We start from the raw sequence: 72089 nt of genomic DNA on the forward strand, positions 1-72089 counted from the left end.
ATACAAAAAGCGAAAATATGAATCATAAATGTGTCATCAAATACTTAACTGTATCTTAAAATCCTTGTTTAAATTTTTTTTCTTTCGAACTATAAGTTACATCTCATTAGCACCTACTACATTTCCAGTCAACCATTTTTTTATTAATATTTTTTTTTAGAAGCGTAACTTAATACTCAAATATTTCATATTTTTTCACAATCTTCTTTATTATTGTTATAAACACTTAAAATACATTTTCCATATATTACACACATATATTAATTAATTTACTAGCTCGATTTAAAAAATAATTAGTGTAATTTTGATTTTCCAACTAAAGTATTGAGTATTAAAAATTAGGAAGCCAAGAAAGGAACCTTTGAATAAGTATTAAACAGAAGATTCTTTGTTAAAGAGGTGAAGGTCTGCTATAAGTTTCCTATTATGTCAAATGCAAACATGATTTCGGCTTTTTAAATATTATGTACGAATTTATTATTATTTTTTTAAATTATAAATAATCGAAGATATATTTAAGAACTGAAATTACATAAATATACTCGTATTAATTACGGTTTTATTATTATACGTATATTATACAGCGGCGGAATAAATGCGGATAAATAAACTGATAAAATATTAAATAACGAGGCAATATTATTATTATATAGTTTGATAAAAGTCGAAAATAAAAATTAAAAAAATTATTTAAGACGATAAAATATGGTTTACGTTTAAAAATAATTATATTTCCGGTCATCTGGGTTTGTTGTGACGTCAGAGCCGGTCAGACGAATCTTTCGGAGCGTCGGTGATTGTATTTTGGTAACCATGTGAACGTAAGATTTTATTATACACGTCGATGCCGTTATTATTTTAAAGTATTTTTCTACCATTATGTGCGTGAATCATCTAAAAAATACGTACGAAAGTAAGAAATTCTGATGTTGTATAGGTGAAAGGAGGTTTTTTTAGTGTCAAAGCTAAGCCTAACGGATCTTATTAGCTAAGATGGCGTCCACTTTGAGTGATGAGGAATTGAGAGAGAAACTCGAAGAGCTAGGAGAGAAGGTAGGTCCTATAACACACACGACAAGAAAAGTTTACGAAATGAAACTCGATAAAGCTATGCAACAACGTAAAACGAAACGTCGTAGCTCGAATAAGTTAGAATTGAGCCGTTTCAGTTCGGACGAGAACGAAATGGATGGGAAAGGTTCGAAAACATCCACATCATCAACGTCATCACGACGTCACATTCGTCCAAGACGAAGCATTGTTTCTGGTCGATCTCAATCAACAAATGATCAAGTTGATTCTAATGCCTTTAAAATACCCGATATTCCTACGTCAAGAACGTTAACTAATAGTAATCGGTCTCCTAGTCCTTCGACTTATCTATCTTCTGATCTCACCAGGACTAGTGTTCGAAGCTCTCGAAGATTGCGTCGACAGAAATTAAATAATTTTGATATAGATTCATCGGATTCGGATATCGATTTGGATCATCATAATCGTTTTAAAAAGAAACAAGTACAATCAGAACGTACTAATTTGGAAAATAATATAGATTCATCATCGCATTACAATTGGGATAATTCTTTTTATAAAACTGAAAAATTTGATAATAACGACAAAACCAAAGCACAGGTTTCGACTGGTGAGTTACAGTTTACTTTATTTTTTTTCATTTAATATAGTGATTGATCAATTGTGTGAGTTAATGTGTGATCGGGGGTTGTTTCGGCTTTTTTGTGGAATTGCCTAACATTTCTTATTCGCTGGATTATTTTTTCTCTTACTGTAACTTTTTTACTGACCCGAAATGAAAGTACGACGGACAATATAAAAATATGCAGAGTTTTACAATTGAGTTTCTCGAGCAATTTTATAATTTTATTTTGTTTAACTTTTCGAGAAAAGTCATTCCGTCATTGAATATATGGACCCAAAGATTGTCTCCATTTGTAGATCTAAAAATTTCTGTTTTGAATTAAATTCTCCCTGGAATTCAATTAAGACTTTTTGATAGATGTGTTTATTATTATATTATTCCAGTCTACCATTGTTTATTAACATATATAGAACACAGAAATAATTTTCTTTAGAAAATCTCCAAATTTACCTCTAGACAAAAAGAAAAACCTCTAAATCCAGAGGTAAAACTTTCAAAACGGTAACTCTGCCATCACCTATGTGTAATTGTTGGTGGCATTGTTAATTTACACAAATTTAACAATAAAATTGTATCAGATTACGAATGATTTGTGTTCTGTGATGTTCTTTTTTGTCAAATGACTTTTTTCCCCGGATTACCTTCTGGCTGTTTGCCATATCAATTGCCAGATTAATGCAATTTTTGCAAATTGCGAATTTTATTATGGGCAGCATAATTCTTGTGTAATGATTGTTTATTAAACCAAATCATTATTTTACTGAAAAAATACAGAGAAAATGATAATCAGTTTGAACTATAATAAGAGGAAAAAAAAACTGTCTGGCTAGTAGTATTTATCTTCAGAGTTTATAGGTTGTTTATATTATACTTGAAATTGTTAAACAGATTGATAATATATATTCATTTCTAAAACTTATAAAGGAATTCATTTTATAATCATTTATAAGGGTTTTAATGTAATTTGTTGAAAAAATAATTATTGTATTAATAATCATGTAGGCCTTTACCTATAACTTAAAAGTTTGGTCAAAATATCCAATTTGTTATAAGATATAAATATTGTTAGCAGTTTGCTATTGCAATCATTTTTAATGCTTTAATATAAAATGTTTTTAGAAAACAGAAATTATTTTTTAACAGTGTGAAAATGCATAAAATATGACAGAAGCAAAATAAAGATAAATACAAAGATAAAGCTTATTTATTCTACCATTTTGAAGTAAAGAGTTATTGTGTCTAAATAATATATTTTTAATTACTGATTTTTCTTGAGGCCGAAACCTATAAAATGTTTAATATTTACCGTATTCAATTCTTTGCATATTAATGAAGTATCTCATTTTTCCTTATAGGTGGTGGTTCTTATTTTAATTATTACTGCTAGAAGTTTTTTTGAAAGTATCATGCTACATACAGCAAAATATTATAATCAGTTCTTAAAATGTAAAAAAATATTTTTACAATCTGTCTATTCATGTTTTAAAGTACATACATCAAAAAATTTTTTAATGCATCATGACATATTTAGTAATTTGATGAGACTGATTAATATCAATAGAATACTGAATTAAAAGTCACAATGCTTCATTTATTTTCTTTGGTGCTACATTACCACATTTATTGAAAAATGTTTGAAATGAGTTTTTTCAATTAATTTAATAGTCTGATTGTTTTGCTTTTGGTATATTTAGCAGTTATCAATTCCTTAAATGGTATATTTTTATATTTAAATCATGCTTTGTTAATAAAATTATCATTTAAAATATTTATTTGATATCCCTAGTATTAAATTATTATATTTAAGAAATAATAATTGATTATTTAAAAATATTTTCAGCCATTTTCAAAATGGTAGAATAAATAAACTTTATATTTGTATCTATCTTTATTCATTTTTGCTTCTACCATTTTATGCATTTTCACACACTGTTATAAAATAATTTCTATGTTTTCTAATAATATTATATATTAAAGAATTTAAAATGATTGCTTCAGCAAACTGCTAATAATATTTATATTCCATAACAAATCAGATATTTTGACCAAAATTTTAAGTTTGGCATTGTAATGGCTTAATGGAATGTGTAAACAAAAATATGCTATAATCAATATATGAATTAATGAGTACTAAGTTTTGTCTCTAGGTAGGACTCACACACTGTTGATGTAGGAGTATTCAAGCAGAAATAGGTGAACACAAGCTTATTATTATATAACTTGGACATAAATATTGTATGATAAGTCGTCCATAGAGTCAAAACTTAGTGCTCATTAATTCATATGTCATAAGGACAAAAAGCAAATCATAATGCTATATTCAAGTTGCAACTGTGGTAATTTTGAATAGTTTAAAATTTTTTTGTAACGGATTTTAAAATAATGAAATTTTTAACAAATGTTATATATTGTTTTAAATTAAGTTTTATAATTTTTATTACAAAATAATAAGTGAATGGTTTTAAAATTGCAAATTTTTAAGTCATTCGTAAATAAATTATACAACAAAAAATATCAAATATTCACAGTCTTGAATATGCATCATTTCTGATTTATCTCCGAGATATATATGAAATGACATTAGCCTCTCTTACTGAACAAAATGTTTAAGAAGTAAACTATTTAGAGTAATGAAATGATACAGTCAAAAGATGACATAGATTACCAGAAAAATCTGAAATCTTGAAAGAAGTAAATTATTTTATATTTATAGAACATCACAAAGCCTGACGAGTTAATATAATAATCCGACAATCACCTAAATTATAGTCATATTTTAGCTCGAATATTTAGGCGATCGTTAGATTATTATTTTATATTGCAAGATATTAAAGTCATAATGTCTGAATGGTTGATTAATTTAAGCTGCATCTGTTTATTTTTAAACAAAGCATTTGCTTTTGTCTATTGATTATTAAATTTTTAAATAATGTGTTATATGTTCTAGAAGGGTTTTGCTCCATGTATTCTTTCATCTGTCTATATATATGTATGTATATAGACAGATAATGATCTGTCTATATATATGATAGTACAAATCTGAGGATTCCTTAACCTGAAGTAGGTGTTCAGATCCAGTTTGAAATGCACCTCCATACTCATATTTATAAGAGAGAAAACTAATTGGTATAACGTAATTCTTGAGTATCCATTTATTAATAACTATATGTTAACTAACCTGGCGTTTAATGTCAAAAGATTTTTCATACAACTTAGAATAAATAAGGAATTAATATTAATCAATAATAATTTCATCGAGTTTTCCAAGAGTATCTGCCCTAGATGTCATACAATAATTTCAAAATTTCATATGTTTTGTGGCTGTAAAGATGCAAAGAAACTAGCACATAATCTTGACTTGCATATGTTAACAAGGTGCACTGATGAAAGAGCAATGTATGAAATATTCCATTCAGCCAAGATAGACATAATTTATAGATTATATAAATATGCTCACAAATTTTTTAACGTAACAATTCATTAAAGACATAGGTAGCATTAATTAATGCTATTTTATGTTTAAGAACCAAGTGTGTGAAGAAAGTTACAAGTTGCAGTATGAGTTGGAAGGTCTTTAAATTGATGGTATTAAATACTTACAATCGGCAACCAATGTGCTGTATAATGCTTGGTTTGATTTGTATTATTGGAGTATTTTTTAGTATTAATAACAAGAATTGTTGTCAAAACATCCTTTGTAACTGGCTCCTGCCTTATTACGAATAAATTTTGGATTATATATTAATATTGTCTATATATATGATAGTACAAATCTGAGGATTCCTTAACCTGAAGTAGGTGTTCAGATCCAGTTTGAAATGCACCTCCATACTCAAATTAATTGAAAAAGCACAGTTTTTATTTAAATAACATAAAAACTTTCCTTTCAGATTTTTCCATCAAAATTAAACATAGAACAACCTTGCAATTCCATAACAAAAAACAAGAAGATTCTTTTTTTTCAAATTTGGTAACATCACAAGTTTTTTGAACAGTCTGCAGAAGAACATTCCAATTCTGTGTTTACTTGGTTTACTTTGTTCATTGTACCCATTGTACATTCCCATTTGTTTCATAAATAATTTTTTTAATATTTATGTGAGAAAGATTCAAGGTTCACTTACACTTTTATCCATAAAATCAATTCTATTGGAAACAAAAGATTATACTTATAGTACTGAAAATGCTGCTGAATTTAAGAATGTAGTGACAGTGTGTTTACACTAAGGCGTTATAAGTGAAAAGAATAAGACATTCTTATAAATAACATTCTGAAGAGAATTTTATTCTTAAGTTCCTAATGAAAGAAGGAACTAAACCAACTGAAAAATTTATAGAAAATTTCCAGAATAGTTTAATGAAGAAAGCATTTCATTCTGATCTATTTATAACTAATAAAATAATTTAAAAAATGTAAATCAATAAATAATTCAGAATGTGCATGTTTTATTACAATGATAGAACAGGACATTCTATGCATTTAAGTTTCAACAATTTTCCACAATCATCAAAAATTCAATAATGTTTCATCACAGTTTGTAGCATAACTATCATTCATACATATAATTTGGAAAGATGTCATAGAATAGGAGTCAACTTTTCGTAATGCATAATAATCTAACCTAAACTTTTGACTTGAAAGAATCCAGCATGGGGTGGTAATCAGGGGCGGATCTAGGTTTTTCGGGGCCTAGGTCTTATTGAAGTCCAATGGGGCCCATTTTTTTGTTAGATTAAGAATCTTTACATTGATTACAATAAAACAAATAATACTATAAATTATCATTATTATTACTATATTATTAATATTAACTATTTTTTACTATATGACAAGTGCTCATTGTTAATAAAAAGTATTAAAAATTTATGATGATAATTCAATTTTTGTGGGCCCTTGACACTTGGGGGCCCAGGGCTTAAGCCCTATTAGTCCCTATGTAGATCTGCCCCTGATGGTAATGTATCAATTCTTTCAAATAGAAACTAAAAAAATTTAAAGGTCTATAATATACAGTATTAATTCTCATCTAACCTATGCACAGTAACGAAAATATATTATTAAAGTTTTCAGTCATTTTTACAGACCATTCACAGTTACAGACTTTAAGTTGGATAATTTAGAAATTCAACAGAAATAATGTAGAAAAGAAATCATAAGGATGCCAAACCATTTTTAAATTATAACAGAAAATAATAAAGTACAAGATAAAAAATAAATGTACATATAAATAGTAGATATTTAATAAAATAACATAAAAAATGATATATTTTTTTAATGTTATTTTATTATATATCTATTATTTTTATTTTTTATCTTGTATTTTATTACCTTCTTTTTAATAAAATATAAAAATGTAGAAAATACAAAATGTCTTCAGATATGTCTCTGTAATCACCTGTGACATACAATCTTCATTCACATAAATGATCTTTTATTGGAAGCTTTTATAAAAAATCATTTCTGTAGGTGAAAATTTATGTTACTGGTGATTATGAAGATGGATATCCAAAGATATTTTTTATCCTCTATTTTTATATTTTATTACAAATGCAAATACTATTGGCCAATTTAAAGGAAATTTTCTGTTTTAATTTTAAAATGGTTTGATGTTCTTATGTTTTCTTTTCTATGTTACTTTCATTGTATTTCTAGATTGTTCATTTTTTCGTATGATTTAAAGTTTGTAATCTGAGGATGGTGTTTAAAAATGACTGAAAACAATAATTATTAAGATTTCCTTGTTACTGTATAAAGATTGAATGAAAGTTAGTATGTATTGAAACAGTTACTTTTGGTAATATGCAACATTGTAGGATGATGCTGATAATGCTCATTTACATATTGTCAGTTTTTGCCATTTCAACAACAAGTAATTCAGTGGGAAGTGTCGAATTGTCACTTATATTTCATAGACTTCATGTGGTCATCATCTGCTCAGTCTTGAAGAATTTTTTGAATTAAATATTTTTCTCGGCAACTAAAAGGTGTTTTGTATATGTTTATCGTTTTGCTGAGTTCTTTCTGAATTTTTTGATTCTTTGAAAATTACTATTGATTTTTTGTGGTTGCATAACTGTCCTAAACAGTTTTACTCTACAGATATATATGTTATGGACAAAGTGATTAATTGGGCATTATGAATAATGACCAAAAAGGGAGTGCATTGTGATAAATATTGATTAATTTATCAAATTGACTGGTCATTATGAATACTGCGATCACCTAGTCGGGCAAAGTGATGATAATAAATTGAGGAGTGATCATCTGACATACGCTGGCCAATTGGCACTGAGTTGTGTGTGCATATCATGTTTAGTACCGAATTTTAAATTTGAAAACCAGTCAAAACCAGTTTTTAGTTAGAATGCGCTTTAACTAGTTGAAACTAGTTTATACTGGATGTCTTTGTTATAACTAGAATTTACTGCTAGTCAAAAACAAATTTGAGTTAAAACTAGTTTTAACTAGACAAAACTGGTTTTAACAAAGACATCCAGTATAGACTAATTTCAACTAGTTAAAACGCGTTCTAACTAAAATCGGGTTTTGACTGTAACATATATAATAAATGATAATATTATATATATATATATATATGTTACTGCTAAAGCTCGAAAGTCGTTAATGTGTACATTACCTAGTTAATTTCCAGATTAACAAGGAGGTGATCTGTTAAAGTTTTGAAAATTGTTCCATTTCTCAAATTACCTAGGTAATGAGCAGATGATCTAGGTAATCTTAATCTGCACATTACCTACTGGGCACTCGGTAAAGTGAAAATAAGATCTTTGCTGGAACAACAGCAACATTTCTGTACGCTTAAATTAACATAATGTTATTTATTTAATTTTCGATATCTAAAGAATCAAGTTAATGCAATCAATCAACAAATTAGTTGATAGAATCAATTATCAATCAATTAAAAAACTGTAATACAAAAAATCAAACAGTTTAAAATATTATTACAATTAGAGAAATGAATTTGCAAAACATATGATAAAATTGTGCTTACTTATTAGTGCAATCTAAAGATTGGTGACACTTTGAGTTACATAGCAATTGGTTTTTGCAACAAGCACACCTATTTGTGGTACATTTAGATTTGCAGTCACATTTTCTGAAACCCTGCCCAGTACCAAGATATTGTTTTATTGCTGTTTAATGTAAAGATATTTTTACAGCAGGGACATCTTCTTTCATTAAAAATCTCTCTTTACAAACACTGAATTCAGATTTTGCATACAATTGTTTTAAAATACCCGTTTTAGTACCAAGTTTATAAAAGCCATCCTCTGTTTTACTAAGAACCACAGCTAAAATTGAGCATGCATCAGTTTTTGCTCTGTCTTCTTTGGGAAGTAGTAGGGAAAGGAAATGAGAGAAAGAAACTTTTGAACTTTAATGATATGGAAGCTGTTAATGTGAAGATTACCTAGGTAAAATGCGGAAAACTGTTGATTCCACACGTTAACGGATCAACCTAGTTAATCTGGAGATTAGCTAGGTAATGTACACATTAACAGCTTTTGAGCTTTAGTGGTAACATATATATATAATAGGTTTTTAGTCAGAGCCTGGTGCTTGAACAATCCTAGGATTGTCCAGTGCAAAGAAACTATAACTTGAAATAAATTGATTTTGTTTTGGGTTTTGCCTACTCTTAGTGGACAATCTTACATTTGCACAATCATAGTATACTGGACAATCTGCTCCAGAACAGTTCGACTGATAAAACAGTTTGCCTATAAGGGATAAGACAATCAGATAGACAAATTGTACTTTTCAATTTCACAAATAATCTTGGATTATGTACATGTGTGTAGTCATCTGAAATTTTCTGTTTTCTACTTTTTTAATATTTTAACCTTAAAGAAATTTGCTTTATTTATTTTTTGCTTATTAATAATCAAAAGAAATATTGACTTTAGTTAAAATACAATGAAAACTTATACATATTTTCATTTACATTACATTAACATTAAAAGGCAAAACTGTTAATCAAAACTATTGCAGATTTAAATAATTGCACATATATTGTACTTAGTAAGTTATAAATATTTAAAAATAAATTAATTTTATTTAATGTCACAGAGTTCTTGATAACAGCATTAGACCTATATAACTTGTTGATTTTCTTACATAATCAATTAATTTGGCTGATGGTTGGTTGTTTAGAAATAAATATTGCTTACGCATCTCTTACTACAATTATATTTAAAAAAGCCTTGGCTTCCAAATTTGGATGTTTTTATTTAATTTTCTTAAACCTCACTTATTCATTTAGAACATTGCCAATACTTACTAAACATTGGCTTATGAGGTGGAATTTGATTTCAGGCATAGATATAGAATGTAATATAATTATAAGACCCAATAACAAATCTGTGAAAAAAGAATAGTAAGCTTTACTTTTGCTTTTTATTCTTTGTAAATAATTTGTACAACATATAAAACTTTTATGTCTGGAGCAAAATTAAAACAACCTGTGTGATTTTACAACTATATATTATTAGAGAAAATTGTGAGATGATTGATGGGAAATAGGAATAGTGTATACACCAAAGTGTGTGCAACGCTATGAGACAACTTATGCATAAATAGCAATCTTCTCAAACTTTGGAGAGGACACAATCAGTGGAATGTATCTGTGTAATAATGTTAAAAATTTTACCAATAATTTACTTACAAAAGGATGGATGATGTGCAAAAAATGATGATCATATTTAGTGTAAAGTGTAGAGCAGGGGTCCCCAACCTTTTTGTACCTAAGAGCACATTCTAGAATACCGGCCGGACGGCGGGCGCCATTTATTTTTTCAAGGTGAATTTATACTTGGACATAGTTAATAATACATACACATAATGTACAGAAAACATTTAATTCCAAAAATGTAATAAAACATACACAAGACTATTAACAATAATTTTTACAAAACAAGTAATTACTAAACAATGCATACAAAATCTACAGAGTATAAAAATTCTTTATAAAAAATATAAATCTGAAAGTAAATGATTTTTGGCATTGCATTTCATTGGCCTAATTGCTTCGTAATTAGGAGAGTATGATGATATTCCTGCTCGTAAGCAATCGTCAAGGTGTTCATCTGTAAGTCGTTATCTGTACTTTGATTTTATGATATTCAGAACGAACCGGTTTATTTCATTTCAGGTATGGGAAATTTGGTTGAAGATTTGGTGGAGGGGAAAAAGAGATCGGTCGCATTTCGCTTTGTGCTTTTATCTGTGTTGGACGCCATTTCTACTTTTGAGTGGTTAATCATTAAAAACGAAAAAAACTTTTACATAGCATTTTTTTGAAAACCGAAATATTTTTATTTTTATCGTGGTCGCACAGCGGCGGGCACACACAAAACGATCGGCGGGCGCTATGGTGCCCGTGAGCATAGGGTTGGGGACCACTGGTGTAGAGCATAGAAACAATGAACAATACACCTTACAGCATACATAGTTAAACTTTATTATGATAGTCACCTGAGAACATAACCAATAAAATAGTATTTATTTTCCTAATAAATCAGCTAAATGTATTAGAAGTAAGTGCAACATTGCGATAGATAAAAACACATACTATGTATGGGAACATCAAATTACCATTAGCAGGGCCAGATCATCGAATAGACAAATGAGGCAAATGTCTAGGACCCGGTTTTTTGAAGGGCTCGGTCAAACTGTCTACTGTATTTTGAAAAGATTTGTAAATAAGATAGTTTACTTTTCTGTTGGACAACTGTATATAATAAACAAATAAAAACATATTGCTTTTTATATCGTTATTATAATTTCTAAAATCTAAAGAAAATATGTTCTTATGTTTCTTCTTATTGAAAGTAATTCTTCTGATAATTTAGAATTTTTTTTATAGCGATAAGAATAATATTAACTATATGTATTCTTAACATCCTGTGAAATATTGTTAAACTAGTAGGGGGATGCCTTTACTGGGCATTTATAAATAATAATATACTCAATTATACTGAATAAAAGCTGAAAATCATCGCTGGGGTGCCCTTGTGGATATTTTTGGCAATGTCTGTAAATCTAGTAGCAGCAGTGTCATTCTGTGACAATAATATTTATATCGTTAATTTAAATAGTAGCTAGGGGCACCCCTAGTGTTTAACAGTGTGAAGTTCGTTGCTAGTGTAAATTTTGAATTTTTTACTTTTCTACTGTAAGGCAAGTTGAGGTTCAGAGGTAGGTCATTTACCATTATTATAATAGAGTAGACAACCGTATAACATGGTAGATATGTTCCGTGTTATATGAATTCCGTGTTGTACAAGTCACTTAGATTTTACAAATACATGAGCCGGGCACTCGTGCACTTTAGTGGGTACAGCTGTTTGAAAGGTTTTTCCCATAAAATTAATCGATTCTAGACTAATTTGATTCGAACATTTCCAAAACACGTATAATTTTTTAGGAATAATCCATATAAACTATGCTATAAACAAAAAATTGTAGGAATACTTACCAAGTGCGCATCGTTCGAACACGCCCATACTTAAGCTTGTTTTCGTCGCGGAGCGGCTCATTGAACGGCATATGCATGTTTTCTAATAAGTTATTCTTTCTGCGAAAAATTCGCTGAACTTTTGAGACATCATTAATAGAAATATAATTTTTATAGCTGTTGAATAATAAATGTTTTTTAGTAGGTTCACTGCTTGCTTAAACTCAATGGTTTGTGCAATGTCCACTATTGGTCCAGATTTGACCAATTCTGTTGAGACACGAGTCGGCGATGACAATCTGACTCATTCTTTTACCGTGTTATACTGGTACGAGCCGCTTTTAGCGCGTTATACGAATCCGTCTTATATGAACCTGTGTTATAGGGGGGTCTACTGTAATTTTATAATTTTGATTATTTGAGCTTGTTAAATTATATATTTTAATATATTAGAGAAAATGAATTATCATTACGCTTCGGGTTCTGAGGAAAGAAAGTGCATGAAGAAGTTGGAGGAAGAAGCAAATAAACAGAAATGCTCTGCTAAAATATGTTATTCATACAAAAGTAGACAATATCAATGTGGAAGTTGAGCCTGAAGAAAAGGACGTTGGTGAATATTCTGGAAACAGTGAAAATCAAGAAGTACAAATAGAGAAGACAGAAAACAATGAAAATATAATTTAAGTAGTTGAAATGAAAAATATAGAAGACAAAAACATACCAGAGGTTGAGAAGAAAAATGAAAATGCAATTAATGAAGTAGAAATACAAAATGTAGAAGGTAGATCCAACATCGTTAATGATATTTTAATTTTTGACAATTTGGACATTTCATTATGGCCTTTAAATTTAACAACAGACATGCAACATTATTTGCTTAAAAATAAACCATCATCAAATATTTCTCTTGTACACACCACTAAAAAAGTAGTGACAGAAGGTGGAAAAACTGTAACTCGGACATTAAAGAAAAATATTTTTACTCGTAATAAGGCAAACGGTGAAAAAATTGAACGAGAATGGTTAGTGTATAGCCCAAGAAGTAAAGCAATGTGCTATGTTTGCAAGATATTTGAGATCAGAAGAACTGCTTTTACAGAAGGCTACTCGGACTGGAAAAATGTAAATGTAAGAGTGAAAAAACATGAACGTTCTACTGACCATAGGCATTCTATTGAAATTTTTATAGGAAAATATTCAGTTGAGGGACGTGTAGATACTATAGTTGAAAAAAGTATTTAGAAAAAAAAAAAAACACGGAGAAAAGTACTGCTGTGGGTAGTAGCAACAATAAAATTTTTAGCTAAAAATTCTCTTGCATTTCATGGCTCTAATGAACTCTTTTCTGAATGTCAAAGCAGGAATTACATTGGAACCCTTGAATATTTGGTAGAATTTGATGAGTTTTTAGCATCGCATATAAAACAATATGGATCAGCTGGAAAAGGCACGTGAGTTATCTTTCTTCGACTATTTGTGATAAATTTATTGAAATATTGAACAAGAAAATGTCAGAAGTTGAAGCTGCCAAATATTTTTCTATAATAATTGACTCTATATAATTGACTCCTGATATAACACATGTAGACCAATTAACTTTTATATTGCGCTATTTATCAGAAGATGGAACCCCAATTGAGAGATTTTTTGGATTTATTCCCATCTATTCTCATTTGGGAGAATCATCAGAAAATGAACTTTTACAGAATATTGCAAAATTAAGACTTGATATTAGCAATTGTAAAGGACAAAGCTACGATAATGCAGCAAATATGCCTGGCAAATACAATGGGCTCCAAAACTGCATTAAAAGACAGTGAAACAGCCCATTATGTTTCTTCTGCTTCTCATTCATTAAATCTAGTAATAAATAATGCTAGTGAATCATGCTTGCAGGCAATAACATATTTTAATTTACTGGAAATCATTTATACCTTTTTTCGGCTTGTACGTATAGGTGGAACATTTTAGAAAAAAACTTTTGCTGCAAATAATAAACATTTTACAGTAAAAAAGTTATGTACTACGAGATGGTCTTGTAGAGCTGATGCAGTTAAAGCAATTCGTGCTGGGTTAGACCAAATAAAAAGTGCTCTTCTTGAAATATCTTTAGACGAATCTCAGAAATGTTCTGTTAAAGAAGAATCATGAAAAATAGCAAACAAAATAAATACTTTATAGTTCATTTTGTTAACAGTTATTTGGGATAAAATTCTTTCCAGATCAAATGCAAGCATTTTGCAGTAAATATTTTTGACAATTAATGACAATTTGTTAATAGTTTAAGAAGTTCATTTCTGGAAATAGAAGCAGAGGCATTAAGCACGTCAGAAATAAAAGTGTATTGTGATTTTAAAAAAGGTTCCAAAAAAGAAAACGTTTCTTTGATGATGCTTATAATGATGAGGAAAATGTAAGTTTTTGTCAGAGCCAAGAAATGTTTAAGCGAAATTGTTTCTACGTAATTTGTGATAAAATATCTCTTGAATTAAAAGTTAGAAGCAAAAGTTACAAAGATATTGATGAAATTTTTAAAACTCTTAATACAAACATAACTAACGACAAGGACGTATCAATTAATACCGCATTGCTAAAAAAAATGGTACAGTGGCGACATTGATACTGAAGAATTGGACGAGGAATTGTTGCAATTTAAATTAATTTGCAAAAGTCAAAATTTAATGTTGCCATCTGATATGCTGCAATTTATAAAGAGCACAAAAGTAGTATCAACATTTCCAAATACAGAGATATTATTATAAATATATTTAACTTTGCCTATATCAAATGCATCTGGTGAAAGGTCATTCTCAGTATTAAAATGAGTAAAAAATTATTTACAAAATTCACTGAATGAATCAAAATTAAATTCTTTAGCTGTTTTATACATCAAACAAAATGCTTTGGATAATATTAATTATGATGAAATAATTGATAATTTTGCTGAATTAAAGACTAGAAAACAGAATTTTTAAATAAAGTTTATTTAAACAGTAATACTTCGGTTTTTGTTGACTTTGGTTATCGTCGATTTTTTTGTGAAAAATTTGTCTTTGTTTTCATTGATTGCCTTGGATTTCGTCGGCGTGCTCAAGTGACCTCGCTGCTAATTTTGCGAAAACAAAGGGCAACCCATGCGTTTTCCAGCGCAGTGTGGCATTATTTCTCATTGTGTGAATATTACCCCGCGACGGCCCATTGTTGGCCAACGGTTTTGTTTCCTGAACACTGGGAGTTCAGTCGTGGGTTTGCGCTTTACCAGGGCAGGCTGGCCACGTGAAGTTTTCTGGGTTATCTCCACATCTGTAATGCCTGAATAGGGCCAGTAACCATTAAACGGAATTCCCGGAAGGCATTATTCCCTCGATACCACCATCATAAACGCATACAACTACTATTACATGACAATTACGTCACACTTTACCACGGGGCGATATAGACTAGAAGCTCATGTCCAACTAGCTTCTACAAGATAAGACCCTGCGTGTCTAGCTGAACAATTCCATTGCTTTTATCTTAATGCTAATTATCTTATCTTTAATCTTAATGCTTTTATCTTTATGTTAATTAGTTTTTTATATTAATTTCTTATTGCTTTTAGTATTTAACGCTACATTAATTCTCTATAAAATGTGTTTTTGGTATGTATTTTGGAGTGTCTAGAACAAATTAATTGGATTTACATTGATTCATATGGAAATAATTGCCTTCGTTTTCATCAGTTTAGAATTTCGCCGATTGTTTTCGGACGGATTACTGACGAAAACCGAGGTATCACTGTATTTATATACTTAATTTTTTAAAACTATCTTGGCTTTTATTTAAATTATTTTTTTCATTATTCAATTTACCTCTCATGGGTAAAATATTATATTATTTAAATATTAACAAAAAGGTTAAATTAAACAATTGATATTTTGAGGTAATATCGTTATTGTAAAACAACTTTTGTTAGACATTTAATAAAATAAATATCAATTTTTTTTAAATTTATAAACAAACTTTTCTAGAAAAACTAAAATTTTTTGTTGTATATTAAATATTTTTTATTAATAAAAATTTAAGATTTGTTTTAGTTTTTCACATTACAGTAGTACCTCAGAATACGAAATTAATCTGTTCCTAAACTATCATGAAATGTCATAAGGTGAATAATTTTTCCTCATATGATTACATGTAAAACCAAACAATCCATTCCAACACGAAAAACACACTCAAATTAAAGCTAAGTAGTACATTGAAAAAAAATAACTTTAGTAAGGAAAACACTGAAAAATGCATTTTGTAGTTGCAAATGTATAAATAACCACAATAGAATAACAATTGATAAAAAAAAAATGTAGCTTTATTTGCACTTGAGATAGACCTTTGAGGATAGACGACTGGAGGCGTAAACTGGTGGTGGAAAAGAGGGAGAAGGGAAATCATACTAAAACTTAACTTACATAACATAATGTATCAATAACTAAAAATAACTTAACACTAATTTTTTTTAATCTTCTCTGTTTTATATATTTTTTTAAATTTTTTATTCACTGCTTTTTGCTTTCTTTCCTTCACTTCCACCAGCACTTTCACTAGATAGAGGTCGGTTTTTTTTTTTAACTCTTTCCGCCCTGTAGGCACTAAGAGGGCCTCTTTTAGTAGGCCCATTATGGGTTCGGCCAGGCACACAATGGGGCGACCGGGCCCGACATATGCGAACGGACCACTCCCGAAAAATTCCTGGGGATTATTCGACCCATTCGGATTCGATCCCGGGTCCCCCAGAGCGGTAGGCTGCCACCTTGACCGCTCGGCCATCCGGCCGGATAGAGGTCTCTTGGTAAAATATCTATCCAAAGAGGTTTGGCTTTGCCTACTTTTTAAAATGTTTCTAAAATGACTTAGGCAAATGTCATTAAACTGAGCAGCAATGATGCCAGTGTGAACCTTTTCGGGATGTTTCTTTTCAATAAAATCAGTCACAGTCACAATCAGAAAGAACACGGTGGTGCTGTGAACTAATGTAACATCGTATGGTGAGCTTTTGTTCATACCGTGGAGCAAAAATATGTTCGAATTTCATGTCGTATACTGAAAATTTCGTATGCTGAAGCGTTCGTATGTAGAGGTATTACTGCATTTAGTTTTGTTTTATATTTGTTGTGTGCATTATTTCTTGTGGGAGAGGGAGGGGGCCCGGTAGGAAAAAATGCCTTAGGCCCCAAAGTGGGTTAATCAGGCCCTGACCATTAGTAAAGATCACCCATACAGAGCTTGCAAAAGTATGTTTTAGAAGATTGATAAACTTCACATTGGAAGAATGTTGCATTGTTAATCTCTGATCTGAAACAAATTTTTATTTGGAAAATATTACTGATACAAAAACACAATTCTATTAAAAAATGTATATGATCATTATACTTAATACAGTTATGAAAATTGGAAAAATCAAGGCTGATATGAACATCAGTACACAATGAAATGAAACCAAGAAATACTAAATGCTATTCACTGTTATTGGGTTATGTAGCAAGAGAAAAAACAAATGTTTGAATCAATGTGTCCTGCATTATTTTTCCAAAAATTAACTTATTTTTTTTGTTTAATAATAAAGTTTTAAAACTAAAAGTTTCATTTAATTTATGACTTTCTTCCTTTGTTTAAAGTACGTGCATAAATAAATATCTAGTGTAATACTTAATATTTAAAATTTTAAGCATAATTTTGGAAAATTTTGGCAACAATCTACTAATTTCCCATATATTATTATTCTTGATTATTGCAGTGTTTTTTCTGACAACATTAACTACAGTAACCAGGGTTTCTGTACTTTCTGCTGAGTTTACAACTAGAGTATTGACAATAATCTACTAACAATTGCAGGTTATTTGTTTTGTTGAAACGTGTCTTCTTTTTCTTATCTTGTTTTTGTTTTCACTAAACAAAAGAAGAAAAAGAAGACACGGTTTCCATAATCCATAATCTTTACCGATTCTGTAAAGATTATGGATTAAATAGATGAATTTGCCAAGTGTCTATAAATTCACCAAGTCGTGACACCAAACAAAACAAAAATTGGAAGTTAGTTTAATGCTTTCAGGACTGAGGATAAGTTCTTGTAAATGTTCCTGCAGACTGGAGGTTTTTTGTTGGAAAGTTTTAAATGTCTAAAGGTGTTTTAGAACAGTGATTCTTAACCTTTCTGAGCTATTAGTATGCACAAGTTTTGGTGGCACATCAAAGAGGATAGCTATTAAATGTATAAGTGAAAAGTAATGTTAAAGATCTTAATTTTTTATATAAAAAATATACAAATAATAATAATGAAAAGTAGAGAAAACAGTTAGCAGTTTTTAATTATTTTGTGGCAACCCTATGAGAAGTAGGCACAGGTGATAAAGATAAATAATTTCAATAAAATATAGACAGAAATTTCGATTATCTCTTTCTTGTTTTAGTGTTTGAAATGATAATGAAAATAGTTAGTCTCTTTTATTTAAAAATTGTAATTAATGTTCTGTGTGAGATATATTCAAAAGAATTTTCTCAACATGAATTAAAATTTTTTTCTACAGAAGAAAAATGTGACTGCTTGTATGTCAAAAGAACCACTAGATTTATTTTTCAAAAGAGGTTTTTTAAACATTATTTTCTATGTAATATTGCATTTTCTTATATTATTTCAACTGATTAATAAAAGTAATTTATAATTGCTAATTAAAATTAAACTTTTTAATGATTTTAATAAGCATACTTTTGTATTTTCAAATCGTTCAAATTTATTTCAATATTTGGGTTAATGTTCTACTTTGTAGCTGTTTATAAAATACAGTAAAATAAGAGAAAATTTTTTCATAAAGATTCAAATATTAAATATCTATAAATTTTATTTTTGTAATTTTTGTTTTTAATATAATTGATAATTTTTTGTTTTTATTAGATGCTTTACAATTGAAGTTTGTTAAAAATTTCATGTTTGATTTTAAAATTTATGAATTAGTCTAAATATTTAATATATATTGTTTTGATTATTCAAATTTTTAATTTTTAGATTTTTTTTGAATATTTAATTATAAATATTTAAATAATATGATTAATTAATAGGTTTAAATCATCTTTCTACAAAAGCCAATGGATATACTAGTGATGACAGCACACTTAGGAAGGTATTTAAGGTAGAAGATGATACTGTATCAAATACCAACTATTCTCAGTGTATTTCAATGTTCCTTGTGATTGTGGCAACTTTATTTTTTGTTGTGGTTGGAATATTATATGTCGGAGTAAAACAGAAAGAGCTTCCATTAGGTGAAATAGGTATGTATTATAAATTTAATCAGTTTCCTTACATAATTTAAATGTAATTATAAAATACTTGTACTTTGTTTTAGTTAACATTTAATTTAACAAAATAACATTTTGATTATCTTAACTATGCTTAACACTGAAATTTTTCAAATATGATAAACAACTAAATTTTTATAAATTTCTAACTGCATTGAAAATACAAAGTTTGCAACAAACATTAGAAATGTATGGAAATAAACATAAAACAAATATTAAATAAGTTTGAGAATCAAATAGAATTAAAAATATGTTCTATTTTATAAGTGAATTGTGATAACAGTGTTAAAAAATATAAATTATTTCAATTTTAAACATTTATTTTTCAAGTAAACAAAAACTCTAATATTGATTTGGTTTTTAATAATAAAGTATTATGGTAGATTAAAAATCATGCAATAATTAATACATTGTGATAATTATAATTGACTTTGTCAAAGATGTAAATAAAATGTAAAAGTTTTTATTATAAATTAGATAAATTATGTTCAATATTATTTTTTTTATATATGAATGAACAGATTACATAAATATGTTTGTAAGATTAATGAAACAGTAGATTTCTGTTCTTATTAGCTATTACTATTAATATTTCAGTTTATTAATCATCAGGACTGGCCCAAGAGTTTTTGGCACCCTTAAATTTTTGCACTCTAGGTCAGTGGTCTGCAACATCTCTGAGCTCACGGACCACTAAACTCACAATTTTGAATCCATACTATCATGAATTTTTTAAGCAATACAAAATCTAGAATAATGATCATAAAAGTTCAATTTTACTATATTAATATGAAACTCGCTTGTTTAATTATAACAAATTAATGCAAGCCTAAAGTTCATTGCTTTGTTTGAAATAAATTTATGGATTCTTAGCACTTTTCCACAAAGGACGACAATCACACTCACAATATTGTTTATTGTTCATTATTTATTGATAACAGTCACTTTGTATTTTGTTTTAGATTCTAATAAAAAACTCTTAATGAGTAAAAGAAAGCTACTAAGCATTTTGCATTTCTTTCGTGATACTTCATGTAACCTTCGATTGATCAATGTCCGAGTTTCTCCATGGACCACCCAAATTTTCTCACTGACCATCAATGGTCCACGAACCACTGGTTGCCGACCACTGTTCTAGGTAATTGCTTCTATAGCTGGGTTGGCTCTGTTACTCACTCATTTTATACTATCTATATAGTTTACAGCATAGCATCATGAACTAACTGGTATGGTCCTTCAACAATAATCATCATTAAAACCTGACAAACATAAACATTAAATCCTTAGTAGATTTAAATTTACGATATGAAGAGCTAAGAGCATTCTTTAATATTATTGCCATCAAATTTGCAGTTTAAAATGAACACATAACTGTAGAAATTTTTTATTACTATTATTTATTGGTTTACTTTTGATATTATTTTGTATATTTGTAAATATTACGTATTTGTATAACAATAACATATTTTATTTCAGATCCTATTAAACCATTCGAAGGAGTAAGTATATTTTATTATTTTTTATGTAAAATAGAATTTTTCAATAATAAACACAAAAAATAACCAATCATTATTTTATTTACCGTATTTTATGGACTATAAGACGCACCTGAATTTTTAAGCAATTTTTTTAAAAAAATACCTATAAGACGCTATGGACTATAAGATGCACCTGAATTTTGGAGGCAATTTTTCAAAGAAAAAAGTGCGTCTTATAGTCTGTAAAATACGGTAATTATTCTATGTTTTGATAAAATTGATAAGTAGCATCTGTGAATAATTCTGAAATGTTTCAACAATAAAACAGAATCAAAACATATTTTGTATTTCGAAATTTAAATCATTGCAAAGAATTTGAAACTTGTATAATATTTGACTCAATAAACTAGCAAAAGTAATTATTTTTTTTAACGTTTGTTAAAACTATAAATAAACATTAATTTTGTAAAACATAAAGAAGTATTAATCCATTTCCAAATACAAATCTAGTAATTGTTTTAACCAGTATCTTCATTTAACCTAAATTTTGAATCTATTTTGGTACTCCGAACAAATTTTATAAAAATAAAATTATTAGAGAAATTATATTTTTGATCCTATTAATGTATATTATAGAATTATATTTCCTAAGAATTGTGCATTTTATTTGATGATTATTACATTGCAATAATAGATAGTTCTTATCTGTTTACATCTCAAGTTGTTTTCAGCTGATGATTAAAGATTTGATAGATAAACAATTATTAATAAAAGTTAGGAATTTTAAGAAATAAAATTACTAAATTCTTATAATTTTTATGTATAAGTACTTCATTGATAATAAATTTGTTTTTTAAATCACTTATAAAATTAATATTGAAAATATGCAGAACTCTTATCATAAAAAAACTCAATAAAAATGTATAGTAGTCTGAAATAAATATTTTATCAAAAAATATTTTCGTCAATAAAAGAGACAAAAAAGTACCTCATATTGATTTAGTTAAATGATTTTTCTTCTAGAACTTTATTTTAAAAGAAATCTCTAAATGTTATTCACAATAAAATATTTGTGTTGTCTGTCTATTGGATATTAGAGGCAGATTTGATAATATCTATTTTCTATAATTTTTCTGATATTTGTTGATCATTATCCTTCCTATTGTTTGTAACTTATTGTCTTTGTTGATAATTTTATATTATTCTCCATCATTTAAATTTCTTCTTGTTTATCTAAACTTGTAGTCTTGACTAAATTGAAGGATAATTTTAGATTCTTTCATGTGATCTTTTTGAATACTCATTTTTTGTTAATAATAGTATCTATATCAATTTTATTGCATTCTTTATTTCTCTTGTAAAAATTGCTTTTAATATCTTGACAAATGTAAATGTGTTGATTTGAAAAATTTTTATAATGAAATAATTACGTATAAAACATTTTTCACAGTTCATTCTAAATAATATACGAGGGCAGTTTTTTCAATTTCTGATGGTCCATAAAAAAAAAGACAAGTGTAAATAACAAAATAAATTTATCCGAAAGTTAGGTACAAACATGGTTATTTTGACATAATCACCATGAAGATTGATGTATTTGTCATATCTGTGGACAAGTTTTTCCATTCCCTCTTCATAAAATGTTGCCGCCAGTGAATTGAATGGCCTTAACGATGTTGTTTTGAAGCTTGACATTAGTCTCAAACCTCTGCCCTGCTAGCCATGTTTTCAGTTCAGGAAAGAAGTGGAAGTCTTCAAACATTAAAAAGTTCCAAGCTGGGTGGAAATCTAAAAGATGAAAGTTTTCATTACCTTTAAACATCCAGCATTTAGCCCCAATTTAGCATCAAGCGACTTCCACCTCTTTCCTGAACAGAAAAAGTGGCTAGGAGGGCAGAGGTTTGAGACTAATGACAATCTTCAAAACAACCTTAGGGCCCATTTCAAATTATTGATGGCAACATTTTATGAAGAGAGGATGGAAAAGCTTGTCCACAGATATGACAAATGCCTCACTTTTCATGGTGATTATGTCAAAAAGTAACCATGTTTGTACCTAAATTTTGGTAATAAATTCATTTTATTTACTCTTGTTTTTTTTTATTGATTTTTGGAGGTTGAAAAAGGAAAAAAAAAACAGCCTATGTATGTGTAGACCTATGTTACATATTGTCTGTACATATATACACAGTATATGTAGTTACAATTTTTAATTATAAGAAATATGAAATAATAATAATATTTTATTGATGCATGTTTTTTAATTTTTGAATAATTCAAACTGGAATTTTGCATTACCACTAGAATTTAAGCAATATTCTTTGATTGTCTACAGAGATTTTTGAAAATTTGAGTAGAGTCTGGAATATATGTATCTTTTTAAAATATATTCTATCATTATAAGGTTTAAAATTTTTAAAAAGTGTGAAATAAAATACAGACTAATCATTTTTAATACTGAATAAAGTAAATGCAAGATGATGTATCAATATTAATGTTACGACTATTGCATTTATCGAAAGTTCATAGATGCAGTTGTGTGTGGCAATTTTGAATTATTTCTTGATTTAAAAGGTTGCAATCCAGAAGAGGTGTTTGGTGGTAAAAATTGAACTGTTATAACTTTCAGAGTGGGAATCATTGAATGTATATTGTAGTTGTTAATAAAAAGAATAATTTTTCTCATTTACTTAGCATGGATGACATCAGGACTTTGTCTCTCATTTTTTGCATACTATCATCTTGGAATTATAGAAACATCAATGCTTTAAACTTTTTCCAATCAATAACAATAGCAGTTTTTCATTACTTGTCATATTTTGATTTAAGAGTTATACACTTTTTGTATTTATTACTTTTGTGACATGAATCACCTTTGAATACCATTATTTTGTTTGGCTGACATTTAAAAATTAAGCTTTTGTCACCTACGTTGAAACTCATTTGGACTATAGTTCTGTAGAATCTGTAAACTTTTCATTCTTTTTGTATTATCCTCTTGCACTTCTGCGCTTTCACCACAGATTTTATTCGAAACTCTTCCATGCCTTTTCTTAAATTTGCCTAGCCACCATCTGCTTGCTTTGAATCCAGTATGTATGAATTGTTTAACGTATTCTCTAAGAAGTTTTTTATTTACAAGAATGCCACTTCAGCATGCACTTTTTAGCAGTTTTATTCTGTCTGATTCTGTTGTTCGTTGAAGCTCTGATATCCTCTTCTTGTTTTTTACATTGTTATATAGAATATTCAGTGCAATGTCAAATTCTTTAGCAATTTATGATTTTTTTTCTTTTTGTTTTATGATGGATATCTTTTCTGCTATTGGCAAAATCTTTAGTTTTCTGTTATTTTCCATTTCTATCTACTTTTGAGTGAAATAGTCTATACACTGATTAACTGGTAACTGTCTGTGATAAAAATATCACAATTTTACAGTTGCTGTAACTGTTTGTTTTTAGTTCATTTTGTTTTTCTTTTCTTGAGGATGGTCATTTAACATGACCGAAAACATTTGGAAGTAATAAAAATTGGGCTGCACATTCATAAGGTGTCGTAGTAAGTTGTTTAATCATGAATATTATGCAGTCTTGAAAGAATAAAAATGTCAGTTAAAAAATAACAGTTTTAAATCACTAACATTTGATTGATCAATTTACATTTAATAATAATAATGCTAATTTTGGTTTGAATTTTAAGTTGTACAATCAGAAACATAATCTGATACAATACCAATTTGCAGCTGTGTGATAATATCATTCATTTCCTTGAAGATGCAATAGTCCACAAAATTAAACATAAAATAGAATATCTGGATCTTTAAATTTTTAGTTAGGAAACTGCATTCTCAAAACTATTTTGACTTATAAAAACACAGAATGCATTGAGTCTGTGAGAGTTGAGTAAAAATAAAAAAAAGTTTTGAGTTGGAGGTTGACTTATTGAGAGTCTACTGTATCAGTTTTCCATAATGAAAAAAACAACATAAGTACTCCCGGTTCTGTTATTACTTGAGGTTTTTTTTACACAGTTTTGATTTTTATGCAAATTAGAAAAAAAAATTTATTTTCTTTTTACACAATTTACTTTGATTTAACATGATCAACCTGAACTCTAAAATAAAAATTGTTTGTATTATACTGTAGGTGGCATTTGTGTTGCATTTTACACTGCCATGTTGTTGTTTGTGGGTCCAATTAGAAAAGAAATTTCTGGGGAATTCTCCTAATTATATATATAACATCAAGAGGGGCTTTGTTATGTCTGCATTTTGAATTTAGTGTTTAAAGTGAAAAGTATCTTTTTGATGTTTAATGGTATAAAAAAGTTACAATAAAATTTGTGCATATATAAATTTATTAATTTTGCTGAAAAGTCAATAAATGGTAAGTTATAATTTTTAAAGCTTTGTTTTATTAATAACAACTGAAATATTTTTTGGTAGTCCTTACACCAATGGAGCAAGATGACAATGTATAATAAGACAATATAAGATATTTCTGGTAGTAGCATTGAAATTGCTGTCTTGTGCAAACATGTGCATTTATTGTCTGAAAGTGATAGCGAATAAAAACGTTATGTTTAACTCATATTATTTTGTATAAGTTTTATGTTTATGAATTAGTAGCATGTTTTTTTCTTAATGTTCATTTACTTTATATAATATATTTTTATACACATGCATTCTTTATGAAATAAACAGTGCAAGTACTGTACATAAAAATGATAAGATTCTAACATGGTTTTTCATATGATTTATTGTATTATTTTTGCTGATTATTTAGGTCAAACAAATCTATTGTTTTTCCATATATACAACACATTTTTGTACATGCATTCTTTGGAAATGTATTATTTATCATGTAAAACAGAATTGTGTGTAAATGAATTTTATAAAAATGTTTTAAATATACAGATATATATCATATTGTCTAAAATCTTTTATACAATAAATCAAAATAATGTTTATTTTAAGATTTTTTTCATTAAAATATACTATGTTAGATAAAAGTTTTTTATTTTAAAAAAAGTATATATATGTTTTTTGATTTTCTTTCAAGATACATGCTTGGAAGTTAGAACTGTTATATTTAACTAAACATATTACATAAACTAATTGTTTTTTCACAATTACAGGATAACAACAGTAATCAGAATTCAGTTGATATTCGAAATATTGCAATTCTGTTGTACAATTTACTATCGCATATTGCAGGTAAGTAAATTTACACTTTTACATTGAAGCTATTTCGAACTTAACATTATAGAGAAAATTAAAATAAATAGTTTGTTTTAGTATACTGGCACAATGAAGTGACTTTCATTCAACACTTGGCTAAGTTTTCCATCTTTTATTCAGTTAGATTATAGTATACTGGCATGATGAAGTGACTTTCATTCAACACCTGGCTAGTTTTCCATCTTTTATTCAGTTAGAATGAAAGATGGAAAACTAGCCAAGTGTTGAATGAACGTCACTTCGTTGTGCCAGTATACTATAACATAACTTACAACACGGTTTTGATAGCATCAACAAATAGTTTGTTTGTTTAATGGAAAATATGAATATACAGGGTGTATCAGTAAAGCGGTTACAAACTTTCAGGAGAGATAGAGTACACCTAGATCAGCGGTGGGGAACCTTTTTACCATTAGAGGCCACATTTAAATTAGGCAGCAATAAGAGAGGCCGCATTTTTTTTCGTTTAGTTCATTCTTATTGCAACTTGGGGGCGCTAAAAACTCGCTCATGCATGTTAGAGTCCGTTTGAGACTAGTATTCTGACGTCATGTTACAATATGACTGTCTTTGGCGGGATTTTTCGCGCAACTGTCATGGCGTTGATGTACAATAGTTGTTTGAAACGAAACTCTACCATTTTGTACTAGGTGGCAAAGGGCCGCACAAGAACCTCGCGGAGGCCGCAGGTTCCCCACCTATGACTTAGATGATAGGAAATCACGTGGCAATGCATGGTCAGAAATGCTTTCCTGGCGTGGTAGTGATGACACAAAACACAAGAAAGGAAGGACACAAACAGGGTGAGAAAACATGTTTATTATTCTTAGTACAAGAAAAATCAAAGAAGGTGTTCAAAATTACGATCCCGGGTTGTGATGCAGGTCTCACATCTCTACCCAAAGACATCCCAACATTTTTGCTGTACTAAGAATAATAAACATGTTTTCTCACCCTGTTCGTGTCCTTCCTTTCTTGTGTTTTGTATCGTCACTACCGTGCCAGGAAAGCGTTTCTGACCATGCATTTAGGGATTGCAATTGCTGGATCCTTCATCCAGCAATCCAGCTGGATCCAGCGTTGCAGATCTGCAAATACTCAATTAACTTTCTAAATAATTGCGCAAAAGTCTACGTTGTCGCGTTGCCGCTTTGTTAACTACTAGACTGCTACTAATTACTTACTAATTACTTTCTCACTACTTTTCTAACACTAATAATTAAATTACTTGTAAATAAACTATACCTTAATCAATCTAGCAAAATTTAATAAAATAATAATGTATTCAATCGCTTTTAACGATCTTCCTCAGTTACAAAAAAATACATTAACTATAGAACATAAAATGTGTTTGGAATAAATATAAAAAGAATAGTGCTTAATTACATCCCATTTTTTAAACAAGATACATAGATGTACTGCCAGGTCTAATAATTTTCGCATTGTATACCGACGTAATCTCACTGTTTTCAAACTTTTAAGAAACGATAAAAAGAAAGAGGATCGAAATTCAACAACAGGTATATACCTGTTGTTGAATTTCGCATACTCAGCATACTCATTACCGTCAAAACATAGCTGAGTGTAACATTTTTACAGTATTTATGGTATATAAATATAAAGAAAGAATTAAACATCTAGATGGAATGGTTGTACCATAGTTGTTACATGAGTTGCAATAAGTAATGGAATTACAGATGAGAATAAGTAGTTACATAAGGCATAATTTATACAAAAAGACAGATTGAATTGCTGGTATTTGTTTACAGATCGGCAGAGTAGAATAGATGGTGAAGATTGTTACAATACATGGTAGTGACATGAGGTGGGGGTACCTTGCCAGAAGGCCTGGCAAGGTTACAATATAGGGTATTTCCAGTAGACATTTCATTCCAACTAGACTTTAGGATAGGATGATACAATATTACATTAAGAACAGTTAAATTAAAAATAAATTAAACTTAACCTAAAAAAAAAATTAAAGCATGACAACCAAAGAAAGTTAATGAGCTAAGTGTTTCTGTATGAGTAGCGCTAGATGTACGTATTATAATTCCAGGATACGTAGTACAGATGGTGATATATTGAATGCACGTGGCCGTATGGCGATGGCATTGTGAGATGCCGTAATACAGAGAACACCTGGAATGGTTGTCGTAGAAAGGCAGTGCATAGTATGGTGCATTCTGGACTGCAAATTAATATACGCCAGGAGACGTCGATTGTCGACTAGCATAGTTCATTTCATTTAGTTGTCCAAAAGTTCTTGCAACGATTGTAAAGTGGGTGTTCCAAAGTTACAAAGATCCTGATAGCATTTTCTTGGGAAACATTCGAGTAAGGCTCACAAACTAGTTGAGTCCTTAGATAAAGATGTAAAAGGGTTTCTTGAATTCAAGAACTTGAGTCTTGAAGCAGAGTATACCATAAGAGGTGTTCTTTCCAAATAAGTGTATTAGTAGAGTTCTAGATAGACAGATAACACTTTATTGCACCAAAAATACATCCACGCTGGATCCGCGCTGGATCCAGCTGGAATGATTTCAATCCACCAAAAATCCAGCTGGATTGAAAACACTGCTGGATTGCAATCCCTACATGCATTGCTATGTGATTTCCCATTGTCTAGGTGTACTCTATCTCTCCTGAAAGTTTGTAACCACTGTACTGATACACCCTGTATATCAGTAGAAATTGAAAGTGTAACATCATGAAAGAGTAAACATTATCATAAAGTTTGGTTAAATTGGATAAGAGATGAAATAAGAATAAATGGTTAAATCTTTGCCGATTTACTTAGCAGTTTTATGTGAATAGCCTTACTTATCTGTACAGTCCATAATTTTTAAGATTTATTATTTAGTTTTATTGTTTAATAGCATTTCTTTCTTTCTTCTTAAACATTTGTGTATGTCCATCTCTGAGTTTATAAGAAGTAACAGATTGGGTTATATGAATATCTTATTCTGAGATATTGCATGCAATGTTGTATGGAAAGTTTTAACTGTGCATCATTGCAAGTCCCAGTGAGTAATAGTAAAGTCTTGTAGATGCTTCTTGACTCAATGACAGAGGTTGGACAGAATTCACTGCTACAAACTGCTACACAGATAAGTTCTGTAGCCTGCTTATATACTTCCTGTATCATTATAAACTGCTTAGTTGACTAATATATGAGATTACATATTCTATTGACTTGCATGCTAGTTACTATGCCTTGTAGTCATGAATGATTTTGGTGGTGTCATAACAGGATTAATTGGATATAGTGATAGGGATTGTGTTCATGGATTAAAGTTTATTTTCTAGTGATAGACAAATTAGGGATATTAAGAAGAGTAAAAAAGGGGAAAGACAATGTATGAGAGAGGCATGTGCCTCAAACTCTTAGTATTATAATTTGAGAAGTCAGGATATGTCTTAAAATCTCCCATTGAATTCATGAAGTCGGTGCTCAGTATTACATTAATAATAGCATTAAATCAGTTTTTTTCATTTTTGGTAAATGAAAATAATGTATTCTTTCAAGAACATAATGCTTATGCTCATACTACTACTAATCTGACAAGTAAGATCTTCAGAATGTGAATATCTTCTCATGGCCTCTATTTCATCAGACTTCTATTATTGAACATATGTGGGACATAACAGAAAAACAATTGAATTTCCATCAGCTTCTAACCCTGTACTAATAATATATCATTTGCAAGGTCAAATTGAGCAATTTTGAATAATATAAGTCAGGATAAAGTATGACATCTTTATGACACAATATTTAAGAGAATCATGACCTCCATTCAGGCTTTGGAGATATACTTGATAATAAGCTAATGTTATACAGTATTCATGCTATAGCATATATACCGAATAAAATTTCATGTATCAAGATGAAACTTTAATCATTTATTTGTATTAGACTTTCACCATAATGAAATTGAAAAAAGAACATTTGTATAAAAAGATTAGTTTTGAATGATCTTTTTATACAGATCTTATTTTTAACTACTAATGTATAACTATATTAATTTTTTTTTTCTTGTAAGTGTTAAGAAAATTTAACATTTTAAGAATAAATTTATAATATGTAATAATTATTATTGTTATTGACTGTTTCTAGACCAGCTACAAAAGTGTTTACTTTTACAACTGATTTTTGATTAGTATATAATTTTGTTTTTTTTTTTAATCTAAAGAGTTTATGAATTATGTAAAAAAAAAATAAATACCGTATTTTACGGACTATAAGATGCACTTTTTTCTTCGAAAAATTGCCTCCAAAATTCAGGTGCGTCTTATAGTCTGTAGCGTCTTATAGGTATTTTTTTTAAAAAAAAATTGCTTAAAAATTAAAGTGCATCTTATAGTCCGTAAAATACGGTAAATAACAATGAGTATAATGAGTTTTATTGATAAAAATGAAGTGATGCTACCATATCTCTGGTTAAATATCTCTTTTGTGTGTGTTTACAGGATTCATAACTAAACAGTTTTATTCATGATCCCTCTGTCAGGATATTGATAATATCACCTAAGTTGTCTCAGGAACTTGAAATGTCTACATATATAGATCAAAAATTAAAATATTGCATAGGTTTGAGCCAAAAGTTGACTCTTCACCCAAAAATTTCAAAAAATCTTGTGTAATATTTCTTAACTCACAAGGTGTTGTGTGAAAAAACTTTTTCATGGGTTGCTCACAGTTGTGGATATTTTTATAATAAAGAGAATATCTGAAATTTTTTTAAACTGAAAATTATTTAAAAGAAAACATATTAAACATTAACGTTAATATTTATTTAACATAAAGTAGGAGATTTTTTGAATTTTTAAAAAGGACAAAAAACTTCACTGAAAGTATATTGTATGAAAATATCACAGAAAAAACTCTAATGAATTAAACATTTGTGTGAAACATAATAAAATATTATTCCACAGCACTTGTGTGATAGTAAGCTTAATATACAATATTCAAAATTTAACTTAGTCATCATCAGACTCTGGAACACTTTCAGTTGCACACTGATACAAGCTGCAGTTGTATATTCATTGCAAATGATGTGCTATCAAATGTGACCTTTTATCTTTGATTTTCAGTTTTATGTCCAAGTACTGTACAGTAGCTGGTCTTTCATCTTCTCAAGGCTGTCTTACCTCTTCTTCCAGTCCCAACATGTAATATTTCTTTTTAGTTGTTGAGGAAGACCTGGCTGATGATTGTGTTCTATCAAATAATTACGACATAGTTCCTTCACTGGTTCTTTGAGATAGTTCTGCCTCAGTATGTTGAACTCTCCTTTTTGATGTTGTAAATAATAAAGCTGTTTAACCCAATAATGTTCAAAAGATTAAAAAAACAAGGTAAGCAGCCAACAGTTACTGGTTCTTGCTATCGAGTATCTTGCCATATACTCATCAACTACATCAACTCACCCTTTTTTGAAGTTATAAAATGTAAGAATAAATGGCTTTTTAGCATTTTCGGATTCTGGATCAATTTCATCAGTGCTATGCATTCTAGAGAGGAGTGGATCAACTCCATTTTTTTGGTGCTGTAGACTACTAAAGTCATTTTTCCTCTAAAAGCAAATATACTTGAGTTTACTGAGAGAATTCTTGTGTTTGTAAACTCGGGCAGGATCTCTCTCTTGTTTTTCTGTAATGTTCTAACTAATGTTGACCTGTGATTCTTTAGAAGGCATTTCGCTAATGGTATAGAAATGTACCAATTATCAGTGGTCACATTCCTTCCAGTATCACTTATTGGCTGAACAAGTCTAGATACTATAGCTAGTCCTGAATTTTCTACTGTAAAAGGGCTCTTTGGTTGCTGCCCCATATACACTTCCATGTTTATGATATAAAAAGTCTTTGCACAAGTCATGGCAGATATCTTAATACCTTACTTTGCTGGTTTATTTTTTATGTATTGCCTAAAAGTGCAATTACCTCTAAATGATTCAAGCATCTTGTCAATTATGAGGAATATTTATGACAAAGTTAGCATTAATTTTACACTTTTCACAATGTTAGACCAAACATCACATATTGGAGTAAGCTTGTCAAAGTTTTGTTGCTGTATCCTAGTTTTAGCATCATCGAATCTTAAGGATTTAATCAGAAACTTGAACCTTTGTATATTCATGCAGTTATGAAAGAATTCCAACCCAGTTTGACCACAAATTGAATAACTTTAGGTGCAGAGCTCTAAGAATTTGTGCCATGTAGAAAAGACCAATAAAAGCCTCCATTTTACTCCTTGACATTTCGTTCCCAGATACAGTTTGAACATATTTTTTGTATACTTCACAATGTCATCCAAAATTTTATTTGTAAAAAATAACCTGCAAGCAGAAACAGGTGAATTTACATCATTTTGTGCTTTCACACCAGGAAGGTGTCTTAACTAAATTGTGATCAGCTGTTCGTCTATTACATGGAGGAAAGTGAATTCCCCATTTAGTTTTTCCATTCCTTCTTGTATATTCAGGCTTTATTTCAATTTCTGTTTCATCATCTCCAGATTGCTCTGACAGTGTTTCTTGATCCTGTCTATCTACATTGTCTTCTAACTCATCATTGGAGAATAACTTCAAGTGCTTCAATAGTGGGTTTGTCAGTAAACAAATGACTTTAATTTGCAACTTGAACACAAACTATATGGTGTATTTTCTCGGACACATGGCAAATTTCATCACTAATTTTTCTTCAGTTTTCTTCTTTCATAAATACTACAAAAATGACTTTAAATTGTACCTGGATTTTCTTTTTTCCTTCTTCTCTTTTTCCACAATTTCTAATAGCCTCAAAATTCTTTCTTTTTGTTTTCTATCCATTTAGCTTGACAACAATCACTAAAAACTAAGAATATATAAATAATACTAATATAACACAATTAAGCTTACTGTAAACAAACATACCCATTAGGTCATGTGCAACTGAAAACACTGGGTTTTAAGAAAAAGCTGTTTATTCAGCAACTAAAAAAATGACAGTTACAGAAATGACAAGGAAAGTCAGTAGACGAGTCTATAGAAAGGTACTGAAAGGTTGGGAGTGTACACTATTCAGGTTAATGAAAACAACGACAAAAAAACAAACATGGTTGAAAAGACTGGCTGCATTCCATGACAGGTTAGTCAGTCATAAATAGACACATGTTACAACATAAACAATGTGTGTAAAAAATGTGCATAAACATAAACTGTTTTTTAGCTTTCATTAAACAGATTTTGATAAAAAAATTTCGTATTTCAACATATATGTAAATTTTGAAAACTTTATAAAGAAATATTCCACTTATAAATTAGTATAAAATTTATTCTGTTATACTGTATATACTCTTTTTATTAAATAATACTGAAGTATTTGAAAAATTAGCAAAAGTATGTACAGAATTCAATTTGTATTTAGAAAATATTTTGTTAGAAAATTTAATACATTATTTTTAGCTTTAAGATTATAATATCAATTAATTTAAAATGATGACTTTTCAGGTGCATATGAGTGCAATGAAAAACAAGCATCTCGATCTTTATCCTATAAAGATGCAAAAGTTGCATTAATTGAAATGTGTGATACACAGGTAATGGAATTAAAATAGTTAATACTAAGTAAATTATACTAAAATGATCAGTCATTTCTTGTTTTAAAGTAAATTATACTGAGTTTTAATAATCTTTAATATGAAAAACTAATAATTTATGGAATTGTTATTATTTTTTAAAATTGATTTACGTTTATGGTTTCAATACCTATACATGGCTAAAAGTAAAAACAATATGCATTATTTTTTACTTATTATATAAGATATGATTTAGGGCTTACATAGTTTTGTTGAATAAAATAACTTTTCTCACTGTTATTTGATATCAGTTTTAGTTGAAATGTTAGAAATGATATACTAGCATTTTATTATTCAGAAAGATTTTGATAATTTCTAATTTTTTAGCAGTAAATTATATGAAAGTTGTAACTATTATATAATAAAAATATTTAATAGAAATAATCCATTATTTTGTTTATCAGTTAGTTGTCTATTCAATGCTATGAGATTAGGATGAATATAATTTACTTTTGTACGACTAATCAAAAGAAAAAATTATTGATATTATTATGTATTCAAAAAAAGGAACAATAATAATCACTGTAGACCCCCTATAACACAGATTCGTATAACACGGCAAAAAAATTGCGATTGTATTTGTATAACACGCTAAAAGAGACTTGTATAACATGGTAAAACGTCATCGCCGACTCGTGTCGCGGCAGGATTGGTCGAATCTGAAGCAATAGTGGATATTGTACAAACTGTTGAGTTTAAATGAGCACTGGACCTACTAAAAGACATTTATTATTCAACAGCCATAAAAATTATATTTTTATTAATGATGTCTCCAAAGTTAAGTTATTTTTTCGCGAAAAATTTGCTGATCAGGAAACGCGCCCGCTGTTCAATGAGCCGCTCCGCGACGAAAACGAGTTTAAGCAATGGTGTTGTCGAACGGTGCACACTCGGTAAGTAATCCTGCAATTTTTTGTTTATAGCATAATTTATATGAATTATTCTCAAAAAAATATACGTGATTTGGAAATGTTGAGTCAAATTAGTCTAGAATCAATTAATTTTTATGGAAGAAAACCTTTCAAACAGCCGTAGCCCTTAAACTCCACATGTACTGGGCTCTGATTGGCTCATGTATTTAAGTGACTCGTACAACACGGATTCATATAACACAAAATGTATCTACTGTGTTATGGGGGGTCTACTGTACTTCAGAATATATTTGAAGTATGAGATACCTTCTAATCAGTTATCCTACAGTAAACACAAAACAATCATACTAAAATATGTATTTCATATGAATTTTACAGTTTGATAAACAAGATTTTGTTAAAATTGATTAGCTTATGGTATGAAATATGAAGTAGAATATTTCTAATATATATGAAGCAAATGTTTGTAATGACTAAAACACAATTTATTTTCAGAAAGTATTTTATTTTATTATAAAATATTTATAATAATGATAAATTTAAAATTTTTTAAATTTAATCTTTAAGAAATTAATATAGATGTTAAAAGTATTAAAAATGCAGTATGAATATACTGGATGAAAAGAAGAAACATGTTTTTCATAGAAAAATTAAACAAAATTTAAAATAATTATTAAATTTTGTTGTCATATTATTATTATTTGCATTTTTAAAAAAATTAAAAAATATTTAATCTATTTTTGATACAATATAATAAAAAATTTCTACTAGATACATTATACATTGCACGCAACAGTAAAATTTCTTTGTTTTGATCTAAAATAGTATAAAGTTTTAGTTTGCATTACTACTGCTTGGTGTTGTTTTTCATAAGCAAACATCTATTTCAAAATTAATTCAATAAAATTGTGTGTAATTCAACAATCATTATCATATATCAAATATGAATTATTTCCATAAGTCCTTTTCTTCTTGCTCAAAATTTGAAATATTCACAATTTTTATAAAGCATTAGTTGATATTAAGAATTTTTGAGATGAGGCAGCAAATAAAAATGAATACAAATATAAAGTTTATTATTATTATTTGTACGGTTAATGTTACCCTAGGTATCGAGATGGCAGCTCGTCTCCGATCCCAGCAGTCAGAAGAAAGAAAAACAGTGGGGATGCACGTTCTAACCTAACCTAACCTATTCTAATAAAATACCATAATTATTAGAATAGGTTAGGTTAGGTTAGAACGTGCATCCCCACTGTTTTCTTTCTTCTGATTGCTGGGATCAGAGACGAGCCGCCATCTCGATACCTAGGGTAACATTAACCTTTGTTACTATATTTCAGAAATTTACCACAGAAATTCAAAAAAAAACCACTTCATTATTTTTAATTTGGATTATTGAGAATTTGTCTTCAAATGTATTTTAATACATTTTATTATCAATAAATAATTGATTGACTAATAAATATTATCAGTTAAATTACTATAAATTTTTATTATAGCAAAGAGAAACATTTGAAGAAAATTTTAGTAAAGCATTAGATTTGATAATGAAGAATAAAGACTGGGGAATTACGTAAGGATATTAAATTATATTTTTTGTTTACATAATTATTTAATATAAATAGATAAAAGTTATTTTTATATTTTGTTGTTTGCATTTTTTTTATATTTTTTATATTTGTTTTGTGTTGTTTTAATGCATTCTTAACATTGAATATAAAAAATAAACCAATTTAAAATAAAATTGTTAAATAATAATGAAGTAATTATTAAAATGTTATTTTTGTTTCGAAACATTTCATATTTCATAATTCTGTCAGAAAAAATGTTAAAAGATTATTTAATTACAATATCAGCAAGTTAATTATTGGAGATTAAAAAAATGTCAGGTTTATCTATTATTTGAATTCATGGATAAAACTTTATTATTTAAATATGATCAAAAATATGTACAAGTATATTGGTGTAAAGGGACATTTTGTTTTATTTATTTTGATGGCAAGCTCTATAGAAATAAAAACTATTAGAAATGGTTTAAAAGATCATAATGCTGTCAAGATATCGTTCTGAAAAATTAGTCTTTTTAAATATATGTTGTTAAACAACTGTTATTAAATGAGTAAAACATTAATTATATCTTATAATCTTATATAGTTGTTTATCTTTTAATGTCCCCATTGAATTGAACTTGGCAATATCATCTAATAGTAATTAAACTGATTAAATCAGCGAAGTTCTGTTAGTTAAATCTAAAAAATAACTCACATATAACTAATATACACTACATTTGAAAGTATTTAAATTTATAATTTATGATCATTAGTAGTAATAATAATTTCATTTACCTTGAATAATTATAAAAAAGTTTTTTATTTTAAATAATTTCTATATAATAATTTAAAACTGTCATTTATTTTTAAGTCAAGGTTTGAATTTCTCCATAGTAAAAGTCTCAGACACCAAAAAATAAAATAGCTTTGTTTCGTATAATGTATGCATGTATAATATACAGTATATAATTATATGTATGTATGTACATATATATAATTTATCACCAACTATCCAAATTACTGAAATGACAGCTTGAATAATAAATTTAAATTACTAAGTTACTTGAACAAATTTTTACTAATTATAGTTTTTTTAATTTTTGAGCTTTTAATTATGTTTTATTATTATTTTTTAATGGATAAAATTATGGCTGGAGATATTTAAAATTCAATAACTTATGTAGATCTTTGAAATAAATATCTAAACATTGAATGGAAGCTGGTTTAATATGTACTCATGGTTTGCAGATTGTGTTTTTATTTGCTACTTGAAAATATATACATCCTGCTACAATTTTAATGTCAAATTCATAATTTGAATAGTGGTTTAATATGTTATTTCTTGCTATTTTTTATTCTTACCATATAAAAAGTAAACTTTTATTTTGTCATTTAAGTGCTTTTGACTCTAAAATGGGTAGGCAACTCTTGGCAAGTATGACATGCAACAACTTAGCGCTCCAGTTTACAACTCAGAACTTATTTTGAAAAATAAATATCCAACATTTTTATATATATATGTTACTGTGAAAGACCGAAATTAGAGAATGTTGATATTCTCCGGTGAATGTCGACACATACAAAATAAGTTGGTGAAAGACCAAATATTTGGTTATATTATTATACATTCGAACAGCTGCCGGTGTATGTTGACAAGCACAGATAAGCTTTGGTGGAGGTCGAAATCACACCCAAGAAGCCGGTGTCGACAGAGAGGTGGCAGTCTGTCACCAAATCCTTTTGGGTAACAGTTTGGTGGAAACTGCTCACTTTGTCACTGGATGATGTTTTTTGTTCTTTTGATCCCGTGAGGTGGGGATTGGTTTGTCAGCTTTATACCCATAATCAGTTCGTAATTTGTAAAGAAAAGTTACTTTCCATGGATGAGATTTCTTCTCAAGAAATATTGCTGAGAAGCAGCTGCAGCTAATTCGAAAAGTGGAGGACAAACGCTGTCATTGTAAAAAGAAGTGTTCCACGAATAAATGCAGTTATAAAAGCAAAGGGGGTCTTGTGCAATTCAAAGTGCCATAACAGTTTAAGTTGTTGCAATAAATAAGATCGTATAATGTTAATCACGTAATTTATGTGTAAGTTTATTATTGTATTATTTTCTTTAATGATTTAGAATGTACTATTCATTTTAGGTTCAACAGTTTATTTGCATGTGCTGTTACTTAAGCTTTCTCCTATTTTGACATATTAAAAAGTTGAATTTTGTCTTAACGTAATAAAAATATTTTTATTCGCCATTCACCATCAGTGCATGCTGAATGTCAACATTTGCTGGTGTAAGTGAGAAATAATGATATTTTGTAAATATTTTGTACATACACGAAACGACTGTGTGAACATTTTCCAGATATCGATCATTCGCAGTAACATATATACATATTTTGTGTTTCATAACAGATTTTTCAGGTTTGTAAAGTGTTCATGTATATAGATTTTTATTTGAAAAGTTCCTTCAATACTTTAAAGACATCAAATAGTAATATGCTCTTAAAAATTTTAGTTGGCACATGAGAAAATTTTGCTTTATAGATTGCCCATCCCTGCTCTAGAAGGATTTTGAAATTAAGATTTATATAATCAGTAGTAATTCCTGAATTACACAAATTAATGAACACATTATTGATTAATGTCATTAAAATATTGTGTAAATTAGAAATCTATGGTTGTTGTAAATTGTATGTAGATGTTGTTGAGATTGTGATACTGACACCAAAAATTGATGCTATTGAAGTTTTCTAACTTCAATAGCATTTTGAAATGACTGTCTGAATTCTTTCCCTCCATGAAACCATTCAGTAATAAAAATTTCAATGCTATTTTAAAGTGAATCTTTTGATATATGATATGATATAAAAATGGCAAATTATTATTAATTTTTTTCTGAAACATTTCATTCACTATCATATTATCATAATCATAATATCAGATGCAGAACAGAAAGCAGATATTTTGCAATGATTAATGTTGATAATTGTTAATGTTGGATGATTTGAATATTCAAGTGGTTTTAATAAAATTTACAACACTATCATTGATCTTTCTATCTTATCTGGCCATTGATGCATGGTATTTGTTGAGCCTTGTAATATTTATTAAGTTAATTTTATTAACAAAATGAAAATTAATTGAATGTTTTAAAAATTATATGAAGAAATTGATTTATTAAGTCTTGTCCTACATATATATTATATAACGTGAATATAACAAAATTATACATGTCAAAAAATTATGTCACAATTCAAATATATAAATTTTGTCAAAATATTTACTTTATTGGAAGTAAATCAATAATTAAATAACAAAAATTATTATGAATAAATGAAATTATAACATTATTAATCTATTTTTAAAATAATTTTTTTTTTTATTGTTCATACAGCATTTATAATGAACATGGAAAGATTGCTGAAAATTTGACACAAGTTCATTCATTAGAAGCTGTGATAGCAACAAAATCTCTATGGTGCAGATTTTGGCAAGCTTTTTTACAAACATCTTTCAAATTATTATGTTTTGCATTGAGTAAGTATAGTTGTTTATTAAAAATATTTTGATGTATATAAAATATATTTTGAGAAATAAATTTAATAATCAGATTCTTACATTTTTATAATCTTGTATGATAACAACAATGTTGTACGTACATAATACATATTTGAATTTATTAATGTGTTGTTGCAATTTTAATATATTTTTCAGTTAATATTTTAAAAAATTTATTAATTTTTTATGAATTTTATATTTAGTTTCATTTTATTTAGTGTTTAATACTGACTAATGATGACAAAAAATTTATAGAATAAGCTCTCAAATAATTGAAAATAGAAATATTCTAATTCTAAAAACTTTAAATTAAAATCCGAGTAAAAAGCTACTCTTTAAAATCCGACTTCGAGTGAGTTAAGAAGACAAAAAAAGAACGAAAAAGATGCTATACTTTCATAATTTTATTAATTCCATTTCCCAAATGCATTTCGCAACGCCTCATCAGTGGGATGAGGCGTTGCAAAATGCATTTGGGAAATGGAATTAATAAAATTATGAAAGTATAGCATCTTTTCGTTCTTTTTTTGTCTTCTTAACTCACTCGAAGTCGGATTTTAAAGAGTAGCTTTTTACTCGGATTTTAATTTAAAGTTTTTAGAATTGAAATTTTACCTGATCCCATTGGTTTTTTGAATTTTCTCAAATAATTGAATAGAAATATTCTGTAGATGAAGTGTTACAAATTTTTTGATGGAATTTTGAATAGTAAGACAGTTGATAAAGTTGACTTTGTAATTTATAATTTTATTACATTGATTTACAAATTAAAATTTTATAAACCATTTTTACAGAAATCAAAATTAGTAAAATTTACTCTTTGAAATTTGGTATGAACAAAGTATATTAAGTTTGTAAAATAAGCATTTTTATATTCTTTTAATATTGAATAATGCTGTTGCTTAATTAGATAGTTAATGTAGATTTAAGTTATACAAGATTACCGAATTTGAATTGAAAATATTATTGATTATTAAATTAGTATTGTGATAGGCTCATTCCTATAAATACTACTTCATTAAAATTTAATTTTAATTTTATTATTTTACTTTTAACTCAGTTTATAAAGTTAAATTGAAATAGAATATTAGTTTATAATTTTAATAAACAATTTTGTTATGTGAATTGTAGTTCTCAGCTTAAAAGATATGGAAATTATAGAATATGTTTATAAATTTTCATAAAAGTCATTTTTATTATGTCTTTATACTGTTGTATTAAGATCAGCTATTCCTACACAAAAATATAATCAGTATCTATAGAAGAAATATTCAGTCCTGTGGAGAATTCTTATCTACTATTTCTAGTTCTATAAGTACATTTCTTCATCTACACAGTTAGGAAACAAAAAGAATAGTACAGTAGGATTGTGAAAATTGGAAATAATAATATATTGTTCTAAAATATATTTTGTTTTTTTTTTATGGTCTGCTTCAGTCTTAAATAAAGTTTTTTATTGATGATGATAATGATAATTTTTAACAAAAGTAAAATCTTACTATGGGTTTATTCTTCAACATAAGAAAAAGTAATAGCTCTTTATCTAAATGGATCTGAAGCTGAAAAGACTTGATTAAAGATGTCAAAAAGTTTAATTCATTTCCCTACATTAAATGATAGTACAATGAATGTACTGTACAATGATAAAATAAATATTATTTTTGTCATTTCACTTCATCTATAAATTGGGTATCATGAAGTTTACATTGTTTAAACTTAAATTTCACATGACTATCTGTATTATGAAATTTAAGTTAATATTAACTGTTTTTATGTTAATCACTTTAGTTACATCAGTTTTATTCCAGTATTATCTTAAAAATAATGAATGTTTTGAAACAGCTTGACTGTCCTGCTTCAGGTCAGTTATATGTGTTCCATTTAGAATGTTCATTCTGTCACATTTTGCATTTGAATTGACTTCAAATTTCAAATATTTTTGATATTTACAAAATTTAAATTTACCTAATTTACAAATACAGTACAGCATCGTTTATCTGAATCAGTTGGGGACTGGGTTGTTTGGATAACCGATTATGTACGAATCAAACTTATTAACCTATCCCATGTTGAAATTTTTCCCGTTGCATGTTGCTTTGCGTTGAATTTTTGTCGATGTTAAGCCTAACGTAAATTTTTTAAAATAATAATCGTAGCTATTGTATTGTTAAAAATTATTTCTGTATTTCGTACAAACAAAATAAATATATTGAAAAATATAAAAACAAAAAATTTATATTTTGGAAGTTAATCTAGTATCAAAAACATTTGATTCAGCATGACACAGTCTGACTGGAACGCTTTTGGTTAACTGACGTTTCGGTTGATCAGCTTTCAGATGAATGAAGCTCTCCTGTAATGTATTCTATTTAATTTTATATTAACATCCCATGAGTTAATTGAGTTGTTGTTATAATTTTTTTTGGGGGGGTTATCATAAAAAGCTTTCCAAGCATATAACATATTTGCATCTCATATGTTAATGCACTCTCTTTTCAAGGCTGTTTTAAATATCTCTAGCATCTCTATAAATTTAGTTTATTCTCTAGTAAAACACTTTTTAATCAATGCTGCTTGCTCCAATTTAGCTTCAGTTTTTGGTTTTGAGGCATATATGGATAACACTGTTGTTTGTTTTTCTCTTTCAATATCATATTTGTATTCTTTAATCCTGCTTCTAAGAGATCTATTTGTGGCTCCAATGAAGATTAAATCCTTGTCAAATCTTTCATCTTTTAATTAATGGTATGCTAAAAACTGAAACTGTGATCCTATCTATGATATCTTTTATCATCTTGCAGCATTTGGTGTATAATACTGCCTCTTTTACATGGCCTCTGTTCCTCTGTTACATACTTTGTATATTGGTTTCAGCCTCTTGTCATATTCCACCACTGTGTTTCTAGACTCAACTGGGGTATGTTTTCTTCATTGGGGTGGTATCTTGTCAAATATATGCTTTTGTGCTAAACGTTCTGTAAGTTTTTATCAAGTACCCATGTGCCATCACTATTCTCTTTCTGTGCCATCACTATTCTCTTTCTGTGCTTAAGTTCCTATAATTGTATCCTTCATACTGGTGCAATGGATAAACACCCTTCTAATCAACAATCTAAATGCCACTACTTTATATCTAAATGGATTATTTGAGTGAGCTAGAATGATTGAAGGAATGTATTCTGGTTTATAATAAAGAAACTTAAATAGAATACATTATTTGTAAAATTTAATTAAGTAAATTTAAATTATGTAAATATCAAAAATATTTGAAATTTGAAGTCAATTCGAATGTAAAATGTGACAGAATGAACATTCTAAATGGAACACGCATAACTAACCTGAAGCAGGACAGTCAAGCTGTTTGAAAACATTTTTTGTTTATAAGATAATACTGGAATAAAACTAAGGTTACTAAGGTGATTAATATTTATGTTTTTTCAGTTTTGATTTGTTCCTCGTTAAATATTTTTATAATTTATATTATTATATATATTAATATATGATATCTTATATTTATCTATCAACATTGTGTATTATAACATTGCTTTTCTGTTACTTTGCAGTCCTCATAGTAATTGTTGGAATATTTTTTACCATGAAATTATATAAGAAAAAGAAAGCTTTAGAACAAAAGAAAGTATTCTCATTGGTTGAAGACATAATAGGTGTGGAATTAACTTTTATTACTTTTTTCTATTTATCATTTTCATATTTTGTCTGAGATATATAGAAATTGAATTTAAAATAGATAATTTAACATGATTAGAGAATAAAAGATAGCTTAGCAATTACAATTCTTAAATTTATAATTATCTGACTACCTCTACATAGCCTTGGGATAAAATACAGTCAAACCTGTTTTTATGCGGGGGATAGGGACTGCATTAAAAAAAACGCATAAAAAAAAACTCACGAAACTTCACGAATGGCTGTAAATAATAGTTTTCGCGACACAATTAAAAAATATTTTTTTTATGCGGTCAACAGGGACCGCATAAAAAAAGTCTCACATAGAAAATAACTCAAAACCGTACGAAATAGAATTTATTGACAACAGATGTCAGCACTTGACTGCATCGTCTGGTCTATCGTCTGTTTTACATATTTTTGTCCAGGTGGTGTTTTGTTGACTTAAAAAGTAAATTATTTCATTTTTCGCATATTCATGCAATAATATTACTATAATAAGTGCATTTATGCTATAATAAGTTTATTTAGCTATAATAAGTCAACGTAAGACATGACGAATCGCACGAGACTAGTCGCCAACTATACCGCACAAATTAAAAATTCGCATTAAAAAAATCGCACAAATAAAAATCGCACATAAAAAGAGCGCATAAAAACAGGTTTGACTGTAGATGAGAAGAAGAAAAATTGTAATTTGTGACACATTTTAATTTTTTTGTATACAGATTTTTTGTAGTTTTTGATGTTGTTGCATTGTATTTTTTACTGACTTGATTGGTAGGCTGAAACTTTAATAACATTATTGTTATTAATAATGTTATTAAAGCTTCATGGTGCAGACTATATAAGTTAAACATATTTATTTGCATGAAGTTTGAAAAGGGTGTGTAATATTAAAAAAAAATACTAAAAAATTCTTATATGGTTAATAAATAAAATTTTAGTAATGTTTTGAAATATTGTATAATAATAAATTGTTTCATTTTAACTAAAAAGATATGATTTTTAGTTTTTAACACTGGATATCTGTTGATATTTTCATGACATATTTTAATTTATTGTATGGTAACAAACTTAAATTAAGTTTTCCAAAAATAACATTTTATAACTACTCGGTAAAAGGTAAAAAGATTATACTGATAAAAAAAAATTCAGGTCTTTTAAAGTTCTTTTCACAAAAGCTGGCACACACTCAATAACCTCAAAAATTATTAAAAACTTTAAGATAATTACCTTATTTAAATTTATTATTTTATTGTAATTTTAAGATTTTTAAAATCCTGTAATTTACACATATTAAATGAAATATTTATCTTTAAATAGATTTATTGAAGAAACAAAATGAAAAACGCAAAGCAAGTTCAGACGTGGAACCAGTGTTAGCTATTGCTCATGTACGAGATATGCTTATACCACCAGCTGAAAGGTAGTTTCTTGATTTAATTTATGAAATTATAAATGCAATTTATCCTCCAATAATTTTTATGTACTTTTAATGAAAAATATTTTATAAATTTACTTTTATAATTTTATGACTTGAATAGGAAAATATTTAATACTAACAAGGGAAGATTAGGATGTGGTCCTGTGAGTTTTCAAATGGTATTGTTTGTTTGGATAAGCCTTGGTATGACCTTTACTTAACAAAAGGAGAAAGTGCACTTCTCAAACATTTTTAATAAAATTGAAGTTAAAAAATCTCGATTGACATGTAAGTTTTGCAGAACTTTTCTTCGAAGGTCATGTGGTTTGGAGCAGCATGATCGACTCATATTTGCGAGATTGCTGTTTTGCATCTTGATGAGTGAATTTTTCAAATCAATGAAATTTTTACATAAAGTATTTGTAAATTACTTTGTTTATTGTCTATATTTTGTCTATTTATTTTCTATTAAAGATGCAATTTACCTATGTAATTCACAATTATTTGACGTAAAAACTGCATTGATTTGAAAAATATTCACTCTTTGTGATGTGAATATGAGTGATACACAGTGCTGATGAACTATGCAATCTTTGAAGAAGAATTCTGCAAAACTTACAAATCGCTTAGGATTTTTTAATTTTGCTTTTTCTGAAGATTTTTGAAAAGCATTTTCCCTTTGCTCAACGAAGGTTGATATCAAAACTTATTCACACAAACAGTATTATTGAAATCTCCAAGGACCATATTTTACCTCCTCTTGTAAGTATAACTGTTATAGTTTACATTCTTTATACTGTTTATTTATATCATCTTAACTTGACAATTTACTGTTCACTTTTATTCTTTAAAAATCAGCACAAGAATTTTTGATTGAAATAATTCCTTTATCATTTCAGAAAATCTTATTTACAATTATGGGAAAAAGCTGTTAAATTTTTAGAAGAAAATGAATCTAGAGTTAGAGTTGAACGGCAAACTATAGAAGGAGAAGATTATAAAGTTTGGAGGTGGTTACAGCCTAGTACTCCTGAGGTATTACTACTTAATATATTTCTCGTGTCGTTTTTTAAATTAAATTTATAAATTTGAGTTTTTTTTTTAGATTTAGGATGTATTATAAAGTTAATATTAAAAATAGTTTAATCATTTTCCTTTAGCTCGGTGGGAAAAGTGGCAAAGTTTGGCAAGGACAAGGTTAGCAAAATATATTTTTCTCTTTATGCAGTAATTAACTTTAAATTTACCAAATGACTATAGGACATGTGACATAAATGAATTTATTAACATAATAAGTATTAATTTATTGTAAAGATGTTATTTTTACTGCTCATTTAGGATAACAAAAATGGATTTTATTACGAATACTTTTTATTTTATCAATCATTTAAATTTAGAAAAATACTCATAATTATAAAAAAATTTTCCCAGAATGGCTTTTTAATCTCTTATTTATTTTTAGTTTTCAATCTGGTACAGAAACTCCACATATATAAGTAAAGATCTGTCTACTAGTTTTGTTTTGACTATGTGAATAATCAGAAATTAAGCCAAGATGACAAGAATTGACAAACTTAATCCATTTCTATGATAGTTTTTATTTTACTTTTTAAGGGTAATAACATCATTATTTAAAGAAAGAGATAAGAAGCTACCATTTCTTTCTGCTTACATCAAAACTTCTTTCTTTACTTAAAAAATTGAATTCCTTCTTAAGAAGAATAAAACAATTGAGATTTGTTTTATTCTTTCCACTCTGGGCATGAGAATATTTTTAATCATGCTCATTGTGGGATGGCTGGAAGGTAATGGATAGAGTCCAACATCTTATCTGAAAAATTCTTGGGGCTGCTCACACGGATTTGATCTCGGATTTCCCAGGTAATAGACTCATGTTTTAACCACCCTGACGTCTATCTGGTCATCTACAATTAAGATGAGAGAGAGGAGAAAGGAGTTTTATTCTTCTTAAGACTGAATTCGATGGTTTAAGTAAGGAAAGAAGTTTTGACGTAAGCAGAAAGAAATGGTAGCTTCTTATCTCTTTCTTTAAATAATCATGTTATTACCCTTAAAAAGTAAAATAAAAAATGTCATGGAAATGGATTAAGTTTGTCAATGTTTGGACATGGTCTGTATTGAAAGTCCATAATTTCCATAGAGAACAAACAGCAACTCTTGTATGTATGTGCATTTACAAATGGCAGTTGTGTAACTGATAGGAGCTAGAAGCTAATATACAATATATATGTAATTCATACATTCCATCACATACACAGCATGGTCTGGGTAGCATGATTAGCAGAACGGACATTATGGATTTGAATTTCATTCCAGATAAATAATTTTGATTTCTTTTTTTCCAAAATATTCTATTTCTAATTTAATACAAGAGTGTGGCTTAATCACTTACATTTATAAAGATATTACTTATTTTAGACTAATTAACTAGCCATATTATAGTCCAATTAAAATGTGGCAGTATTGTTTTTTTATACTTGGCACAAGTTATTAGTGCAATTTGATACAAATTAAGAAATATATATTTGTGTCAAATTGATCATGTATGATTGATTTCATATGGTCTATTCAAACATAAATTATGATTTTTCTAATTGTTTTTACAGGGACTTTTCCTTGAAAATAAAGGTTGAAAAACACTTTAAAGGTGCTCATAATATAAATATTTTGATAATAGAGTTTGTTTATAATTAATTTTGATGTTAAAAAGATGTCACAAATACACAACTTTGAGCATTGATCACAGTACAAAAATGTCTTTTTGTTTTTTTTTTTTATACTTTTTTTAAAATGAAAATCTGTCAATATGAGGAAGACCAAAAAAACCTGGAGTTCTGTATGATAGGCTCCTAGTACAAGCTTCTCGTGCTAGGTGAATGTTCAATGAATCTATCTACATTAGTAGATTGTTTAATTTATAATTTTGGACATGCTCTATATTGACATTCAGTAATTTCCATACAGTACCAGTTTTTTTCTCTCTATACTATTACTTCATTTTTAAATTAGTTTGTTTACATGATTTAAAAGAATTTTAGGAAAGTTCTTCATGAAAAGTATAGTGGGTGGCTAAGTCGGTTCAAAATTCTGTAAATTTGCAAATTTGATTTTAAATTGTATATTGAATGATAGGTCCTTTAAGCATCTTGACTTAAAAGGCCTACATCTCACAACAGGTAATTTTAGAAGTATGTCACAAAAAAGACAATAGATTTCTAAAAGAAAGATGACAGATGTCATCTATGCTCAAAAAACAGTTAATTCAGTCTGGTGGAATAGAGATCTATGTATTGTTGAGAAGATTTCTCTCCATTTGTTATGTTATTCTCTCCATCTTATTTGTTAAAGTTGAAAAAATAGTAGAAAGCTGAGAAAGAAAGTTTGTCAACATAAATGTTACTAAAGAGATTAAAACTAGTTTCACTGCTGTCCAGAAAATAAAAACATGATTCTTACCAAATGTGAGAAAATTCTTAATTTACACAAAACACAAACTAAACAAAAAAAGACTGACTATTCTTTAAAGTGAAAATTTTCTTCTATTTAGTAATAATAATGCTCAAAGTTGATATAGTTTTTAATGCAATAAATTATTACATTCGGTTGAATTACAAAGTCAACTTCTGCATAATTTATGATATTCAAAAAATTATAAATCTGTGTTTTATACATCTTTTCTAAAGCTATAATTCTATACAATGTATTTTATTTATGTATTATTGTTATTTTTTAAAATTAAGTTAACTCAAACATATTGATACAAGCTATAAATCATATAACTAATTGTAAACACAGCTCTTCTTATATGGTGAATTCATTTTTTTGAAAAGTTGTTTCACAAAATAAGATGATAATCAGTCATTGCAAGTATCTGGATGATAATAGATCAGACACCAGATAAAAAAAATTTTAGCATCATTCAACATTAATGATTGATAAAGTAACTTAAACAGGAACTCTTGTATGTATGTATGTATGTATGTGCATTTACAAATGGCAATTGTGTAACTGATAGAAGCTAGAAGCTAATATACAGTATATATACATATTTCATATATTCCATCACATACACAGCATATTTTTTTAATTACATATGCCTTCATCAGAAGTTTATTCAAAACCTAAACTACATATTAAAATATTTGAGATTGAAAAAACATCTTTATTCTTGAAAAATAATTCTAATTATAAAAACTATTATTTTTATACAAAGCTTTTTTAATTAAAAGATGATAAAATTTTAAACTTTTGAATATTCATTCTAGCATTTGGTAATACCGGAAAGGGTATTAACGTTCTTCCATATAGTCCAACTCCTTGTCTGAAAATTCGTAATATGTTTGATTCAGAAGAGTAAGTGAAATTTATTAAAATTTTATAATAAATAATTATTAACACAAGTGATTTCTAATTATATTTTACATGAACGTAGGTTATCTGTTATTTAGTTGTATTTATATATAATCTTATACAGGTACTCTTCTCTTTACGACCTATCTGCTTAACGACCAATCGAGTTTCAACCTGCAATTCGGGGAATCCTCTTTCTCAGCTTGAGTGTCAGTCAGTGGCAAATGGTGACATGCGCACTAAGCATACTATAATAGGCTTGCGTGTACTATAATAGTCTTTTTATGAATAAATTTGAAGTTTGTTGCATAACTTGGATAATTTTACAACGATCCTATATTCCTGGCGCAAGCTCCTCACTTATCGACTAATTCGCTTAACGATGTAGTTGTCGGAACGGAACTCAATCGTAAAGTGAGGAGTACCTGTATTTCTTGAAATTAAAAAGCTATTATGCAGATTTAGTGGACAATAATATTAATTTGATTTTGTTCCACATAATGATATTGTTATAATTAGAAAGAGAATTAGTTGTGAGAAATGAAAATAATAAATTTTTATATAAAGTTACTGAAAAAAGTTAATAAGAACAGATATTCTTTTAATTTTCAAATATTTATTGCTATAACATTTTATTAAATAGAGAATATGAAGATGATTGGCAGTTATATATTAAAGATGCCATATTAGAGAAGTGTGAAAACAACAACAGTATTGTTCATATACAAGTAGATACATCATCTAATGAGGTAAAATATATTCTCAGTAATTTAATGTATTAATAGTTGTATATACAGAAATGGATCATTTAAAACTTATGAATTAATGCATTGCATTTATTTATGTTAATTTTCTAAGATATAGTACTGTTTGCCTAATAACATTACAATCAAATCCATCCATTCAAGTTATCTTCATAGTGTTGTTCTTTATTCGTTATTTCAGAGAATAAAATGTGGGATTATCTTGTTAATGAACCTAACCTCATATTGATAGTAATAATCAAACAATATACCACTGGATTTTAGTTGGGTGATATTATAGCTGACATAAAACCTGTATGGTTAAATGAAATTATATGTATACTGTGCTGGGCTAAAAGCTTAAGTTGGAGTTGGCACAGTGAGTGACCCATATGATTACATTTTCCAAAATTAATGGTCTGGGTAGCATAATTTGCAGCAAATCTGTACAGTGAATAGACATTACAGATTTGAATTCCATTACAGATAAATAATTTTGATTTCTTCCAGAGTATTTTATTTCTAATTTTATACAAGATGGTTCCTTAATCGTTTACATTTGTAAATATATTACTTATTTTAGACTAATTAACTAGCCATATTATGGTCCAATTAAAATGTGGCAGTACTGTTTCTTTATATTATATTTATTAAATATTTTTCTTAATTCTGATTGATTTCAGAAATATAAAGAAAGGAAAGACTATTCTCATATATATACATTTAAAGCTTATAAATTAGTAATTTTTTTTTAGAATAAAAATTATGAAAATATGTATAAATCAAATAGTGAATTTATTTTAGGGTTGTGTCTACTTAAAGTGTTTATCTCCCGAATCAGCCGGTCAAGCGTATCGTGCCCTACATGGATGGTGGTTCAATAGTAAGTATTGTCATTAATTATTAAACAAACAAAATTAAGAATCAATCTCACCAAAAAATCTGTCTTTCAGGAAGATTGGTTACTGTTAAATATCTTCGCCTTGAACGATATCATGAAAGGTTTCCCGAATCCGAATTCACCACCACACCTTTGAAACCTTCCAATAACATGCGCCTGTCTCTGTCGGCACCATTTCATTCGTCACCTTTAGAAAGTTCGTGAAACTTAAAACTGCCAGCATTTGCAATAATTGACTTGTTTTATAGACTGGCATACAAAATTATTCCTGTGATTTGGGGACCGGGAACGGCAGGAAACATGGTGAAGTATATCGAATCGGCTCGATTACTGAGAATCACTCGGAGCGTATAACATTATGCTTTGCATGATATCACTTTTGTCTAAAGTCATATGTGGAATCAAAGTTACCGGTATATCATATATAAAGACAATATATTGTAGAATAAGAAATAATTTTTCTGAAAAAGTTTGCTTTTTAATATGTAGTAAAATTTTTAATGTTGCAGCAGTTTTTGACTTTACAGACTTAAAGTCATAATTATATATATAATATATATATATATATATATATATCTTTATGACATTGTTAATAAAGAACAATGTGCCAGGACAGTTTTGATATATCAATACAAAAAAAAAAGCACAAACAGTAAATGTCCTTTCCTATATTGGAATTATATTTGCAGCTAACAAAAAGAACTAATAAATCAACTAATGATAAGTTTTAATGTAACATTTGTTGTTTTACTTCTTTAAAAATCTTTTAATTGAATTTTAATAATAAAATTATTGATCTCTTTTTATCTAAAAATAAATAATTTTAAGGGTACTTAAGATTAATATTTAATAACGTGTCATTCATAAAATGTAGATATTCTCGAACAAAACAATTTCAAATTATTATTTTTCCATAAAGTAAGTTTAAAATCATTGCAAGTTCCGCCATCAATAACACCATTTTTTAAATATGATTATTTAATTAGTTAATCAAAAACTCATGAATATCATGTCTTTTATGTTTTCAGAAAAATAAATTAAAGATTATAGAAATAAAGAGTAACTTCGGGTTTTTTTCTTTGCTCACACATTTCAGAACATTTAAATATTTTTGGACAATACAGATGTCCTTTTTGACAATGAAAAAGTCTCAATTTACAAGGCATGTTTTTTAAGTAAGTGCCGTTTTGATATTAAAAAAACACAATTGCAATTTTTAAAATAATTTTATTCTTACATGAAAGCCTGTACCTTAAATCTACCTTTCAACGTAATTTCTTCCAATATAAAGGCACTTTTCATATTGTACAACCAGCTTCTGAATTCCTAAAACCTGCCACCGGGTTCGTTGAGCCACATGTGGATGGGCATTGTCATGAAGCAAAGCAATCTTCTTACTGAGCTAGCTATGCTTTTTGTTTTGGATGACAAAATCATAAAGCGTCTGCTTTTTTGAACTTTTGCAACAACTTTCTGCACCAAGTCTTCAGTAATGAGAGACGGTCGCTCACTATGCTTCTTGTCATGGACATTGGTACGGCTATCTTCAAATGCTCTAACTGATTTTCTTACCATTCCATCACTCAATTTTTTTTCATACACCTCACTAATCTGCTGATGAATGTCAGCCACTTTCACATCTTTTGCATTAAAAAAAAAAAAAAATTACCATGCATACTTCAGAATAGACGGGATCGTGTGTACTTCACAATTGACTTTTCAATTGTCTGGGGCATTTTAAACAAACGTAAAACAAACAAATGCTTCCATAAATGCATCTGTAGCTAGCCAACAGATGTAGGTACTCGGCGCACATTCACGGAACACCAACTGCAGCACTGCTGCGGTCCTATTTTAAAATTGTATTTACTTAAAAAACACACCTTGTATTTACTAGATTCAGATTATAATATAAAATTTGGACAAAGCAGCATACAAGTAGTGGCATCCTTGATACTAAAAAGCAGACATGAAAATACCATATTTAACCTACAATTGCAATTTGTTATAACAAAATATGTATAGAGAACCACCATAAAGAACAAATGAAAAAATCAATTTATTACATATAACTTTAACTCAATGTAGCATTGTCTTCCATACTGAAGCCTCACCAATACTGTTAGTGAGCACTGTCAAAAGAACTTGCCATTCATAGCTTAACTGTTCATTTTATATTTTTCATTGAGTGATATCCTAATCTTTTTTAGGGCCACCCTGAGCCTTAACTTCTTTATAACAGTCCAGCATAGAATGGATGAGTTTCCTGAAATGTTCTATGTTAATTTTGTAATACCAAACTTTTCTAGTACATTTTTGAAGTTACTGTATATTTTCAGACTTCTCTGCAATTCCTGTGCTGATAATATGCTGGTAGCTCTGAACAGGATTGAGAACCAGACCTCTTGAGGAAATATTTTCCTAAACAATAATTTTCATATCAATTTACAGTTTATTAGTATTATTATCACATAGAGAAAGGACAATGCATTTTACTCACTTTCTTAGCATTGTGCTGGAAGATGCACAATTTTGTCACAAAATTATTCCTTGATTATTGGAATTAGCTTGGCAGAGATGATGATTTTGTAGAATTTTGTATTCACAGATCCATCTGAAGTCTGTTGACACCTTTACCGGATATGCATTCATTAGAAAACATTAACAGGAATTGCTTGATGCAGACAGTATAGGTCTCGCCTTTTTATGCAAAACATAAGGCTTGTCTTCAGATCCGTAAAGGTTAAATTTGCATTTGACCAAAAATAGAATTCCACATGCCAATGCTCCAGTCCATATATCATTAGCTCAGATAAGACACCATCCACATATTTTACTCATTAATGGCTTATTACGCAGATGATAGGGTTTCAAACTCATGTTTACATGTGCATACTTTTACTCGTCTGCTCTCCCACTTCACTTTTATTTTGGAAGAACTACAGTAGGTTCTCACAGGCTGAGACACTTCGGCATCCTATCCTGGCAAGGCATACTCACACATCTCTTGATTTGACTTTTCTTTCAATGTTACCAAGTTTGTGCCATCTTTGTAAGAAATGCACAATTGTCAATTGATGGTAATGCATTCTCTGCATTATTTCACAAAAGAAACCTTCAACATTCAAAACAATTACAGGATAACTTTTTTATGCAGTAATAATTATCAAAGGTTAGATATAATAATTATTAAAGATAATTATCAAATATAATCACTGGAAACGTTGCTGCAGTAGATTTTGCCAGCCAATGAAAATCATTCTCAAGCAATCTTTGCAGTTCCTTGTAGATCTGCAGCAATATTTTTAAACATTAAAGTATCATTAACACATTTTTATAAAGTTTTCTGTGAGGTGCAATTTCTATAATTGCTACTGTGCTTTTCCAAGAGAACAAAAAACATCCACAGCCGGCATGCAATGTCCTCAATTCCGGATTATATTAAAACTAATTTTTTTATGAGTTAATGATATCAAAAGTTTTTTGTTTCAAGTTATACACTCAAACCTGTTTTTGTGCGATTTGTTTTGTGTGATTTTTTGTGTGCAGTGTGTGAATTTCAATCAAATTGGTATACTGCACAAAAATAAATGCACGAAACACATTGCACATAAAAAATCGCACAAAAACAGGTTTGAGTGTATTATCTAAAACATATTTTTTTTATTCAACTAATTTCATCAGATTACAGTGTTAAGAAGTTATATAAAAAGAATATTAATTTTGTTTTTAAATTGTCAAAGTCTATAAAAGAGAATTAAAGAATTATACAGAGATTTCTAAATAATTAATCTCAATATGTAACCTGTTCAAACACTTATTTTCTAGGAATTATCAATCCACAGACTCCATAATTACTAGCCAATCAACAATTTTATTTTACTCGGATGCATTTAGGAAATTACAATATTTCCCTCCTCAGTGGGTTTTCTTCTGTACAAGGTAAACAAAGCACAAACACTTTTTTCCATAAATATTTAATGTTATTTCTACATGGTCATTGTACAGATTGTCATAACAATTGTTAACAAATGTCAGTTCTTCAAGAAATTGTCATTTGATTTTAAGATGACAAAAAAATAAACAAACATAAGAATTGATGCAGAAAACAGAAAATACATGAGATGATCTCGTGTACAATTATAGATGGAAAAAAATTAATATTAGTTTTCGAATGTTTTTAATTAAGAACACATTTTAATTTGGCAAATTTGTTACATAATTGTCAGTTTATACACTTGTTGAGATTAACAATAATAATATATAGCCATTACTTTTAAAATGAAGTATTATAGACTATTATCTAGCTAGTTTCTAGTTATTTTTCTTGTTTATTACTATATACAATTTGTTTACTATTAGTGACACAATAAAATTTAGGTTGATTGGATAGTTTACATTAAATCTATAATACAAAAATATAAATTGACTGGTGAAGCATATCTTTATGACAAGTTTAATAACTTGTGCTGACTTTTCAATTGTCCTGTATTTTTATCAGTATACATTAATTTAGTTACGTATTTTTAAAGATATTTTGAGATAACTTTAATAAATGCATAATTATGAGTTACACTAAAATTTAGATCATTTATAGACATTGTAGCTGGAAGCAATGAAAGTTGTAATTATTCTCTGCTGCTTGTTAATAATTCTGAAGTATGCTTTTCATAAATTTGTACAGGGACAAACTTCAGGAGTTTCTGGTAGACCAAAGTGGTTCTATTAACATATGTCTCCTGGAAATGCACTGATGCTGAGATAGATGACACTAGTAGTAGCATGAACTAACACACACACACAATATAATGTTGCAGAACAGTACGATATACGTACCTCAGGCATAATCACAGTAGCTTCTCAAAATATCCTCCATGAGTCTCAATGCAAGCAATCCCAAATAAATCATTGTATAATCATGTTGTAATCGTATAATCATCATATAATACTCATATAATCATGTTATAACTGTGCGGGAGACTGTACAGTTGTAACATGATTATATGCCTATTCCCACCATTGGCTTTTCTGTATGTGAATATCATGCTTGTTGGTTGCTGGTAGAGATAATTGGTCCCTCTCACTGCAGTACATAACACACTTGCACCTTGGACCTGTTCATTAGGTAGACAACATGCTGCATATTCTCACTTTCACTGCCATGATTGCTTAGAAGCGATCGGATGTTGTGATGTTTAGTGGCGTCATTCGTCTCTGGACAAATGTTAATAGGACCATTTTTGTTCTTTGTCCTGCCCGAATCCATGCTGAAGTTTGTCCCCATAGTTTGGAACCAACCTGTATTTTTATCAGTATACATTAATTTAGTTAAGTATTTTTAAAGATATTTGAGAGTATTTTCATTAATCATTTTCACTATAATACAAATTTATTTTGAATTAATATGCTATATTTTTTATTATAAAATTTGATTTTTAAACCAGTCAAATAAATATTTTATTCTAGCTTTAAGATTTACAATGGCCAGAAATTAATTCATAATTGTCTACAGTTTGAAAGTGTTAAGTCAGTATTAAGAACAGATGACAGTATTAAACTACAATATTTACTTGGGTACTTTTAAGCATAATGTGTATAATAAACTCAGGTATGTGCAACACATGTCCATATAATATAAAATTTCTGCAAATTAGTTGTATAATTATGAGTGTATACACTTGTTTTTATTGTATTCTTAGATGTGGTTATAGGTTATCTAATTATCAGAACCAGCAGATCCCAGAACATGAGTTAAATACACACACAAATTTACTTATCATAATCACAATTTCAGTTATTGTTAATCATCATCAGTTACCTAATAGCGTGAAACTATTAACCTCAAATATCCCGCGCAATGATAATCAGTGCTTTAAATGTTAACAAAGTGATTAACATTTATTTGCTTACAGCACAATAGTTGTAAATTACTATTTTTTTCCTTAATTATATGATTGATGGATTAATAAATTTTCAGTTTATCTTCAAACAGTTAAACCTGCATGCCTTTTTAAGTCAATAAAACCAGAACTTCATTTAATTGTGGTCTTAATTACCCCAATTTAATGTCATCTTGTCCATTATAGGAGGAGCCACAAAGCGATTACAGTAGCCAAATTCTACTACATTTCAGGCATAATCGTACTTGACTATTCTTAATTTTTTTATAAAGTATCAATGCATTTTTATTAAATGTGTGACATCCTGTTTGCTAGAATAATTTCTCTATTTTTATTCTGATAATAATAATAATAATAATAATAATAATAAAGTTTATTTTAGCCAATTAAAAACGTTGAAAAGAAATAGAATTATTCTACTCTTAAGATATTTGCACGATTATAATTTCAATACATGTATAAATCTTGATAAACATAATAAAATAACATATTTTAAATAGCTTAATTCAACTATTAATTAAAATAACTAAAGAATTGTTGGTGTTTTTAGTTAAATTTTTCCATTTTAGATAGATTTAATACGCCAGTGTATAGCTTCTAATTGACTATGTTATTAAAAATTATAACAGAAATAAAAATAAATACATCTTTTTTCTAGAAAAGTAAATTATTCTGAAAGTTATTACCAAAATTTTAAAAAAATATATACTAATTTATGCATATGTAAGATTTCATTGACGAAATAAGGTAGAAAAATTCAAACATTTTTGTTTAAATTTAGTTATCAGTTTCTATGGAAAGTAAAATTTTTATTAATCTAAAGATTTTTATGAAAATAATAATAATTTATGCAGGATCAACAAACAGAAATTTTGTATATAAATCTTAAGGGTTAGTTACATGCTTTGTGTCCATTAAGTTATACTTTTGAAAATTCTAGTAGTAATAAGCAAAAATTTTTAATTTATTTAATTTAAAATATATGCTCTCGATTTTAATAGTGTCTTGTTTCTGTGTATCATATTTTCCTGATAGGAGATACTAGTCACTTATCAGGAAAAGTATGATGTTCAGGGGCAATACACTACTAATACTCATCAGGAAATATATATGCTCTCGATTTTAATAGTGTCTTGTTTCTGTGTATCATATTTTCCTGATAGGAGATACTAGTCACTTATCAGAAAAAGTGTGATGTTCAGGGGCAAGACACTACTAATACCCATCACTTACCAAGAAAATTATTATGAACAGAAGCAAGACACTATTAAAATCGAGGGCATATATTTTCCTTTTATTAGATATACTCGTCATTTATCAGGAAAAGTATGCTGTTTAGGGGCAAGACGCTACTAATACTCATCAGGGAAATATATGCTCTCGATTTTAATAGTGTCTTGCTTCTGTTTATAATAATTTTCCTGTTAAGTGATGAGTTTTAGTATAGTCTTCCCCTGTAAATCATACTTTTCCTGGTAACAATAGTGTCATGCTGGTCATCTGCTTGTTCCTGAGAAAATTTTTGAATTGAAATAACGTGACTTCTGGTCTAGATAGGCAATTCTTATACGGTAACCTTTCCATGTCTTGTCTCGATTTTTATCTAAATCCGTTCTTGAGATTAAGGAAGGATAGACAGTCAGACGAACGCTACGGGAATTTATAGGTCTGCAATTTCGAAATTGCAGCCCAATAATTTATGGAAATGTTAGAACAGTTTAGCACGTCATTGATTTCACTTCCACACCTAAATATGTAAAAGTTGAAGTAATTGTATGCATGTAAAAATTATTTAATGTTCATGTATTTGCATGGGATGTTAGAAGAAAAATCTCTAACGTTCAGAACACTTATAACAGTAGACATGTCATCGCCATTATAAATGGCGCTATGGAAGCTTCACGTTCTGGTATTGGAACACGAGGAAATTCGCAATGGTAATTGTTAAACGCATGATATGAGAATTAACGGAAGAGTCGTTCTGCCATCTAGTGAGAGAAAATAAAAATAAAATTTCAAATATTACCCCACACATTAAGCAAAAAGTGTCGACGTCATTGGGGAATGTTCCGATGATTGGTTTAAATGAAGTGACATCACGCTTAACGTTTCAAGTCGATTCTTTTCGTAGACAGACGAAACAGCGATAAATATTTTATTCGATTATTTTTCTTAATATATCTAATTTTATTTATACAAGAATGTCTTTTTTTACCTACCTTCGGGCTGTATATAATAACAAGTTATAAATGTTATCTTCCACCAGTACTATTTCGATTTCTGGCTTTTGTTCGTTTCTCTTTCAAAACTTTTATCATCTTTGGTGTTAGGATTCTGCAGAATAGGGATGTTTGAACTTATAAAATGATGTAAGTAGCGCGCGAAGAGGTTAGTTTATTTTAGATTATTGTGTCGTGGCCGATTTCGAATGGAGAAATTCGATAGAATCCGGCTCTGGAGAGTATCTAGTATCGAGTTTCTGTGCACTCCTGCAGGAATCGTGTGTTGTTTGTTTAGTCGTTGTGAAGTATTAGTCTACCAACACGAATATGTTAGAATTGTGTGTGTGATCATAAATAAACCTACGTTTTATTGGGGTTTTTTTATACGGATGATTGTATAAATTCAGAAAAAAAACCTGTTGGTATTTTCGAAATCGAAAAAATCCAGCAACGAGTTGCTTAACTTTCCCGGCGACATTTTAAACTGCGTGTGTTGCAACATCTTTTACGATATTTTATTAAACAAACTTTTATATTTTTAACTGTTATAAAATGGCAAAAGGTTTAATTTTGAGGATAGGGATGGGTTTTATAAAATATTGTAAATGCTAATAACGAGTAAAATCGTCGTTAAGTCCGACCCTACTGGAAATACGACACACGACCGCCTTTTATCTCCCCACTCCTCGACCTTTAAGCACACCAAAATTTAATAGCATCATACCCCATAATACACAAATCTCCCCGAAAAATTTCAAAAATTTTCGGCAAAAAGAACAAGCTTCAGAGAGAGCCCACACACACTCGCTAACATCAAAACACACAGAAAAAACCCCAAATCTTTTGCATTTCTCGACGTTTGAAGGTCTTCTGAGTCCAAAAATTAAAAATTTGGGGGAGTCATTTCTTTGACGATCGCCATACTCTGTTATATATAACAGAACCAGGGAAAGTAACAAAAAAGCTCGAAAGTACAACATTAATTTTAGCTGTCGGATTGTCAAAATATCGAAAAATTAGACCATAAAAATAAATGATATAAATTAGAAGTAAGTAATTAACGGATTAAATTTAGTGTTAAATGTAAATTAAATTTCCGAAAATAATTTCGCTTTCATTCCCATAGGCGAATTTCATATTTAATCGGTTATAGTTGCGCCTCTCAATTTTCGTTCACTTTTTTTTCGGGACGGAAATTATTTAACTTTATTATTAACAGTTTGTAAACCTTTATTGTATCGATAGTTTCTGTAAACCTAGTGAGAACTCTGTTAAATTATAAACATTAATCTGTAGAATTTCTCAGGAGAACATCTATAGAACAGGGCGATTCACTCGTAACTGAATTAAATGGAAATGAAAATATAAGCATGAGAAACGAACTGAGTGCTTCTTTAATTCATGACGAAGCAGTCAACCAAGGAATGTTTTACATGTTAACTCAAATGTGAGGGAGCAATCACGAGGTATTGAACAAAGTAACTGTTCAGTCCAGAGTGAATGGCTCTGTACTTACTCCAGTTTTGCAATTTTTCATGATTACAATTAAGATCTGAGTCGCGATGACGCTGTAACGGCACTGCAACTTGGTTACATTTAAATTGTAGCCAAGTTTCAATATCCTTTCAAGGTCTGGTTTGGTTTATTTGGTTGCGGAACCCGACACGTGGGCGATATGCTGAGGGAACGTTCTACGGGGCACTGGCTTCTAATTAGGTGTCACTAACGTGAAAAAAACACGGAAAACTCGCGTGGTCAGCCCGCAGGGAGGGACGAATCCACAGTCAATTACCAGTGGTTTTATCCACTGTCACTTGTGAAGCCTTCAAGATCTGGACTGACATTTGTGAAGTCTTATTCAATTCGATTGTTTGTTAAGTTATGGCAACGCAACACTTGGGCGATCTGCCTAGAAAGGATGCCTTTCGGGAGGTATTCTCTATGTTTTAATACCCGTGCCTCTATTCAGATTGCCTCTATTCAGATGTTACAGACGTGGAGAAAACACAGAAAACTCCACGTGGCCAACCTGCCCGGGCGAGGCACGAACCCACGACCGAACTCCCAATATTCAGGGAATGGAACCGCTTGGCCACTGGTGGGAATCATTCAATTCGATATAAATTATTTTAGAATGCGAAACAAAAGGTTCAAAGGTTCAAGCAGAAAATTATAAGATATGTCGATGACGAAGATAAACTATGGCGTCACAAGATCGTTTTGTAACTACATGCAAAGGGAAATTTTCTATCACTACTGATATAAAAAAAATAAATTACCGATTGCCGCAGGTTTATAAATAAATCGCGAAACCTATTAGAACACTCATAAGGAAGTCGACATTAGAAAATGCCTTAAGCTAACAATAATCTTTTTGGGGGAACAAATTTTGTAAGAAATTACATTAGGCCTATTGAGTCGTGAATATCAACGAAAAAAATCTTAGAGTATCCATGAATAAATGCAATTGATGGTCCACTTTGCATATCGTTATATCTGTTGTACTTTAACACTGTAAACATGTTCCAGCATTCCACCATAAAATGGCGGCGCGTAAAAATATAATGAACATCTTTCAGCATTGAATTTTATTATTCCATGAAACTTATTCGACAGCGACAATTGCTTTCGCGATTCGACGATTCTACGTCAGGTAAGTTTCAGTTTTTGTTGTGGTAGACACGAAGAAAACGTGAGACTATTCTGCAGTGGCGTGCCGTCATTGGAAACGGTGGAAGCGCCGCTTCCCTTGTATTTTCTAAAAAATAAATACATATTGCGCGATTATTTTCATATTTTAACGTATTTTGGATTAATTAAAACAATATTTTATTATTTAAAATTAATATTTCTATACTACACGTGAAAAAAAAACGATAAGATCACTATTGTACATTCGAATATCAGTGGCGGAATGGAAGCGTTGTATTGTCGAAACCGGGTCAGCTTCTAAACAGCCAGATTATAGGCATTTGCGCATGCGCTTTACAGAGCACAAACCTCATGCGGTTTAGCTGTTGGAAGCTACACACACAACGCTTCCAATGATCTATCCCGGACTGGTTCTGGGCTGTTAACTGCCTGCCTACTAGATATTTGGCCACCTTTGCCCGATTATGCGAATCATAAGTACTGTACATTTATAACTTAACCCAACCGATAGGAATTTAGTGGTATGTTTTTATGACAGTTCTGTATAGTTGACAAAAGTTTTAAAAAAAACACCCATTAAAATATTTGATATTTTTATTCCGCTCTCCCATCTTATATTACTTACGGATTTCAATGTTAAACCAGTGATATTACGATTTCCTATGTCCCATCTATAAGGGTATGTAGAAAAAAAAAGTGTACAATTCTTGTACAATGTTAAAGAATTAACTGTTACTTTAGCAGCATCGTTTACAACCAGGTACTTTACGCTTTCCAATACTTATTACAGATTTTTTCTATCACAAATACTAATAAAGTTATACGTTTTTTAAACTGCATACGGACTTTATGGACACCCCTGCAGCTTGACACGCAACATATAACATTGTACGATAAAATTATCTTCTGTATTCTTTAGATTTTGTAATTTTAATTTTAAATGAAATTGAAAAGTGACGAGCTTCTTCGGGTATGCGAGTTTCTGTTAAATATTTTAAGAGAGGATTACTAAATTTTGATATAGTTGAATGGTTTTTTTTAATTGCACGTATTTTCGATTATTCGGTCCATATACTGTGCACGATTTCGTGGTTCATATTCCATTTGACGAGACATAACTCATTTTTTAAACAACTGTTTTTCTATTTGATTTCGAACATTGTGTGTCCACACAAATCATTTAAATTCTCTGTTATGATCCACACAAATTCATGTGTTACGGCCTTGTCGATCTCACATTTGGCTTTAATACACACGAAGTAATTCAAAAACAAGCTGACAATTATGATTTACTTATGAAATGAACAGAAATTAAATCATTAAACAAAACGTATTTTTATTGATAATTTAAATAATACACATTTAAGATGCTATTTAGCCTAAGTTCTTAAATAGGTCTTTAATTTGTTTATTAATGTTTACAGTATAACGGATAGGCCTATATATTTTCAAATGCATGTTTATACAATCATCTGCATTTAGTACAACTATATGCAGATGATTATAAACGTATAAATTAGGAAAAACTTCTCTAGGATTCTTTCCTTCTTATTTTGATTGAAATTGTAACACATTATGAGCAAGAACAGAAATTAGCAAGGAAGAGATTATTGCATGATTAAATTGTTACAGAAAGGGAAGACACGAGTTCGGCCAAGCTCACATGGGGCGGCTTGGTGGCGAGGGACGGGTTCCGACATATTCAGATTGGATTCCGGGTTCCGAGCTGCCATTTTAACCGCTCGGCCATCCGGCCGTCGTATGATGTCGGGCCCCGTCCCTCACCACCCGGTCGCCCCATTGTGGGCCAGGCCGAACCCATAATGGGCCTACTAAAAAGAGGCCCTCTTAGTGCCCACAGGGCGGAATAAGTTAAAAAGAAAGAAAAGAAAGATTAAATCGTTACAGAAAGGGAAGACACGAGTTCGGCCAAGCTCACAATGGGGCGGCTTGGTGGCGAGGGACGGGTTCCGACATATTCAGATTGGATTCCGGGTTCCGAGCTGCCATTTTAACCGCTCGGCCATCCGGCCGTCGTATGATTGGGTTCCAATTGTATTGAATGGAGTAGCTTCTTAACTATTTCATAATCAATGTGACGTCGAAAACAGTTTTTAATCATTCCGTCGTCGTATTAAAAAAAAAAATATTCTTTTGTCATAAATTTCTTCCGCTTACGATTATTCTATTTTAGGAAGATGATGTAAAGTTTGAACAGTCGTAGAATTGTTCATATTGATTACTTATTCAACCAATACAAAATAAATATGCAAGTAAAAATTATAAAATGCATTTAACTACTTTATAATATACAAATATGAATACTGATGAAATTCCATTTTCTTAATTCTGTTTTTTTTTCTTTTGACAAAAAATCTTTATAAAATTTCCTTTCAATAAGTCTTTGTATTCATTATATAACACGCACAGTTATTTAGATGATGATGTTAATTGTACAAAAAAGGAAGAAATCGTTTATTGGTCGAATACGTCACAATAAACAATTCATTGGGCTGAAATTTGAAAAAAGTGTAGATATATGAATTCCTACTGTGGTCCGTCTGTCTTTCCTTAATCTCGAGAACCAAGTTAGATTGATGAAAGACGAGACCAGATATGATATGGAAACCTTAGAAGTAGGATGTCCCGATCGGAAGTCAGGTCATTTCAATTCAAAAATTTTCCCTCGAAAGGTGTTAGATAGATAAACGGCATGACTCTGTGTTGATAAAGTATGATGTACTGTATATGGGCAAGCCACTACTAATTTGAGGTGGAGAGCATATATTTTAGATTAAATAAATTAAAAATATGATTAAAAATTGCAGCCCGGCATTGTGACGACGTCACAATAAATAAATAATTGCTAGTTATTATAAGAATTTAACTGAAATTTTATTCATTATTTTTTCGACACACAAATGAAATTATTTTTATAAATTAGATTCAAGTAACAATATTTAAGTAATTAAAATAAATTTTAAAACTCATACAAAGCATATATGATTAAATAGATTTGAAGATAAATATCCAAAATAATAAAATGCAAACAATGTGAATTTCAAAAACACTTAGGAGGAAGTCGGGAAATGTTGTAATAGTCGAGGACAAAGAAAAGTTTCATTTCATTTGTAGAGCTGAATAAATTTCGATACCGGCGTTTCCGCTCTACATCTAAACTGAACATATAAAAGACGAAATCGAGAAGAACTTTTCGCGAATCACAAGACATGAAGTATCAGATAATCTTCCTGCTTCTTGCAGCTACGCTGATTTTGGTGGCTTGTCAGGAGGTAACTCCTGATGTTCTACTACCGAAACAGGTTGGTAATCAAACCCAGTCACGTATAAAATTTAGTAATAAGTGTTTAAAGTATTGTGACATAAATGTCCATTGTATTAATTTAATAATTTCTTATCAGATATATTAATTTAAAAATATGCTTATTAAGTATACAGCTCACCAATGGCGAACGGTTCTGTCGCTAAACACTGGGAGTTCGGTCGCGGGTTCGGCGTTCGGACGGGCTGGCCGCGTGGAGTTTTCCGGGTTTTCTCCACGTTTGTAACACCTGAATAGGGGCCAGTTTCTCTTAAAAGACCTCCCGGGAGGCATTTTTTCCCTTCGCACAACACCGCGCTCCAGAGAAGGCAAGGGGGAACCGCTCTGAATATAACTTCCCCGGGATGCACCATGGCGCGTTACTAACCACCTATTAACCCGCGCTAGGTGCTCGCCGACGTCAGGATGTTCTGATACGGCACGTAGAGATTAAGTATACAGTACTTTATACTTATTTATGCAGTATATTAGAAGAGCATAGTTTGGCAGACAATAAAATCGAATTATATCATTTTAAGTAATCTATTATTTTGTTTATATTAAAACATTTTCAATTAATTTCTATAAAATTATTTACTCGAATTTAATACTTATTCTACAGATGGCACTGAACCAGCCACTGGTGATGACGAAGAAGCTAATAAAGGTAAAGGTAAAGAAAACGCCTGTAAACGAGGAAAAGGAAAGAAGAAAGGCCTGAAGTGCTGAACAAAAATAGAAATTTTCATGTGTCAAAAAATGATAAAATAATTGATTTTTGACATTAAAATGTATTAAACCCTTCTTCGGTGTTGTTGGATATTTCCAAATTAAACGGATTATAGTAAACTAGCAGATAAGCCCGGCGTTGCTCGGGCAAAAGTAACGATAGCGAAGATTAAGATTGTTACGTTATAGTTAACCTTACCCGTTTTCACAGAATGCAAGAATTGGGTTACCCTGTTTCCAGATTAATTAGAGAATTTTTAGGTGGGTCTAAAAATATTTCGATATCCCGCAAAAACGAAAAAAACTGCATCTGCGTCTTGCACTCTTAACACTTCCATTGTTGATGGAAGTGTCAAGACTTAATCCTGTCCCTCTCCCCCGTGGGGAGGAATTTCGAAAAATCCCTTCTTAGTGTGCGTTCTCGTGACGTACCTAACTGTGTACCAAATTTCAACTTTCAACTCCTAACCGTTTGGGCTCTGCGCTGATTATTATTATTATTATTATTATTATTATCAACTCGTCTCGATAATGTATATAATAACAGTAATTTTTTTTTTAATTTGAAACGTATCAAAGTATAACTGCTAAGAAATATAAACATTGTCGCGAAAAGCCAACAAAAATTTTTTTCAGAGAAATATCGAGTAAAAAAATCTTGTTACGGACAATGCATGGAGGGGAGGAGTGGGGTGGGGTGTCCAGGTTTTCGTGATAGTCTATATTAGGATTTCTCATTTCCCGGTGTTTTGCTTGTCCCGGGATAGAAATAATTATTTTTAAGATATACAAAATATCATGAAATGAAATGATATAATTATCTTTTATTTTTTAAAGTAATTTAATACGTTCTGCAACCTCTAAAATCATATTAATAATGCTGTGTAAGATATATATTAAAAATTACTTTTGAATTACGTAGAAATTTTCACAATTAGAAAAAATTTATTAGTTTTCTGGAAACTGCATACAACAACAACAACAACGTCTTTGAATTGAGTTGAAAATTTTAAAATGAACTTAGATCAAACTTCTAAATTAAAAGGTAATTTTTGTTTTTTTAAATAAAACATATAAAAATTTACAATAATATTTTGTATTAATAAGATTTTAAAAACCAAAGATGGTCAATACTCCGATCAGTCAATCTGGTACTTATTTAACTAATGAAAAGTCCTGCAACCAAGAATGCCCTTTCCGATTCATTTGGGTGGAATCGTCTTTAATGAATTTAAGAGACGACGGATGTTATCTGTTTTTTCACCCATAGCCTGGAAAATTTCTAGTTCGAGATTGTAATACTTCTTTTGCTTTCTAGTATTCTTGATTTGTCTACCTCGGCTGCTTTAATAGAAACATCAAGCTTATAGCCCGATAATTCGGCAGTTCGTTTGTTTTCAATAATCAGATTTATGAAGAAAAATTTCATACTTGCAGACCTCGTACGCGTTTCTATCCTTGCCCAATTTGCACAACCTGGTGTTACGCAGTTATTGAAGCTACTGGGCATGGTTAGAAATTAAGACAGCATAAGCACAATTATTCCAGATATTACAGGTTCTGACAAGTAAAGAATTTTCAGAGTCCTGCCACAAATAAGCTACGTATTGATTATTGACCATTTGTGACGTGCCATAACGAGCAAAAATTTAAAAAAAACTAATAAGTAGGTTTAAAATTAATAAATACAAATATATTCTGACAGTTTATGAGTTAATTATACTTTCTATTTGCAAAATTTCCTCAACCTTAACACAAAATAAGAAAAGTGAATTTTTAAGAAATTTGCGGATTTCCCGGGGTTAAAAAGACAACAGTTTGAGAAACCCTAGTCTATATTATCCTTCTAGTCCCAAAGAACAAGTATGAAAAATTTAGTGCAGATCGGACAAAGGGTTTACGAGTTAATAAGGGGGTGAAATAACGGTGAAAGTACTAATTAAAATTAATTGCAAAACGTCACGTCACACGGTAGTCGATTGATCAGTAAAATGTTAAAATTTAAAAACTTGGCTATAATTTTATAAATACTCGATATTTTAAATAAAACTTTCAAAAGAACCGCAAAAAGGTAATCGGCTCTCGAAAGAGCTATTTAAGCAATATTCTGCAGCTCATCTCCCGGGAATAACAAAATCTGAAATTTGCCATCTCTGAATGTTAATCCGTGAATTACAAAAACATTGGTACACCGTGCCATTAAGAGGTTCGAGGAATCTTGCATTATCGAGGACAGTGTCATCTCCAGTATTTTGAAAGTATGGGCGCTGCTCGAGGCAGATCGGGAGAACCAAGAAACGTGTACTCCTGTCATTTTTCGGAGAATGTTACTCAATTACTTCAGTTACCTAATCTTGCCTAACTGGACCACAGTGCCAAAACATCGCAGAATTGGATAAAAGAGAAAGTTCTTAGATTTCATTCTGGAGGAAGAATGGCCCGCCGCATCTTCTGACTTGAACTCGTTAGATTATTTCACATGGTCAAAGTTTGAGATGAGGGCCAAATCCCATACAAATGTTGAAGCTCTCAAGAAAACTCTTCTGTTATTCCTGTGGAAAACATTTGTACGCCATAGTAGAGTGGAAACCAAGGATGAAGAACTGAATGAAAGTAGGTGGCATACATTTAGAACCTAAAAAATGCTTGTTACCTATCTTATTATTTACTTGCTACATTAATTTACGTTTTCCACGTATACCCTGTATTCTAATAAAGGTCGATCATGACTAATTCGACATTGTTGGAACAGTGTGCCTGATTAGCGATTATGCCAAATCACAGAGTGATTATGTTAGAATGCCCTTAACCTAACAGCTAACCTTCTCAACCTATCTTTAAAATACCCCTAAATCAGTACAAGTTGGTTAACAAAAAAAAGGAAATTAAATGAAAATCCTTATCAAATTATCGTACATCTAGTAACGCTCAGTACCATCAAACACCACCCGAGGAATTTGAAAATACGCTTGTAGAAATTATTGATAGTCGACCTGCATTTTATCAAATAAATCCTTAATTGTTATCCTTATTTAGCACCGTAAATATGTATTTATTCTCATAACAGTTTAAATTTTCCGGATTTATCCGACTTGGAATGTGATCCGGAGTTTAATAGGTCCACCAGTGGCCCAGTAGATGAAAACCATCGAACATTATTAGTTGGTCGCGGGTTCGAGTTTCAGCAACCGGTTAGCTACGTGGAATTTTCCTGGTTTCTTTATACCTAAATAGGACCCATAGAAAGTTTTCCGTGAGGCACTACTCCTTTGGCACTGTCCACGTGTTGCGTTGCCATATCCCATCAAGTTCAGATAGACGAGTCTTTCTAATATTTACTATTTTAGAATTCAGTATAATATAAATATTAATCAATATAATTGCTATTCCATAATTAAAGTTTTAATTTTTATTTTGACATAAACTTATTAATCATTTTTTTTTAATTTTATAATTACGATAAAAATATAATCTTTTACATTAAAAAGAACAGTAAATTTAATTATAAATTAATTCATTTGTATCAGCTTAAGAATAATGTAAGTAAAAAATAATAATTTTTGTCCTTTAATAATCAATAAATATATATTTTTAATGCGATCAGTGGATTTTTTAAAAGATTTTTATCATTTAAAATTAATTCTAAAAATAGTTTAATTATGAAGAATTAAGAGATTATACGAAGTCAAAACAAAGTAGTCCTATTCAACGCTATATAAAGAAAAATTTAGTATTTAACAGTCCAAATATCACCAAAATTTGGTAAGGTGACATTTCATGGCACGTGGAAGACATTTCCGTAAAAGTAGTGCCAAAACTCTCCTCTATTGCGCTTGGATCTCAATACGTATGATCTTCTTTTGTGGGAACACTAAAATTATGGTTTATCGAGGACGTGTTGCAGATTTGAAAGAAAGTATCACACTTAACGTGAAAAGAATCACAGGAAATCAATTACTGTTAAAAACGACACTGTTGATGGTCTTCGACTTGTGTATCTTCAGAATGGGAGCAGTAGCTCCTGTATCGTTAAGATTACTGTGTGGCACGAGTATCTTTTACAACTTAAAATTTTTAATTTAATTTAGCAAAAACAGAAATGAAGTTTGAACCATACAGAAATAAAATAAATTCTTCTATTGCAGCGAGGGATTTGGGTGGAATAATAATGATATTTTGTGATTATTTAGGGATAATTCGAACCCAGACTAATCTTCGTAATTTTCATCCAAGCAAACTGATTCCACCATAAGTTAAGCTTATCCATAATGCATAGAAGCAAAACTGTTCATCGAGTTCATTTTCAACTGGAGGATGATAGATGAGGCAACTGTGTCATAATGCTAGGTGCCACTCGAATAAAAGAAAAAAAGTAATATATAACACACATACATATATACACACACACAGGCACCTCTGTGAACCTGTCTTCTCCTTGCACCACAACACAGCTGAAGTTACTATGTGATGATACATTTTGTACAACGGCTGCTTCGGTCAGGTCGAGAATCTCAGAAATTTTTCGTGGGTGTCCTGTCCTGGGTATGATGGGCCCACCTCTCACCACCCGTGATAGGTTCCGAGAAAAGCTATCTTAGTGTCTACAGGACGGGAAGAGTAGAAAAAAATTGTCAATTATGATAAATATTTATTTGTTCGATGTAAATATTTCTTCTAATATTTTCAGGTATCTGTATTGATAGTATCTTACATCATAAAATTCAAATTGTCATTGTTAGGAATAAACTATTAAAGAAATTATTAATTTTGAAACAATACTGAAATAAAAGTAGCGCGAGCGGTCCTAGACTTTCTAATAACGCATACATGATAATTTGATCTCTTTAACTGACTTTTCCTAAACCAAATTAGCACTTTTTTTTACACTTTTCATCCGGAAAGAAAAATTTCGAGCTCTGTTATTCGACTTTTGTATATATTTTTTAGGAACACGTAATGTCGAGGACCTCCTGTATATTTTGTAAAATTCTGTAGGTTCACAGTCGCCGTCATTCTCTTTCACCAAAATTGTTTTCAGCCACCCTGAGCTGGAGCTTTGCGACAACATCTAAAAGTAGAAAACAATGAACGATAACGAACATTTTTTGGGAATAAACATGGCTAAAATTTAAAGCTTTAATATTAGCCTTTATTTATTATTATTTTAATAAATAATAACATAAACGAGCAATTAGTTATTGTGACATCGTCACAATTCAGGGCTGCAATTTTTAATAATATTTTTAATTTCTTTAATTTAAAATATATGCTTTCCACCTCAAATTAGTAGTGACTTTCCCCTGTACATCATACTTTTCCTTTAACAATAGAGTGGTGCAGGTCATCTATTAACTACTTTCAGGGGAAAAGTTTTGAGTTGAAATAATGTGGGCTTGGACGAGACCTTTTTTAAATCTTTCGTGACTTCAAGGTGGAGGATTTTAAGCTAGAACAACTAAATCTTTTCAATAATGAACTGAAAAAAACAAGTGAAATTTGAAACTCCTTCGTAAACATCATTAGTGCATAAAGTAAATGATTTTGACTTCACCGAATAATTAAGACATTCTCAAACATTTCTAAATTAGATTCATTAATTATTTGATATTTGCTTATTATTTCGTTGAAATTTTCTTTTTGTTTTTATTTTTCAATTAAAATGAATTTTCTATTCTGATATGAACAGGAGCTTTTATTCTTTATAACTGTGATTTTATTATTTTTCATTTCTGTACTTTTGTATATTTTTTTGTAAAACACTAATAAAGTAACTATTAAGTTAATAAACATTATAAACGGGATAAGTATTTTTCAAAATCTATGATTTTTATTTAAGGTAGCTCAAAAGCCAGTTAATTGGAGTCTATTCGTAATTGTAACTATACCAAACATGTTTTAACTGTACTTAAAATAATTTATACACTGTATAAATGTGTATGCGCACACTTATACAGTGTATAAATTATTTTATATATTTACATATGTATATTTACACCGGTTAACTCATTTCTGGGCTATGTTGTATTATTTTAAATACAATTGCGATGAATTTAACTGAAATTATTGAAATTTCTTCACGTATTCAATATAAGTTTATTTGTTTACGATAATGCGCGATCTGCCGAGGAGGGATGCCTCCTGGGAGGACTTTTATGCAAACTAGGCCCTATTTAGGTGTTACAAAGGTAAAAAACTGCACGTGGATTCGCCAACGGCTGGCCACGTAGTTGGTGTTTTATGCATTTTAATGAGACCCGGTGAAGTCGTAAAGTCTTTATTAGACCCACAGAATGAATATAAAAACTACTCTATTTATTTTCTAATAAATAATTATAATAAAAAGATAGT

At 29.4% G+C, this 72089-nt stretch overlaps 1 protein-coding gene and 1 long non-coding RNA gene across 2 annotated transcripts; both read left to right on the top strand.

The window, feature by feature from the left end:
- Positions 1 to 750: 750 nt before the first annotated feature.
- Positions 751 to 51427, top strand: LOC136974896 (inner nuclear membrane protein Man1-like). The gene is made up of 15 exons (XM_067269881.1): positions 751 to 1642; positions 19228 to 19440; positions 20944 to 20966; positions 26082 to 26160; positions 33678 to 33766; positions 36180 to 36253; positions 39625 to 39767; positions 43352 to 43453; positions 44802 to 44904; positions 45801 to 45936; positions 46062 to 46098; positions 49188 to 49275; positions 49916 to 50021; positions 50820 to 50898; positions 50969 to 51427. The coding sequence occupies exons 1-15, from the start codon at positions 994 to 996 to the stop codon at positions 51118 to 51120; spliced, it is 2073 nt and encodes a 690-aa protein (XP_067125982.1). The 5' UTR covers positions 751 to 993; the 3' UTR covers positions 51121 to 51427.
- Positions 51428 to 64805: 13378 nt separating this feature from the next.
- LOC136974975 (uncharacterized) lies at positions 64806 to 65816 on the top strand. Its single transcript, XR_010880724.1, has 2 exons — positions 64806 to 65013; positions 65635 to 65816. It is a non-coding gene; the product is annotated as an uncharacterized lncRNA (long non-coding RNA).
- The last annotated feature ends 6273 nt before the right edge of the window (positions 65817 to 72089 follow it).

The sequence above is a fragment of the Centruroides vittatus genome, unplaced genomic scaffold (assembly GCF_030686945.1).
Source record: "Centruroides vittatus isolate TY-2023 unplaced genomic scaffold, ASM3068694v2 contig_359, whole genome shotgun sequence".
Lineage (NCBI taxonomy): Eukaryota > Metazoa > Arthropoda > Arachnida > Scorpiones > Buthidae > Centruroides > Centruroides vittatus.

Excerpts from the sequence above, each read along its gene's own strand:
- LOC136974896 (XM_067269881.1), top strand. The coding sequence starts at position 994 with ATGGCGTCCACTTTGAGTGATGAGGAATTGAGAGAGAAACTCGAAGAG. Across the intron at positions 45,937-46,061 it reads TACAGCCTAGTACTCCTGAG|CTCGGTGGGAAAAGTGGCAA; the intron begins GTATTACTACTT and ends ATTTTCCTTTAG. Across the intron at positions 49,276-49,915 it reads AATATGTTTGATTCAGAAGA|AGAATATGAAGATGATTGGC; the intron begins GTAAGTGAAATT and ends TTTATTAAATAG.